The sequence below is a fragment of the Myotis yumanensis genome, unplaced genomic scaffold (genome assembly GCF_028538775.1).
Source record: "Myotis yumanensis isolate MYYU_CA2020_CCGP unplaced genomic scaffold, mMyoYum1.0.hap1 SCAF_2, whole genome shotgun sequence".
NCBI classification, from domain to species: Eukaryota; Metazoa; Chordata; class Mammalia; order Chiroptera; family Vespertilionidae; genus Myotis; species Myotis yumanensis.
In genome coordinates, this window is record NW_027223753.1 from 122,249,433 (window position 1) to 122,321,521 (window position 72,089).

General features: G+C 39.8%; 2 non-coding genes and 1 pseudogene across 2 annotated transcripts; 1 reads left to right on the forward strand and 2 right to left on the reverse strand.

The window, feature by feature from the left end:
• Positions 1-6,047: 6,047 nt before the first annotated feature.
• On the forward strand, positions 6,048-50,063 carry LOC139002574 (pre-B-cell leukemia transcription factor 2 pseudogene; annotated as a pseudogene).
• LOC139004673 (small nucleolar RNA Z40) lies at positions 35,563-35,631 on the reverse strand. The gene has a single exon (XR_011470522.1). It is a non-coding gene; the product is annotated as a small nucleolar RNA Z40 (small nucleolar RNA).
• LOC139004694 (small nucleolar RNA SNORA1) lies at positions 35,896-36,032 on the reverse strand. Its single transcript, XR_011470538.1, has one exon. It is a non-coding gene; the product is annotated as a small nucleolar RNA SNORA1 (small nucleolar RNA).
• Positions 50,064-72,089: the final 22,026 nt, after the last annotated feature.

Sequence of the window (72,089 nt, forward strand, 5' to 3'; positions counted from 1 at the left end):
TGTGTGTTTTTAAGTTGGTAGGCAAGACACTGTTTTGAAGTAAAAGTGTTAGATCCAGATGGTTGAGAGACAAAGTATTTGAGTTAGAGTCTAAAATTTGGATGTAATACAAAAAAATTTACATCTTTGCCTAATTAAAGAATATAGAGTTTTTACAATCAATGACCGAAAGAGATGGATATATAGTTTAAGTATTTTCCCTCCTTAACTACTGTAAAAGACAACACCAAAAGAAACCATTAGTTTTTAATGAGAACATTTCCATAACCCAAACAAAATAAATATCTAAAACATTCTCCTGAATAAGGTGGGGAATTGAGAGAGTGCTGGAAGCCGATCCACCCTTGCTGCTTGACGCAGTCGCTGCAGGGAAGAAACATCTGCACAGCTTATGTTTCAAGGGACCTGGCATATATGGCATACTGTTCTTAATATGTTTGATCCCCTTCTTAAGCGCTATGTGTTTTAACCAAGGTCACCTCTCCGAGAAAGGTTGTTTCCCCAGGTGAGGATTTTTATCAGTAAAACCCCTTAACTAAGTGCCAAGCGGGTAATTAATCACTTTAACTACGAACAATCATGCTTAAACTACATAATCTTTACTTAGAATAATCTCCTTCAGTTACTTCCTTGTAGCTTAATAGAACAATAGAGTAACCTTGGAATGGAGATAAGAAACACCCTAACCTTTGGAATAGAATGGATAGGATTAAGATCAAACAGTATAAATACAGATGTAAGAGGACAATAAAATGAGGAACCTGGCTATGATGATCACCTGAATGCTGCCTCTGTCCACACCTTTGGGAACCACTGTACCTGCTGGGGCTGGACCCCAGCAAGAGAGAAAGCCCACTAGCAGAGACCCGAGAGCTAATGTGTCCACAGACTGATGTCACAGGGTAGAAGTAGACTTGCCTGCCTCATGGAAAACCTTCACTTTATGATGGTGCTTGAACAGTGATGATAGCAGCTAAGAGTTCTTGAATGAAGTCCAAAGTGTGTGAGGTTGAAAGTGACAGCAAAGGGGACCTTGGGGCTCTTATATGGGAGTATGTGTTCCCTTACCACATGTGTTCCTCTTGATAATTGAAAGGGGCTTTGGTCCAAGGATAAAATGCTGAACAGTAATTAGAGGTGAGATGAAAAAGTATGCCTCAGTGGAGGCCAGTGATGATGTCTCATGTGTGACAGCACACATAACATGTTTCTCACTTAAATCCCTATGACTTTTGGAAATGAAATTTTATTAGAATCCTCAAGTATAACTTTTGTATGTCTGAAACTATAAAAATTATTTTAAAAACTGCCTTTACATGCACCTTAAAAGTATATATGGTGTATATCACAGAAAAGTTATATATCACTGAAAACTTACCTAAATTGTTTTCCTGTGAGCAACTTTATTCACACTTTTTCATGTATATAAATATAAAATATTTTCAGACATATAAGATATATGTATATGTATACAAATAATACATATTAGAATTAATAATGTTTATTTATACTTGGTTGGATATTTTCAGGAGGTTTCGTAACATTATTTATAAATCTCTGTTCTTGTAAATGAATATTATTCACATCAAACATCTTAAATCTGTAGGTTCAAAATATACACTTTATTCCACTTCGACACACAAAAGAGAAATGAACAATTCTGGCCATATCCTCTCTGCCATTATACAGACTAACAGTTAACACATTTTTCTAACCCAAATTCTTCAGCTTTTTTTTTTCTAGTTTATTTTTTTAATTTTTTAAATTAAATCTTTATTGTTCAGATTATTACATTTGTTCTTCTTTTTTCCCCCCATAACTCCCCTCCTTCCAGCTCCCACCTCACCCTCCACCCTCACTCCCCACCCACTGTCCTCATCCATAGGTGCACGATTTTTGTCCAATCTCTTCCCGAATCTCCCACACCCTTTCCCCCACAAGAATAGTCAGTCCATTCCCTTTCTATGTCCCTGATTCTATTATAATCAAGAGTTCATTCTGTCCCTCAGATTATTTATTCACTTGATTCTTAGATTCATTTGTTGATAGATGCATATTTGTTGTTCATAATTTGTATCTTTACCTTTTTCTTCTTCTTCCTCTTCTTAAAAGATACCTTTCAGCATTTCATATAATACTGGTTTGGTGGTGATGAACTCCTTTAGCTTTTCCTTATCTGTGAAGCTCTTTGTCTGACCTTCAATTCTGAATGATAGCTTTGCTGGATAAAGTAATCTTGGTTGTAGGTTCTTGGCATTCAACACTTTGAATATTTCTTGCCACTCCCTTCTGGCCTGCAAAGTTTCTGTTGAGAAATCGGCTGACAGTCGTATGGGTACTCCCTTATAGATAACTGAGTTTCTTTCTCTTGCTGCTTTTAAGATTCTCTCTTTGTCTTTTGCTCTTGGCATTTTAATTATGATGTGTCTTGGTGTGGTCCTCTTTGGATTCCTTTTGTTTGGGGCTCTCTGCGCTTCCTGGACCTGTAAGTCTATTTCTTTCACCAGGTGGGGGAAGTTTTCTGTCATTATTTCTTCAAATAGGTTTTCAATATCTTGCTGTCTCTCATCTTCTGGCACCCCTATAATTCTGATGTTGGTACGTTTGAAGCTGTCCCAGAGGCTCCTTACACTATCTTCGTATTTTCGGATTCTTTTTTTATTTTGCTTTTCCAGTTGGGTGTTTTTTGCTTCTTCGCATTTCAAATCTTTGACTTGATTCTTGCGCTCCTCTGGTCTGCTGTTGGGAGTCTGTATAATATTCTTTATTTCAGTCCGTGTATGCTTAATTTCTAGTTGGTTCTTTATCACAGCATCGAGGGTCTCATTAGATTTTTTGTAGATCTCAATAAGTTTATCGGCGGCTTCTAGACAGTTCTTTAGAGACCTTAAAAGTGTGGTTCTGAACTCAATATCCTCCCTTGATAGTTTTGTCCTGTTTCTTTGTCTCCGCATTTTTTACGCTTTCTTGGTGCACCCCCTAGTGGTCTTTGTGCGAAGTCTTGTTGTAGTTAAGCCTTGATTGTTGTAGTTAATACTAGAGGAATTTGACCTCCAGGCCGACTGGCTGTGAGAATCAGCTGTGTCTGCAGTGGGAAAACTTCTGTCCTCTGGAGAGGTGCTAATCTAGCCTTTGCCTGAGGCTATCCAGCAAAAGGCTCTGTGCAGGGATTGGGCGGGTCGGGTTTCAGGGGATCAACAGGGCGGGCGGAGGGAGCAGTTATGGCTGCTCTCTCTCCCGTTCCCAGAGTCTCTGCTTCTCACAATCCTAGCAATCGCTGCAAACCTCAGAGAGAAAGCTGCCCTGGCGTTCCAACCTATGCCAGACAATCCCGCTTCTCCCGTTTGAGTCTGAGTCCCTAGAGACTCGCCCGGATCTGTAGCTCAGAGCCTGGGACTCCCTCCCGATTGAAAACGACAACAGTGCCCTCAGCCACCAGCCCGCTCCACACACACCTCCGTACCTTTGTATTTTCCACACTGCGCCTCCTCTGAGCCTCGATATGCTGTTCTCTTTCTTTCTAGTTGAAGAATCTCTCCTCAGCCATCCTTCCTGTGGTTCTGGGTGATGTCTGTTCCATCTTTTAGTTGTATTTTTGAAGTGGTTGTTCGAGGCAGCAAACTCCGGTGTTTACCTGTGCCGACATCTTGGTTTCCCATCTTCAGCTTTTTAATATGTCAATAATAACATGTCTTTCCCCTGTGTAAACATTGCTGGTGGTTCCCAATTGTTTAGAAGTTAAGTAAAGCCTTCTCCTGAGATCTGCATGCAACTTTACCGCCTTGTCCTGGCCTGGGTTTTGGCAGGAATTCATGCCTTACTCCTCACTGGCTCCAGGCATCTGAACTTATTCAGACTTGAGATGTACCAAGTCTTTTCCAAAGTCAGTGACTTTGCACTTGCTGTTTATTTCCCCTTAGATCTTCAAGTGTTTGATCCTTTTTTGTAATTCAGGTCTCAACTGATGGGATAAGGACCTCAGAGAAAAAGTGCTTTCCTGAATAAACTACATGATGTAACCTTCTCCCCCAAGATCACACAAATGTACCTACACCCACAGCACAATGCTTTCTTGTTTTCATAGCACTTTTCACTATCTAATTGGACCTATTATTTGACTGCTTGAGCTGAGATTTAAAATAATAATATTGATAATAATAATGAGTGAAGTGTTCATTTGTGTATCTATTTTATTCATTTTTAATGTGGAGATCATTAAAGGAGCTATATAAACATTAGAAATTGTAACCAGTAATCATATGAGATGATTACTGCACATAGTTCCAAGTTACTAGAACATACATTACAAAGAAATGGATATGAAAATTGATTTCTTATGGACCATGGAGGACTTTGTCTTATTAAAAAGTTTGACTCACAAGAAAACAATGAAAGTTTTAAGATACAATGTAGATATCTAGTGACAGCAGATACAGTACAGTTAAGATAAACATGTATGAGAGCCTCATATGCTTGCCAATTTATTTTGGGAAGATCCTAAAAAGGTTCCTGATATAATACTAATGCATTTGAGCATGTATCACAAATTGATAATCTACATTCTTTGTATAAGTCCTATATAAAACAATACCTAGAAAATTCCCTATAGCTAAAATGAAATGCCATCTGAAGTTTCTAGCAAATGACTCTCTGTTATTTCCATTTCAATTCCTAAGCTTCAGACAGAAAACTAAATTGAAAAGTTATGGGTGTATCCACATAACTTCTCTGAATGAATCAACTCTGTTCTTAATGTTGGTCATTTTCTCTTCTCCATAGCTACATGTTCAGCTGAAAGAAAGCTTGAGACACACTTTGCAGCCACAAAGTCCTGCCATGAGTTTGCTATATCAATTTAACATCGTCTACCATTGTCAACATATATTTTTAGTTAATTATAGTCTGAACATAGTTTACTAGCACTAGGTTCAGTGTGGAAACTTGAAATGTAGTTAAAATAGAAGTTAAATTTCTATGGTCACCCCAATAAATTCAATTTTTTTTTTTTAAAAAGTTAAATTTAGTCAAACTATGTAGTTCAAATTCATAAAAAGGCCTTAGTGATGTTACTTAAAAATCTCTGTTCCTGCTTTCTCCATGACGATAATAAATGTATCTACTTCATAAAGTTGTTTTTTAGATTAAGTATCCTATATAATGAGAGGAATATGCTAATTATCTGTTAACGCCATAATGCTGCATCCCTGCCCTCTGCTCAGGCAGCTGCAAGGCCCAGGGTAGGATAGGATACGATAGGAGGGGATAAGAAAGGAGAGGGAGAGGAAGGCAGGCCTGCATGCAGACAGGCCTAGAGGAGAAACAGAAATACAGAAAGGGAACAAGCCATCGAGGGGCAGGACACAGGCAGGGAGGAGCGGGGAGTCCCACCCAGACGCCTGGTGAGGGCCATTGGCCGGTCCCCAGACTGAGGGGTGGACCATCCGAGGCCTTCCAGGCGGAGGCTCTCCTGCTTTGCGGCAACAGCACCCCGGCCGCCCTGGCCTCCGCCACCCTCGCTGGGCATGGGAGCAGGACAGTGGCCGGGAGGCCGGGAAGCGGGGTGGTGAACACCTGGCCAGGGCTGAGCCCTGGTTGGGGGTTAATGCACCCCACCCCAATGGAAGCTTTAAGGAGGGAAGGAGGGCTCTTCCCTCTCGCTCACACACACCCCTACCTGGGCCTCCTCTCTCTCCCGCTCCATTTTCTCCACCTCTGGGGGCCAGGGTCTCCTGTGGAGACCCAGCCAGTACCCAAGGTCTCCCTTCAGAGCTGGGGTGAACCTCCCAGGAGATGGAGAAATGGGCGGGGGTCATGGTGGAGGGAGCAGCAACCCCTGCGAGATTTGGGGGAAGTAACCAGGCAGGGGAGGGGGAGAACAGGGAGGGGGCCTCAGGGCCCCCCCACTAGAGACGAGTGGCTTCTGGGGCCGCCCCCTCCAGGCTGGGGCCAGGGGGGCCTGGAGCAGGTGGGTGGGGAGCCTGGGGGCTCTGGTGAGCCTCCCGGTGGTGGGGGTGGCAGCGGGGAGAGAGGGAGGGTTCCCGGGAGGCCGAGGGAAGCAAGACATCTGGGACATTCTGCAGCAGATAATGACCATCACGGACCAGAGCCTGGACAAGGCCCAGGCCAGGAAACACGCCCTAAACTGCCACCGAATGAAGCCAGCTTTCTTCAGAGTCCTGTGTGAAATCAAGGAGAAGACCCGCCTCGGCATCCGAAGCTCCAGGAGGAGGAGCTGGTGGACCCCCAGCTTATGCGCTTGGCCAGCATGCTTCTGGCGAAGGTGTGGCTGGGCCTGAGAAAGGGGGGGCGGGGGGGGCCTCAGTAGCAGCAGCTGCAGCCGCAGCAGCTTCCCAGGCGGCGTGTCCCCTGACAACTCCATCAAACTGGACTATCGCAGCAAATTCTCCCAGATTCGCCATATCTACCACTCTGAGCCGGAGAAGTATGAGCAGGCATGTAACGAGTTCACAGCCCACCTCATGAACCTGCCGAGGGAGCAGAGCCGCAAAGGCCCGTGGCACCCAAGGAGATGGAGCAGATGGTGAGCATCAAACACCTTAAGTTCAGCGCCATCCAAATGCAGCTCAGGCAGAGCACCTGCGAGGCCATCATGATCCTGCGCACAGGGTTCCTGGATGCCAGATGGCAGCGCGGGAACTTCAGCAAACAGGCCACCGAGGTCCTACATGAGTATTTCTATTCCCACCTGAGTAACCCGTATCCCAGTGAGGAGGCCTAGGAGGAGCTCTCCAAGAAGTGTGGCATCACCTTCTCAGGTCTCCAACTGGTTTGGCAACAAGCGAATTCGCCATAAGAAAAATATCAAAAAGTTTCAAGAGGAGGCAAACATCTATGCTGTCAAGACCGCTGTGTCTGTCAGCCAGGGGGGCCACAGCCGCACCAGCTCCCCCGCACCCCCTTCCTCCGCAGGCTCTGGCGGCTCTTTCAATCTTTCAGGATCCGGAGACATGTTTCTGGGGATGCCCGGGCTCAGTGGAGATTCCTACCCTGCTTCCCAGGTGGAATCACTCCGACACTCGATGGGCCCTGGGGGCCACGGAGATAACCTCCGGGAGGACAGATGGACAGCCCTCGGGAAATGAGGGCAAAGGGCGCTGGCAGGAGGCTGTGACCCCGTCCTCAGTGACGTCCCCATCAGAAGGACCAGGGAGCGTTCATTCTGACACTTCCAACTGCTCTCACCCCTCAGGGCCACAGGGTGGGGGCTCAGAGGTGACTCTGGATGAGAGGACAAAGGCATCCAGAGGACAAGCCCCAGACACAGGAGAAGCACAAGATGGAGAAGGGCAAATGGGGTCGCCCTACCCCAGCCGACTCAGTGCTGGGGTTGCTGACTACATGGCAAGGAGAAGGGGGTCCCCTGAGGGAAGGTGGGGTCTGTCTCCCCTTTTTCTCCCTTCTTTTCAAGCTTTTTCTCTTTCCATTTATTACACAGAAACACACCCAGAACCCTATCTTTCAGATCCTCTTTCTCTCTCTCTTAGAGACATACACAACTATTCTGTTTCTCTCTCTCATAGATACATGCACAACTATTGTTTCTCTATAGACACATATACATTCTCTCTCTCAGACACATATACGACTATTATGTTTCTCTCTCTCTCTCTGGTTTCACCCATTCTCTCTCCCCCACCCCTTATCTGCTCTGGGATCTGCGGAAACTCCAGCCTTGCCCTACTTACCAGAGATGCCAAACATGGGGACACAACTTCTGGACAGATGATCTGGCCATGCCCCTGGGCCTCCCACCCCTTCCAGACGGCTTTATTACCTCATATGCAGCTCATCTTAAACCAATAAAATTGCTCAATGGGAAGAAGAAGAAGTAGACAGCAGAGTTAAAGAAGAAAAGAAGATGTATGAGTGAACTATAGGAGCTATAATGAAAATCAAGTATAGTTGTGTATTGGGGACAGATTTTAAAAGAAGGAGTCAGAAAAGAAAAAATATAAATGATAGTGAATAATTAGGCATGTAGATAGATAGATATTAAAACAGTGGAAGTAAGTAGAGAAGAATGTATGGGAAAGGTAGGATGAGAGAGAAAGAGAGAGGGAAGAAGTCTTAAAGAGGAGCCAGTAGAGCTTAAAAGGAGAATGGGAAGGAGGAAGAAATAGGGGAGAGAGCAAAGCAGGTCCAAGGGAGAAAGTGAAGAAAAAAAATAAGGTGGGAAGGAAGGAAAAGGGGAGGGGGTCAGGGCTAAAGATAAAGGAAAGAAGGGATGTGGGGAGGGAGGGAGGGTAGGAGAATGATGGGAAGAAGGATGATGGAACAGAAGTAGGAAATAAGGAAGAAAGAAAAGTTTATAAATGATGAGTCAGTAGGAAAAGTCTTACATAAAGGAGAGAGAAAAATTGTGTGAGAGGGAGAAGCAAATAAGGAAGACAAATACAATTGTGTGTGAATGGGATAAGATTAAAAAAGAAAGTTAATAGGGGTGACCAAGCTGGCAGGGGAGGGCACTTAGTGTATTTGGAAAATATAACTGTATCAGGACTACATTCATACTTTAATTTTGCTTATCATTTCACAATTAATATTAACTATCTATCTATGATATACTAGTCTTGGGATTATTTTCTTTTAAAGTGAGCTTAGCTTCTAAATGTTTGCTTCTGGCTGCAAACCCTGTGGCAAAAATTGCTCTACTGCAGTTTCAAGAATCTATGCTACAAAACTAAAAACATCCTTCTCAAAGAATTGTAAAGGGGAAAAATAAGCCCAGCCAAAAAATATAAATGCCCTTCCAACACCAAGACTATCATTGGCTGGAGAGATTGCTTTTGGAAAATAACTCAAGCTGTGGAGGTGTATTGTTTAATCTATTTTACAAAAGAATACAGGACAAAGCCAAACCAAATAAAACATCACAACCATTCTTTGGGTATATAAAATTTGGTCTGAGAATCACTTGAAAAAAAGAATAATTGTTGGGCAATAGGCATATAGTTTCATTATTTAAAAAATATGCAATTACAATTGAATAAGGCTGAAATAAAACTGTAATAAAACACTGGTAATTTTTGGATTTTAAAGATAGAGGTTATCATCTCCCTCGTGTGTAAGACAGACATGTGTTTTTGGCAACTACTTTGAAATTTTGCCCAGGCCCTATTACAGCCATCCTTATCTGTGTTTCATACTGAGAAACAGAAAAAAAAAGGCAAATCCCAGTCTGCTGAGGCAGGAATAAATGCATTGTGTACCTTTATAGTTCATTCATTTGTTGAAAAGAATTCTGGCAGTTCACCAGTAGTGAAATTACTTCTTTTAAATTTGTAAGACTCTTTCCACTAGCAGGCTCTCTTTTAAGGCAAATAGCAAAATTAAACAAAACAAAGCAAAAGAAGTGCTGTGAGAAAAGGAAAAGAATTGATTTTACAAAATAATACATATTTTGCAGCAACATGATTTCATAAAGTGACTGTTATTTATGAGTGAGATAATTTAGATTAATTTGAAAAGCTTGGAAAGGGAAAACTAGAATATTGAAAACATTTTTTAAAGTTTTATTTAAAAGTGAAAAAGTAATAATAAGCCCAGACAGAATTGCTCAGTTGGTTGAGCGTTGTCCTGTGCACCAAAGGGTTGCTCCTTTGATTCTCGGCCACTGCACATACCTGGGTTTCAGGTTTGGTCCCAGGTTAGGGCAAGTATAGAAGGCAACCAAATGATGTTTCTCTTTCATATTGGTGTTTCTCTCCCTGCCCTCCCATCTTTTATCTCTAAAATCAATAAAAATATTTTTTATTTTAAATATATTTTTATTGACTTCAGAGAGGAAGGGAGAGGGAGATAGAAACATCAATAATGAGAGAGAATCATGGATCCTCTGCTTCCTACATTCCCCATACTGGGAATTGAGCCTGCCAACGGGGCATATGCCCTGACTGGGAATCAAACTCTACACCAAGCATGTCAAACTCACGGCCCACAACAAATATTTTTGCAGCCCAGCCACTATAACGGTATGTAAGAAATGTTTTAATAAAAATTTTGTAACTTAATTTTTACAATATCCTGTTACACATAATCCTATCTAATAATAGACAAACATGGTAATTAACCATACCTCAGCTATGCTTCCCATTGGCTAATCAGCAGGGTATGCAAATTAACTGCCAACAAAGATGGCGGCCGGTGGCCACGCAGCTGAAGCTAACATGAGGCTTGCTTTCTCCAGTGATGGAGGAAGCCAAGGTTCCCCGCCTGCCGCAGGCCAGCTCTGAGCTCCAGATGCAACAATGTTGCAATTATAGAAGCTAAACAAACTCAGATACCTGCTTCCAGCCAGCCACGGTCTCAGAACTGGAGCTGGCTCTCAGCTCCAGTGACAGCTATAGAAGGTAAATAAATCCCAGAATAAAAAATGAATAAGAAAAAGAAGCTGGGAGCTTCAGTCGCCCACCAGCCTGAAAACAGCCCTCAGCCCCTCACCCAGACTGGCCAGGCACCCCAGTGGGGACCCCCACCCTGAAGGGGGTGTGACCAGCTGCAAACATCCATCAACCCCTCACTCAGGCTGACCAGGCACCCAAGCAGGACCCCCACCCTGATCTGGGACACTCTTCAGGGCAAACAAGCCAGCCCCCACCCATGCACCAGGCCTCTATCCTGTATAGTAAAAGGGTAATATGCAAACTGACCCTAACAGCAGAAAGACTTGGAATGACTGGTCACTGTGACACACACTGACCACCAAGGGGCAGATGCTCAATGCAGGAGCTGCCCTCTGGTGGTCAGTGCGCTCTCACAGGGGGGAGCTCTGCTCAGCCACAAGCCAGGTTGATGGCTGCCAGTACAGCGGTGTTGGTGGGAGCCTCTCCTGCCTCTTCAGCAATGCTAAGGATGTCTGACTGCACCTTAGGTCTGCTCCCCGCTTGCAAGTGGGCATCCCCCGAGGGCTGCAGAGCTGCCAGAGGGATGTCTGATTGCCAGCTTAGGCCCAATCCTCCAGGGAGCAGGCCTAAGCCAGCAAGTGGTTACCCCTGAGGGGTCCCAGACTGTGAGAGGGCACAGGCCGGGCTGAGGGACCCCCTGCCCCCTAGTGCACAAATTTTTCTGCACCGGGCCTCTAGTCCTATCTAATAATAGAGAAACATGGTAATTAACCGTAACTTCACTACCCTTCCCATTGGCTAATCAGCGAGATATGCAAATTAACTGCCAACCAAGATGGCAGCCGGCAGCCATGCAGCTGAAGCAAACATGAGGCTTGCTTGCTCCAGTGATGGAGGAAGCCAAGGTTCCCTGCCTGCCGCAGGCCAGCTCTGAGCTCCAGATGCAACAATGTTGCAATTATAGAAGCTAAACAAACCCAGAAACCTGCTTTTAGCTGCCAGCGGGCTCAGAGCTTAGAGCTCCAGTGATAGCAACAGAGTTTCAATTATAGAAGCTAAACAAACCCAGATACCTGCTTTCAGCCAGCCACAGCCTCAGAGCTGGAGCTGGCTCTCAGCTCCAGTGACAGCCATAGAAGGTAAATAAATCTCAGAATAAAAAAAAAGGACAAAAAAGAGGCTGGGAGCTTCAGTCGCCCACCAGCCTGAAAACAGCCCTCAGCCCCTCACCCAGACTGGCCAGGCACCCCAGTGGGGACCCCCACCCTGAAGGGGGTGTGACCAGCTGCAAACAGCCATCAACCCCTCACTCAGGCTGGCCAGGCACCCAAGCAGGACCCCCACCCTGATCCGGGACACCCTTCAGGGCAACCAGCCGGCTCCCACCCGTGTACCAGGCCTCTATCTTATATAGTAAAAGGGTAATATGCAAACTGACCCTAACAGCAGAAAGACTTGGAATGACTGGTCACTGTGACACACACTGACCACCCGGGGGCAGACGCTCAATGCAGGAGCTGCCCTCTGGTGGTCAGTGCGCTCTCACAGGGGGGAGCTCTGCTCAGCCACAAGCCAGGCTGATGGCTGCCAGTACAGCAGTGGTGGTGGGAGCCTCACCTGCCTCCTCAGCAGCGCTAAGGATGTGCGACTGCAGCTTAAGTCTGCTCCCTGCTGGCAAGTGGGCATCCCCCGAGGGCTGTCGGGCTGCCAGAGGGATGTCTGATTGCCAGCTTAGGCCCAATCCTCCAGGGAGCAGGCCTAAGCCAGAAAGTGGTCACCCCTGAGGGGTCCCAGACTGTGAGAGGGCACAGGCCAGGCTGAGGGACCCCCTACCCCTGAGTGCACAAATTTTTGTGCACCGGGCCTCTAGTTATTAATAACGAACTACAACTTTCACTAATGACAGATTATTATAAATCGTGTTGCATTCATTTCCCTTACGCGCCTTATGTGCAGGGACATCATTTCTCTCCACTAATACTAGCAGCGAATATTTTAGCAGCTGATTGCCATGTCATTAGTCTTGCATTGACTTGTTTGGTGTGCACAACAGGAAATATTTTGCTTTCGGAGAACAAGAAATATAGATTTATTTGTGTTATGCTTATTGATTTGTGCAGTTATTCAGTGTCTGGTAAGTTAATGTTCAAGAAAAAAATTAATTTTTATAAAATGTTCTATCATTTTATGTTAAAGAGTACTCATTTCAGCCTTTTGTATTTAGCATGTCTCTATAGAAATAAACATACATTTCTATGAAAATTGAAGCTTTTGTTTTTTTGTGGCCCACATAAACTTAAACCTTGTTTACTTGGCCCGTGTTAGCCTTTGAGTTTGGCAACCTTGCTCTACACGTTTTGGTGTATGGGAGGATGCTCCAACTAATTGAGAAAACCTGGCCAGGGCTGGAAAAAGTCACTTTTAATTCTATTATTGATTAAATATTGATAAAGACTATGAAAAATAATAAAAATTTTTTCAAAAGACAGAAAACAGGAGAAAGTTTTTACTAATGATAAAAGTCCTAAGTAAAAATATTTGATTCATTGCCCTGACTGGTTTGGCTCAGTGGATAGAGCATCGGCTTATGGACTGAAAGGTCCCAGGTTCCATTCGGGTTAAGGGCATGTACCTTAGTTTCGGGCACATTCCCAGTAGGAGGTGCGCAGGAGGCAGCTGATTGATGTTTCTAACTCTCTATCCCTCTCCCTTCCTCTCTGTAAAAAATCAATAAAATATGTTTAAAAAAATATTTGATTCATGTAAAACTACACCCAAAAAATTTCTTATTTCTTATATTTTCATTTATCTGTGAAGAATTACCAGTGTGACAAAGAGTTCTAAGGAATCTCAAGAAAATTAGAAGCATAGTTAGGAAGTGGTGGAATCCCTATCATAATGGGAGAATGAGCATATTATATTATAAAGTCAGATAGTAACCAAACACACACACACACACACACACACACACACACACACACTTCAGTAAGTATAATCTAGTTAGATTTCCCTTTGTAAAAGCTAATATGTCCTGAGTGATTTATTTGTCCTTGAATTATAATTGGCAAAACATTCTTACTTATTATCATTATTAAAACTCCTAAAAATGTAGCTTTTACTCTCTCAAAAAACAAGACCAATGACTGGCTTAATTATTATTTTTTAAAATACATTTTTATTGATTTCAGAGAGGAAGGAAGAGAGAGAGAGAGAGAGAGAGAGAGATAGAGAGAGAGAGAGAGAGAGAGAGAGAGAGAGAGAAACATCAGTGATGAGAGAGAATCATTGATTGGCTGCCTCCAGCACGCCCCTGACTAGGGATTGAGCTTGAAACCCAGGTATGTGCCTTTGACTGGAATCGAACCCGGGACCCATCCATCCGCAGGCTGATGCTCTATCCACTGAGCCAAACTAGTTAGGGCTTATTTATTTATTTATTTAAAAGTATTATTGGATTAAGGAAGCATTTGGTAGAAAATTTCTAGCAAAATCATTCCTGTATATTCTAGCTAAATAAAATGTATTCACAGAAGTCACTTAATGTAATGTAAAGCCTCTTAGATGACAGAAAATCTGTATCAGCTTTCTGAATAATTTATTCAATAAGTGAAAAAAAAATAGATTTCTCTTCAAATATATTGTAAAGTGATATAAATGACAAAGGTACGATTATCAGATGGGTAAAAGAGAGTTGTCAGATAAAATTTTCTATGAATCAATTTATTTCCAATATTCTATTATCACTCAAATATTAATTATCCAGAGTCAAATCATTATTTTTTAAATATATATTTATTATGTTGCTTACTAAGTACTCACCAGTATGCTGGGTACAGAAGAAAAAGTTGACTAAGCTTTTGCTTATGCCTTTAAAATACTCATAGTTTAAAATAGGATTTAATGCTTTTTTGCAAGTTTTGTACATTTCTGTTCTCTGCCTTTTGCTACCAATTCTCCTGATTTTCAGTCCTTCTCCCAGAAGATCATAGAGGGAAAGATAAGTGTTGGTGTGACAGGTAATGAAATACCAAATTTATATCATATGCTATGTGTAAATGGAAATAATATCTTCTGTGTATCTATTCATTTTTATTAAATGCTGAAAAAAAGAGGGTGGGTTAATAAAAGAGAAAGCACCTAACCACAAGAAGTAAAAACAACTGGTTTTAGTTTAAAACAAAAGAAAAGACAAACTAATAAAAGTCAAAACAACATTAAAATATGCTAGGACAGAAAGGAAGAGACTGACCTCAATACCTATCTATCATCTATCTATCTATCTATCTATCTATCTATCTATCTATCTACCTATCATCTATCTATCTATCAATTGCTCGATTGATAAATAGATATTATAGTTTTGAGTATGCACAACAGAGATTATTATTGTATTATTTATTAATTATTGTATTATTTTCCATAAGAACAACTGCAAACCTACTTTTGCCCACCCCTTTATGTAGGTATGTGTGTGTGTGTGTGTGTGTGTGTGTGCGTGTGTGTGTGTGTGTGTTCTGAGGCAACTTGATTTTGTAAGATAAATGTTGCCCATGGGTTAGATTATTTGGACTAATTTGAAGAGCTTGGGTTTTGAAAAGTGTGAATATTAAAAAAATATATATGATGATGGAAGATTATTTTACTCTGGGTCGTGGACACACAATGCAAAATACAGATCATGTTTTATAGAAATGCACACTTGAAACCTATATAATTTTATTAACCAATGTCACCCTAATAAGTTTAAAGAAAAAAAAATCAGAAATGTTGTACTTGTGTGCTTCCATGTGAAATGAAGATAAAGCTACCACACTGTTTACTAGTAGAGATACAAAGCAAAGTAAGGACAAAAAAAGAGTTTTTGATTTAAAGATTTTGACCATACATATATATTACTTTTCATTTTGAATATTTATTATTAATTTTTTTAAAATTTTGTTTTATTGCTTAAAGTATTACAAAGAGAATTACATATGTCTCCTTTACTCCCCCTTGACATTCCCCCTACCCCCGATGTCTTGTGTCCATTGGTTATGCTTATATGCATGCATACAAGTCCTTCAGTTGATCTCTCTCCCCCCAACCCTCCCCAGCTTTCCCACTGTAATTTGACAGTCTGTTAGATGTTGCTCTGCCTCTGTATCTATTTTTGTTCATCAGTTTATGATGCTCTCTATTATCCATGAATGAGTGAGATCATGTGGTATTTTTCCTTCATTGACTGGCTTGTTTCACTTAGCATAATGCTCTCCAGTTCCATCCATGCTGTTGCAAATGGTAATAATTCCTTCTTTTTTACAGCAGCATAGTATTCCATCGTGTAGATGTACCACAGTTTTCTAATCCATTCATCTGCTGATGGGCACGTAGGCTGTTTCCAGATCTTTGCTATGGTAAATTGTGCTGCTATGAACATAGGGATGCATATATCCTTTCTAATTGGTGTTTCAGGTTTCTTGGGATATATTCCTAGAAGTGGGATCACTGGGTCAAATGGGAGTTCTGTTTTTGTGCCAGTACCAGGCAGTTTTGAGAACAGTTGCTTTGTAATACAGCTTGATATTAGGTATTGAGATCCCACCTACTTTGTTCTTCTTTCTCAGGATCGCTGCAGCTATTCGGGGTCTTTTTTTTATTCCAGATGAATTTTTGGAGAGTTCATTCTCGGTCTGTGAAATATGCTCTTGGTATTTTAATGGGAAGTGCGTTGAATTTATAGATTGCTTTGGGTATTATGGACATTTTAATGATGTTGATTCTACCAATCCATGAAGATGGCATGTTCTTCTATCTGTTTATGTCTTCCTCTATCTCTTTTTTCAATGTCCTGTAGTTTTCTGAGTAGAGGTCTTTTACCTCTTTAGTTGGATTTATTCCCAGGTATCTTAATTTTTTTGGTGTGATGGTAAATGGGATTGCTTTTTTAGTCTCTCTTTCTGTAAGTTCACTATTGGTGTATAGAAATACCATAGATTTCTTGGCATTGATTTTGTATCCTGCTGCATTGCTGAATTCATTTATTAAGTCTAATAGTTTTTTGATGGAGTCTTTATGGTTTTTTATGTACAATATCATGTCATCTGCGAATGAGGACAGTTTTACTTCTTCTTTTCCAATTTGGATGTCCATTATTTCTTCTTCTTGTCTATATTATTAAATTTTTATCATTTTCTATTCTTAATTTACTCTCTACATTGACAACTAGATTACTATGCATTATATATTCCATTAAGGATCAAAGTCTACTTATTATGAAATGATGATTATAATTTACTAAAAATACTATTTCAATGGTACTAACTTAGATCTATGTTCTCAAATTCACTTTCATTAGAGCCCTAGTCGGATTGGCTCAGTGGATAGAAGGATGGCCTGCAGACCAAAGGATCCCGGGTTTGATTCAGTCAAGGGCATGTGCCTCGGTTTCAGGTTCCTCCCTGGCCTAAGCCCTGTTCGAGGCTCATGCAGGATGCAACCAATCAATGTGCTTCTCTCACATTGATATATATCTCTGTCTTTACCTATCTCTTCCACTTCCTCTAAAAATCAATGGAAAAAATATCCTTGGGTGACGATTAAAAAATAATAATAATAAAATGATAAGGTATGTATTTCATACTTTTATATAACATTAAAAATGTTACACACTGCAATTTAGACAATGAAATTTGTTAGCAGACGGCAGTGCTAATAATTCCCCCTTACACGTGTTTTAGAAGAGAGAACTAGTTTCATTAGTAAATTAAGAGGTAGATAAAATGATAATGTGAACAAGGACTCTAACAATCCTCAGTCAGTGAAAACCATTTAATTACTTTTGGTCATGCTATTTAAAAGATACTCCACATTATAGATAAAATATATAATTTTTCTACATTGTGATGTGGCAGATCTCTTAGCAACTCTCAAAGACCCATTTTTTTCTTCACTCAGATTGTATTGAGCACCCCAGTTTCTTTAGCATTGAAATGCGGCTTTGTGCCTAGCTCTCATCAATAGAATGAGAGCCACTGTGACATGGATCACTTCCAAGGTGGTGCTTTTTGAGAACTGTGTTTGTTATGCTATGATCTTTACCCTCTTCTTTGGGAGAGAGTTAGCCAGATGATGATGAGTCCTCAGTGGCAGCAGAATCAAAGATAAAGTTGCTTGAATCTATGGAAACTTAAGTGGTGGGAAACTGCCCAGAAAACAGTAACGAGGATGTATTGGTAACAAAAGCTTAAATAATTCTAACATGGTAAAGCTACAAGCTCATACTTTAACTGTTAGTTTTTTTTTAAATCAAGAAATCAATAAAACCAAACCAAATACACCAAATAAAGGTATTGGTAGGGAAGACTGTGCAGGATAGGGCTTTAAAGTGCAATCTAAAGGCAAACTGCCTGAGATACAATTCTGGTTATTTTTCCATTTTGACACTTTGACCTTAGACTGGTCATTTAACCTCATCAACAAAATAAGCATAATACTAATATTTAAATGAGCTAATTCCAGTTATGCACTTAGAACAGTGTTTTCTAATTTGTTATTATACTAATAAATATGCTTTGAGGAGTTAAGTGCTATCTGATTGATTTGCAGAACTTTTGATCATGTTTCTTAATTTCCATTAAGTAAAACAATGTTTGCTTCAATAAACATAACATTTAACTCAAATAAAGACAAGCTTTTTAAAAATATATTTTATTGATTTTTTTACAGAGAGGAAGGGAGAGGGATAGCTAGAAACGTCAATGAGAGAGAAACATGGATCAGCTGCCTCCTGCATACCCCCTACTGGGGGTGTGCCCTCAACCAAGGTACATGCCCTTGACCGGAATAGAACCTGGGACCCTTTAGTCCGCAGGCCGATGCTCTATCCACTGAGCCAAACCAGTTAAGGCTAAAGACAAGCTTTTATTTAGCATCTACATAGATTGAGTCAACATGCTAGGAAACCTATATTCTTAGAAGAAAAGATGCTGAAACTTCAGTAAGGGAGCTTAAAGTTTGATAGCTTTGTGACCTGAAGGAAGTCTTTTGCTGCATTCCATTAAGACTTGCTAAAGTATCATAATTAAAATGCAAAAGGTTAAAGACAAAGAATCTTAAAAGCAGCCATGAGAAAAGCAGTTAGTTACCTATGAGACAGCTCCCATAAAACTGTCACCTGACTTCTCAACAGAAACTTTGAGAAAGGGATTGTCAATAAATGTTCAAAGTTATGAAAACAAGGACCTACAACCAAGATGACTCTACCCAGAAAAGCTATCATTTAGAATATAATGACAGTTAAAAAACTTCCTAGGCAAGAAAAAGCTAAAGGAGTTCATCATCACCAAATCAGTATTCCACCAAATGTTAAAAAAATCTTCCTTAAGAAGAAGAAAAATTAAAAATATCAGTAATAAATGGCAATAAAAAAGAAGGAAATCTTACCATTTGCAACAGCATGAATGGACCGAGAGGGTATTATGCTAAGTGAAATATCCAGTCAGAGAAAGACAAATACCATATTATTTCACTTATATGTGTAATCTAAAGAACAATATAGCATGGCCAGCATGGCTCAGTGGTTGAGCATCAACTTATGAACTAGGAGGTCACAATTTGATTCCAGGTCAGGGCACATGCCTGGGTTGAGGGCTCAATCCCCGGGGGGTGGGGTGACATGCAGGAGGCAGCCAATCAGTGATTCTCTCTCATCATTGATGTTTCTATCTCTCTCTCCCTCTTCCTTCCTCTCTGAAATCAATAACAATATACTTAAAAAAATAAAGAACAATATAAATGAGCAAGCAAAACAGAAATGGTTTCATAGATACAGAGCACAGTCTGATGGTTGTTAGAGGGAAGGGGCATTGGAGGACTGAGTGAAAAAGCTGAAGTGAATGAGAAATACAGAATGGTAGTTACAAAATAGTCATGGGGGTGTAAAGTACAGCATAGAAAATATAGTCAATAATATTGTAACAACTATTTCAGTATATGGTGCTAGGTGCATCCTGAAAATATCAGGGGAAACACTTTGTAAAGTATAGGATTGTCTAACCACTCTACTATACACCTGAAACTAATATATATATATAAAAGCCTAAACAACTGGCCTACTGCCCAATAGCTATGATGTGCACTGACCACCAGGGGACAGACACTCAATGCAGGAGTGGAAACCACAGGCATGGAAACATGGAACAGATTGATGAATCTCAGAGGAAAAGGGGGAGGGGGGAAGGTGGGAAGAGATTACTAGAGGCCTGGTGCACAGATTCATGCACTGGTGGGGGTCTCTTGGCCTGGCCTGTGGGGAATGGGCCAAAATCACTCTCCAACATCCCCCAAGGCTCCTGGATTGCAACAGGGTGCAGGCCAGGCCGAGGGACCCAAAATAATATTAGTACAAAATGATATTAAATGTAAACAGTAATTGAGAAAAAATTAAAAACTTAATGCACACACACATGCACACAAACAAGGACTTGCTAAAGAAGCTCATCAACTGTCAGTCACTCATCTGATTCTTAAGCATTCTGTGTAACATCCCTCCTCTTTACCTCCCACCCCCTATTATTTTTCTGAACTTCAATTCACTTTTGTTTACATTAATATACCATAATTGCAACTTTATATATGTTGTACTGTTTTTGTTTACCAATGTATTAACTTTTCTGTGGTTTTTGTAACTTCATGTGGAGTTTCTGATGATAATTCTAAACAGGTATATTTTAAAATATATTTTGTAGACTAATTATTGACTTAAAAGCTTTCCTTTGTTAAAATAGTCATTGTTGTCTCACATTAGAAAAAATTTACATATAAATACATTGGAACTTAAAATATATAATATATTATAATATACATATATTTGTTATATATATTACATATGTTGTAATATATAAATTTGATGCTAACAAATTTGTTTTTCAGCTAAGTTTAATTTGTATTGAAATCTATATTCTTTTTATTCTTTATATTGCCGGTGTATAATAGTGATTGAATATAATTTAACTATTCATTTCTCCAGAAATGCTTGTTGACTCTTCATAATAACATTCAATTGTAGAATGTTGCATTCAAAGCAGACACTGTCTTCATAAGGTCAAAACAATATTAAACCTTCTTGAAGAAAAAGGGGAGGTACATTATAGCTAAATCTTGGATTGTGTCAACAAGTTTCTGGATTAGAGTTGGAAAAACTTGGGTTTGACTTCCAAAATTCCTACTTACATACCTTCAGTAAGTTTACTCAACTGAAAACAGAGGATAACAACAGCAATTTTTTCGGCTTGTTATATAGATTGCATAAGATATATTAGTTTAAATGATAATCACTAATATCATTTATTTATATAAAACCCTAATATGCAAATAAACCAAAGGCAAAATGACCTGCAGAACGACCAGTCGGTGGGCAGCGGGGCTGGCAACATGGTGGCGCCAGGCCGCCAGCCAAGGTGGGTGCCAGTGGGGGGCCCGATCGCCCAGCTGGTCACCCCACAGATTGGCCCTGATCGCTGGCCAGGCCTAGGGACCCTACCTTATATATTGGGAAAAGTCTGTTAGATTTAAAAATTAAAACCTGGCAAGGCTACTCTAACACTGAAAAAACAGGATGATGCAGCGATGACATGCATGGACTCTGACTTGCACATTTTGTGGTCAGCCCTGATTCTGACATTTATAACTGTGTGACAAAGCCAATTACTTAACTTCTCTTTGCTTCAGTTTTTCCACCCATAAGATGGGAAGATGCTACTACTGCCTCAGAAGGATCATGCTATGTACTAATTTTTATAATCAGGGCAAGAAATGTAGCTGCCCATACAACAGCAGATGCCTTTCACCTATGAAAAGTATGGTCACTGGTGCGTGCAGCATCTGGGATTGCAAGAGGGAAGTCTGACGGCCGGTTTAGCAGTCGGACATCCCCCAAGGGGTCCCGGATTGAAAGAGGGCACAGGCTGGGCTAAAGAACGCCCCCTCCCCATGTACAAATTTCACGCACTGAGCCTCGAGTACATAATAAACACCTAAGGAATGCACCATGCTCAGTTTAGCATTTTGGTTTGTTTTTGATGAACTGCTTCAATTGGCACATTGGCACTAGGGCTGTTTTCTTTTTCCCATTAGGACAGAGCCTCTTTCTTTTATATCAGAAAATCTCACTGTCACTAGGTCATTATTTAACCATGACAAAAGTTTGAAAATTATTAGCATGTGGGACTTGGGCCCCCACGTTTTGCTTTAGCCATTATGAGTGGTTTGTTGATGCTAATGTATGACCCCCTGTGGTGCTTTTTCCCCTTCACTCTTTGCCTTTCTCTTTTGTAACATTTCACGTGTGGAGCTAGAGTGATTAATATTTTATGCAGTTGTTCTTATGTGCAGCACGATACTGCGGGTTCCATGCAACTCTCCAGTATCTCTGCTGCCACTGAAAGGTAACTAATAGCTGGAGCTGGGCCCCTCATGGCTTGGGGAGGTCTCCTGCAAAAAAGAAACAGACAATTTCTTGTCACATCATAAATTTATAAGGAGCTAATTAAAGGCTTTCTCTTGCATCTTAAACACATTCAGAGTCCCATATCACAAGGAATGATTCCTGTTTAATTACCACTGGCTTGTAAAAATGTGCTGCTCAAAGTGTATTTTAATGTCAGGCAGATTATTAGCACAAATGGAAAACTGTGCCTGGAAAATTTCCAAAGAATATAAACTTGCACCAAACTATAGGCATATATTTTTCTCTTAATTATTTGTGTAGAGAGACATATAATTTAATTTTAAAACTTTTGAAACTGTCATAAAAATTTATGACTTGATCACATTGAACTATAAAACTGAACATTCACTATGCTCTTTGCATTTTCCTCACCAGTAAGCTCTATTAATTTATTTTTCTTGCTGTTTTAGACTACTTTTAAACACAAATACATGTTCTAAATTATGCTGCTGGAAGATTTTTGGTGGATTTCTGGTGATTTACAACAAATGCTTTAAAAGCATAGGTTTTAATTCTGATTTGGGGCATTGTCAATTGTTATGAATTTAATTGGAAATGGAGCATGATAAAAATCAGATTCTAACATGATTCAGGAAAAAAAAATGTTTAAAGCATCTGTTTAGATTAATCTGGAAGCAATTTACCCTGAAGAACTCTTTGATTATTCCTGTTAGATAACTTATTTGAGCTAATGTGTAATGGATAATCCATTTAAGTGCTCTTATCAGAAGCCCTGAAGTTGTTTATAGTGATCACAATAGAATACAGCTCTTCCACTGAAAGTAAGTAATCAAAATTATTAGTAACTATGAGTCATGTAAAGTCATTAGATGATATAAACAAGTTTTCTTCAGCATCTGACCATTGATTATCAGATATAACTGTTTATTTGAGCAACTACTACTGGCAGATTATAATTTACACAATAACATAAGGTTAAAATATATCTTTATGTTCATTTTAACTTTATTACTCTAATACATACATTTTTACTAAGGGAAAAATACAAAATCTATAAAATTCCATTTTTTATAAAAAGATGGGGAGGCCAGGAGGTTGTCAAGTGTGGGAAAAAAAGGAGACATATGTAATACTCTTTGTAATACTTTAAGCAATAAAACAATTTTTAAAAAAGATGCTAAAATATAGATACGATTTTTAGAGGTAGTAAATGATTTTTTGTTTTTCTTTTTTAAAACCTACTAATCATAATGTAAAATATTTTCCATTTTAGTTAATACTAATGATAGGAAAGTAAATTTTTCAACAATTCAGGCCTTCTTTAAGTTTTACTGAGCAAAAATATCTGCCTATATTTGGAGATGGAAAATCTAGAACAACTCCCATTTTAAACTACATTCACTTATATTTAGGAATATTTTTTCTCTCAACCTTCTTTGTGGCTCAGGTGTAGGCACATGAGTTAGGCCCTCATGCATCCACACTAGACTGGTTTTCAGAACAATATAAAAAGCAGATGATATATGCAATTTTTCTTCTAAACATTCAGAGACAACAGTGTTAGTGGTCCTGGTGTCCACAGAGACACATGGTGCTCATGCTAAGTAACATGATTAGTGGTGGCTTAGTTATGCTCATTCTGGGTGAGGTTTGGACATTGATCCTGGCTATGTAAGTACTAGGCTTGACTCTGTATCCCCCAGAGATGTAAAGAGCCACCAAACATTTAAAAATATTTTTGTCTTAAACTGGCAAGATTAGGTTTTCTTGGTGACCAAAAAGATTGTATGTAAATTAACACTGCATCTAAAGGCGAGTAGTTAACCATATGCTGTTACCTATTACAGCTTACCTAGAATATCATCATCTTTGAAAATATTATACCCACATACCCTTCATTAATATTGACTTAAGAATATCCAAACCTGCAGAGAATGTTTACAAGAAGGTACTTTTGCTGCACTGAAGACAATTGCCTGGAAGCAAGCTCTCAAGTGCTTTCCAGAGTGACAGCTTTACAGTCTATTTTATGCATTTGGAATTAAAGAAGGAACAAAAGAAAGATTACATGAAGGTGGGACAAACAGGACTGGGACTGGGTTACAAGATGGTTAATAAGATAATGTGCTCTCTTGAGGGTGGTTATTCTTATTTCAAGGTTGTGTTAACCTACATATTCAAAAGCAAGGGAGAGGGCTTGCTTAAGACAAAAATAAACCTTATAGTAAAGAAGCTATTTACTGGGGCATGATTACCTACCGTGACCTGCCCATTTAGGGATTTATGATCAGCTAAATCTGTGAGGTGACTTTCCATAGAACCCCTTTCCACCCATATTAGACACTGAAGTTCTTTCATCATGCCTGCCTTCTCAGTTTCATAATTCTCCTTTCAGAGCATCTTTGGCAAGGCTTTTACAAATTGCACTGCTACATCTTAGCATGGATTTTTTATGACTGGCTGGGATTTGGATTGATAGACCAGTCTAGAGAGGCCCTGAGGGCAGAGGGAATGAAATGGAAAGTAAAATTACTAAATTAGGGCCATGAAGACCCATTTCACTTCCTTCACAATTTTGCTAAAGACTTTTTGTAATCACATCATTTACCATATACTTTTCTAGGATACACATATATTTTACTAACTGTGTTTGTGTCTAATTTATATAGCCATTAACCCACTCATTTAAAACAATAGATACAAGATGTCATAATTCTTGCTAACATATCTTAATCATGTAAACTTTATAACAATCTAGTGAGAGATGGGTCTTACAATTTGAAAGGAGGGGAACTCAGCATTTAGTAACTTGTCAAGGTGTAAGAATTGATAAACACTGGAGCCTAGATTCATAACCAGGCCTGTTTGTCTCAAAATGATATGTGTTTCCACTATGTCATCTTCTGCAATGGCATATATCATGATTTTATTATTCAGTATTACCTGGGGCTATTTAGACCAACAAACTCCTTAAGTTACAATGAAATCAGTAGAAGATACATTGAATAACTTGAATTCTGGATTGTGAAGACATTTTATAGAGTCTCTAAATGCAAAGATGACCAAACTATTAGCCTAGGCGGTTCTACTTAATTAGCATTGCTTCTGTGTAATGTCAATTGTTCTCCCTTTTACTCTCAAAAGCATCTAGATTTGTACAAAAATGTGTATGTTCCTTAGAGCTAATTTGTGTCCCCACAAAATTCATAGGTTGAATTTCCAACTGCCAGCACCTTAGAATGTGCCTGTATTTGGCGTTATAGTCTTTAAAGAGGTAAGTTAAAACAAAGCTATCAGAATGGGCCATAATCCAAGATGGCTGGTGTCCTCAAAAGAGGAAATTTGGACACATAAATATAACAAGGATGTGTGTGCACAGAAGAAAGGCCATGTGAGGACACAGCAAGAAGACAACCATCTGCCCTAACTGGTTTGGCTGAGTGGATAGAGCATTGGCCTGCAGACTGAAGGGTCTCAGGTTTCATTATGGTCAAGGGCATGTACCATGGTTGCGGGCACATCCCCAGTAGGAGTTGTGCAGGAGGCAGCTGATCGATGTTTCTCTCCCATTGATGTTTCTAACTCTCTACCCGTCTCCCTTCTTCTCTGTTAAAAATCAATAAAATATATTTTTTAAAAAAGACAACCATCTACAAGTCAAAGAGAGAAGCCTCAGAAGAAAGCAATCCTGCTGACACCTTGGTCTTGGATTTCTAGCCTACAGATCTGTGAGAATCTAAATATTTTTGTGTCCTTCACCCAATCTCTACCATTTTGTTATGGCAGCCCTACCAAACTAATACACATATGTACGCTTATTTGATCAATATAGAGACAGAGAAATAGAAATGGAGATACACAGGGATGGAAATAATGGTGTGGGTTTTTTTAGTTAATGTTTTATTGTTGACAGTATTATAGATTTCCCCTATTTTTCCTCACTTCCCCCTGCTTCACCCAGCCCCTATCCCATCCCAGGCCTTTACCACACTATTGTCTGTGCCCATGAACTATGCATATATGCATATAAGTTCTTTATTTATCCAGAAGAAACATGTGAATGTGTAAAAGTTTCGGCCCTTAAAACTAGTGTTCGGTATATGACAATTATTATGAACTGATGTTTGTGTGCCCACAAATTTATATGTTGAAGACTTAACTCCCAAATGTGACTATTAGATTTGAGGAGATTATTAGATTATGAGGGTGGGGCTCTCATAAATAGAATTACTACTCTTAGAAGAGACTCCAGAGAGATGACCTCTACCTCAGCCATGGGAGGATACAGCAAGAAGGCAGCCACACACAAACCAGGAAGAAGTCTCTGTTCTTGGATTTCTCAGACTCCCTAAAGGTGAGAAATAAATGATTGTTATTTAAACCACCTGGTTTATGATATTTTTGTTGTAACAAGGCAACTGACTAAGATGACTGTAATAGTTGCAAATCGCTTATACATTTTTTATTCTGTTTTGTAAACTTCATGCAGAAAATAAAGTCAGCACAGTAAACATTGGATTTAAAAATAATAATCTACTACATTAAGTTAATGTATTAACATTAAGTTAAGGGGGACTATTGCATATTGTCCATTAAAACAATTTGTTCTTTAGAAATATAGAGAGTACAGGCTTACCCACATTTATGAAAAGTGCTAATTTTTAATCTGCCACTTATATTTTGTTTATAAGTTCTAGAAAATGCAACCCAAACTAGTTCTAGAAAAAACAAACTAACAAATGCATTGCTCATATAATTGAACAATCAAGGAATAATTTCCCCTCAGTTTTATTTAATTCAGAGACATATACTAGTACTTTCAAATGGATTTGGTTTCTCTTGTACTTCAATTCTATTTTTCTTAATATTGGCTCCTTTAATAGACTATAATTGATTACATGACGGCTACTAACTTAGTCTGCTCAGACTGCAATAACTGAGTGGCTTAACAAAATACCATGGACTGTAGCTTAAAAACAGACATTTACTTTCTCACAGTTGCAGAGACTGGAAGCTCAAGATCAAGGTGCCTTGGTCAGTTTTGGGTGAGAGGGTGAGAGCTCTTTTCCTGGCTTACAGACTGCTGCCTTCTGTCTATGTCCTTACATAGTTTGAAGAAAGAGAAACTTGGTGTCTCTTTCTCTTCTTATAAGGGCACCAGCCTTATCAGATTAGGGCAGTGGTTCTCAACCTGTAGGTTGCGACCCCTTTGGGGGTCAAACGACCCTTTCACAGGGGTCACCTAAGACCATCCAAAAGCACATATATAATTACATATTGTTTTTGTGATTAATCACTATGCTTTAATTATGTTCAATTCGTAACAATGAAAATACATCCTGCATAGCAGATATTTACATTACGATTCATAACAGTAGCAAAATTACAGTTATGAAGTAGCAACGAAAATAATTTTATGATTGGGGGTCACCACAACATGAGGAACTGTATTAAAGGGTCGCGGCATTAGGAAGGTTGAGAACCACTGGATTAGGGTGTCAACTTTATGATCTCAATTAACCTTTACCACCTCTTCACAAACCCTATCTTCAAATTCAGTCACATTGGGGGTCACAGCTTTAACATATAAATTGGGAGGGGGACATAAACATTCAGTTTATAACCTTATGGCCCTGGTCTTCATAAATTCATGTCTTTCTCACAAGCAAATATAACATTCCATTTTAACAATCCAAAGTCTTACTAATCCCCTGAGCCAGTGCTGGGAGTGTCAGCATTTATAATCCCTGAATTATCTTAGGGGTCATTCTTCCCCTTTTCTTGAAGGATAACACATGTTAGCTGCTTTTTCCATTCCATCTTGTTTTCTCTTTTCCATCTCGTTCCATTAGGCAGTGTTTCTGCTGGTATGATCCCACTTTTATTCCTGGATGCATAGTGGCTGATTAAAGTCATCCTTCAGACCCACACTAATTTTCTTTTCAAAAGCTTGTTCAGCCAACTCTAGTGCTCTCTTCAGAATGGCTTCCTAGCTTTTTTGCAACATGGATTGAGAACTTACCAAATATTCAAGTTCTCATTCCATTTTGCTTAAAACTTTCTTATTTAATTCATGTTTCTCCTTTCACATTTTACTATAAGCAGTCAGGAGGATCCGGACTACACTTTCAATACTTTTCTTAGAAATCTCCTTAGCTAAATATCCAATTTCATGGTCCACAAGTTTTACCTTCTGCAAAAGACTAGAACACAATTAAGCCAAGTTCTTTGCTACTTTATAACTAGGATTGCCTTTCTTTCAGTTTACACAAAACTGTTTCTCATTTCCATCTGAGGCCTCCTCAGAAAATCCTTTAATGTCCACATTTCTACCAACAGCCCCCTTCATGAAAGTCGTGGGCTTTTTTTAAGCGTACACCTGAAGACTTTTCCAGCCTCTACCCATTACCCATTTTCAAACAAACTTTCAAATTTTTAAGGTTTTTGTTACTGCACTTCGCAGTACCAAAATCCATCTTGGTCAGGGTACTCCAGAGAAACAAAACCAATAGTAGAGCCCAACAGAAGTTACAGTGGTGAAGGCAATTTTTATTCTGGACAATTTCAATAAGGGAAAAGAAACCCCAGTACAAAACTGAGCTTCATCCCAAATACAACAGTGATAATAAGGATGAAAAGCAGCATGGGGTTGGTAAATGGAGATTGACTAAGAGGAGAGACATTAAGTCTGGGAAACTTCTGCCTGAACATATCAATAATAATAAAAGTGTAATATGCTAATTAGACTGGACGTCTTCCTGGACGATCTTCTGGACGAAGCTGGGGCTGCGAGGGAAGCTGGGGTCCCAGGTTCCTACCAGCGGCCGAAGGGAAGCCTGGGTTCTGGCTTCCAGAGGGAAGCCGGTGCCAGCAGCTGGGGGAAGGAAGGCCTACTCTTGCACGAATTTCGTACATCAGGCCTGCCTCTAGTATGCATATAAACACACATACATATACAGGAGCAGGCAAAACTTGGTTTACAGTTGATGTATGAAAAAATAGTACAATAATTAACAAATAATAATTCAAGAATACACTGAAGAATACACTGTGTTTTTCATAAAAGTGTAAACCTACTTCTGTACACACGTGCGTGTGTGTGCGTGTGTGTGTGGAGAGAGAGAGAAAGACGTACATGTAGATATAACTATAATTATAGCTATAGATACAGGTGTAAGGAGCTGGCTTGCATGATGATAGAGTCACATGGGTCCCAAGATCGGCAGATGGTAAGCTGGTGACCAAGAAGCTTCTGGTGTGGTTCCATCCCAAATGCGGCCAGCTGTGGATCCAGGCTGATGTTTTCAATTTGGGTCTGAAGGCAGAAAAAAAACAATCTCCCTGCTCAAGGCGAATAGATAACAGTTCCCTTTTATCCTGGAGACAGTCATCCTTTTTAAAAATATATATATATTTTTAATTGATTTTTTTACAGAGAGGAAGGGAGAGAGTTAGAAACATCGATCAGCTGCCTCCTGCACACCACCTACTGGGGATGTGCCTGCAACCCAGGTACATGCCCTTGACCAGAATCGAACCTGGGACCTTTCAGTCCACAGGCCGATGCTCTATCCACTGAGCCAAACCGGTTTCGGCAACAGTCATCCTTTTATGTTATTCAGGCCCTCAACTGACTGGATGCAGCCAACTTAGTTAGGGAGGGCAATCTGCTTTACTCAGTCTATAGAGTCAATGTTAATGTCACTCAGAAACACCCTCATGTACACCCAGAATGACGTCTTAGCAAATGTCTAGGCACACCATGGCTTAGGGTGATATATAAAATTAACCATCACAATGACCAAGAGGGTATTTACTGATCACTTAAAACATGTCCTGTGACTCACTCTGTTTAGGTCATCTTACATTGTGTCACCATCTCTCCACTAAGCGCTACACACAAGGAGATGGATGTACATAAACCTATTGGCAAATCTGGGTTGTGTTTCTTTCCTTCAGTCAATCACAGTTGTTCATATGACTCATTTTGATTCTTGACAAGGTCTTCTGCTTCATGACTAGGAATTCAGAGCAGTTGGTAGGAAAGCCACTCCAAATTGATGATATTTCCCAAAGAAAATTCAGACACTTTTTCCAGAAGATGAAGAAATGTCAGGCAAAGAACACAAGTTGTTTTCCCAAATTGAAAGCTGATTATTAGAAGTTTGTAATTGGTTACCATGTATATATAAATAAATAAGATCTATCAACTCATAAGAAACCTGAATGTTGTGCTATAGTATACACTATAGAGGAATTTAAATCAGCACTAAACAACATCTACCTTGAACCATCTATGAGCAAAGAGTCTCTTTTAGTTACAATAACTCGGGACTCCAAGAATATGTTTCTCTCCCTTTTCATAGTGTTCCTTCTTTGGGATCATAAGATAGTTTTCTGTTATAAAAAGATCAAGTCTAATAACTATTTCAATGTCTGGATTTGCATATAAGAAAATATCACTGTAGGTTAGGAGTTCTATATCTTTTCTCTGCCTCAATACTCTTGCTAGGTATGGCCTACTCTCTCAGTAAAAATGGCTTAGTAAGATCTTAATTCTTATGTGTGTATGAAGGAATACGATACAGAAGCATTTCCAATCAAGTATGGCCAGCAGGACCTGCCTCCTCCCAATCCCCAGCAAACCCTGTTCCCCTCACCCATGGAAGTCTCAAACAATTATTGACAGGAGTTGGTATCAATGTCTCCCTTTTGGGGAGTGGAATGTAACTCAGACTCCAGTTCTCCACTGGTTTTCAGAATTTGCCATTGGAACTGAGTTCCACTTACCTACTAGGATATCTTGCTTAATAGCACACACTTAAGCGTCTGCCTTTTAAGAGTGTCCTCCCAAAATCATGATCACCTGGAAAGTCAGAATGAGACCTTACTTGAAAATTGGTCTTTGAAGAGATATTTAGTTAAGTATCTTGAGATGAGATTATAATGGATTAGTGTAGACCCTAAATGTGCTGAGAGCATTCTTATCGGAGGCCCTCAAAGGCAGAGACACAGGGAAGAAAGTCATGTGAAGGAAGAGGTGTGGATTGAAGGTATGCTGCCACAAACCAAGGAATGCCAGGAGCCAACAGAACCTGGAAAAGGCAAGGAAGGATTCATCATGGAACCTTGGAGCAAGTGTGGCCCTATCGACACCTTGATTTTGGAATCTGAACCCCTGAACTGTGAGAGAATACATTTCTATTATTTTAAGCCACCAAGTTTATGACTATTTGTTATAATACTCCCTAAGAAAACTAGTACATTTCCCATCCTTGCCTCACTTATACACTTCCTATGGAAGTTTCCTGGAATCATGTTCAAAATAAATGACTTGCATTCAAATCATTGAGTTAGGGTCTGGTAACTCAAATTAAGACATTGACCAAACTATTGCGAAAAGTATTGATTTTCTGAATTTTAATGTTGTCCTCCAATTTACTGGGACTGATACAGAATAACAGATAGACCTTTTACATATCTGCACTCACTTTCTGGCATCGATGTGCTGGCTGGATGATTTACAGAATTGTAGTCCACAGGGACATATTCGAGAGCTTGTAAATAGCTCTTCCACACTTTTCCTCCTATTTCTGAAAGCCAGAAGAATGACAGTGATGGCAGTTATGCCTCTGTTTTTGGCTGGAGCATATTCTGCCTGAGCCAGGCTTGCTGTTCTCAGAGTTTGTTTTAGAATAATAATTAATGTTGACTTGACATAAATCCAGGAGAGAGGTCCATAGACTGCCATCCATTCACAGACACAAAGGAGTAATTTCCTTTTAGTCTGTATTGTAAAAGGCACTCTTCTAAATGAGAGATAATCTTATTTTTTAATGTTTCTCTATATAATTTATTATAAAGTAAATTAAGTTTTCAAATACATAGATACAAATTTTTAGCAACTCATTTTCTTTCTTCCAAGTTTTTTATGTGCATTAAAGTAAATTCTCATTCACATTTTTAGTTTTATTTCATATTTTAGCTCTAACTGTAATAATTTATATATAGCACTGTGCCAATTTTAATGATTTGCTAGTATATTTTAGTAATAGGAATTAATAAAAAAGTATACTGATATTTTAAGTTGCACCAAAAACATAACATTTAATTCAGGGCTTTTAAAAAGCATACGTTAAAATATAGGTGAGCAAGTTTAAGTTGTGGTCAGTTTTCAGATTTTCTTATCTCATAAAACTTGCATCACTGAATCTCAAGTGTTTTCATTTAGTACTGAATGCTGCCAGAAAACATCAAGTATTTCAGTTGCTACCAAAAGGGTTGCATGTAGTATCCATTCAGCTACTAAAGAGAAAAGTCAGTAAAAAGGGTTAACTGGCTCACAGATACCTTTTCATGTAGCTCTAATTTTGGATAAAATACACTGGCTTCCTACAAGGAGAATTGATTTCTAAGCCTAGTAATCACATTACCTCATGACTCAGGTCCAGTTTTCCAGAAAAACATTCATATTCTCTTTGCTCCCTTGAAAATCATCAGCTGTCTAAACCACCCAGTGGAGTTTCCAACGGCCTATGGAGAAAGGCCTCTTCCATGTTCTCATCCCTTGACTATGGAGTATCCTATTCTTTAAGACCAGTTGCTTTGTTGGTTTTAGAAAAAGCTATGGTTCTATGGAAAATTATACACACACACACACACACACACACACACACACACACACACACACTAGGGGCCCAGGGCACGAATTCATACACCTTGAAAGGAACTGTGGGCCGTGAGGCTACAGTAGGCACAGGGGCAGGTTTTGGCCCATACTCTGTGCCCCTGCCTGGCCCCTCCTGCCCCCAGTCCCCTGTCTGCCAGCAGCCCCACTCCCATGCACTGACAGCGCCTGCCCTGTTTACACCCGCTGAAGGGTTAGAGCGACTGGGGCCGGCGCCAGCAGTGGGTGAGAGCAGGGCGGGTGCTGGCAATGGCTGCAAGCGGCAGCTGCTGTCCCGATCACCCCTCAGGAGCAGGAGGAGGTGGAGAGCCCTCAAGGGGCAATCAGGGCTGGCAGCTACTGCTTGCACCCACTGATGGCGCTGAGCAATTGGGTCCGGCACTGGGCACCAACAGTGGATGTGAGTGGTGGCTCTGGAGCCGGCTGTGGGTGCAAGTGGGACCAGCGCCATCAGTGGGTGCAAGCGGCGGCTCTGGCAGCGGTAGCAGATGTGAGGCGGCTGCCGGCCGGATCTCCCCTCAGGAACAGGGGGAGGTGGAGAAGCCCTTAGGGGTGATTGGGCCTGGCAGCCACTTCTCCCACCCGCTGATGGCATTGAGCGATTGGGGCCAGCACCAGGTGCTGGCACCGGGTGTGAGCGGGGCCGGCGCCAGGAGCAGGTGCAAGCACTGGGCAGGCGACAGGTGGTAGCAAAGAATTTTCAGTGACCACCAGAGGCTCTCCCTGATGGCAGCAATCAGCACCCTGCCTTGGTCTGGTGCCCAGACTCACCTATTCCACCATCCTGCCATGGCCGACACTCACCATGTTCCGCGCACGCTCTCTGGTGGTCAGCACACATCATAGCGACTGGTTGTTCAGTTGTTTGATTGTTCCACCATTCGGTCTATTTGCATACTAGGCTTTTATTACATAGGATATATAGATATATATATATCCTATGTAATAAAAGCCTAGGTGACATCATGTGATGTCATCACAAGATGGCCGCTGTGAAATTGTCAAAAGATGACTGCCACAATATGGCCACCCCCATGTTACAAGATGGCTGCCCCCATGTCATCACAAGATGGCCACCACAAGATGGCCAGCAGGGGAAGGCAGTTGTGGGCAATCAGGCTGGCAGGAGAGGGCAGTTGGGGGGGACAAGACCGGCAGCGGAGCAGTTAGCCATCAATCAGACTGGCAGGGGAGTGGTTAGGGGGCAATCAGGCAGGCAGGCAGGTGAGCAGTTAGCAGCCAGCAATCCAGATTTGTGAGAGCTCTTAGTCCTGGAGCTCTTAGGGGAGGGAGGAGACCCGGCAATCAGGGGAAGGCAACCCCCCATCACACCTCTGCTGCTGCCACTGCCGGCAGCACAAGCCTCAGCCATCCCTGGTTACCTGAGTCTCGGGTGGCCCTGGGTGGCTGGGCAGCCACCATCTGAGGCTTGCCTGCACCTCAGGCCCACCATGGGTTTCTGGGCAGCCAACATCCGAGACTTGTCTGTGCCTCCGGCCGGCCCTGGGTGGCTGCACCATGCACCTGCCACCCCCCCCTCCACCATGGCGGGGCTGAAAGGACTGGGGAACTCTGGCAGGACTGAGGGTACTGGGCACTGCCATCTTTGTGACAGCATGATGGTAAATTTGCATATTTCCCCTTTATTAGACAGGATATATATATTAGAGGCCCAGTGCATAAAATTCATGCACAGGAGGGGGGTGGCCCTCTGTCCTGTCTGCACCCTCTCAGATCTGGGACCCCTTGAGGGATGTCCGACTGCCGGTTTAGGCCCGATCCCACCAGGATCGGGCCTAAACGGGCAGTTGGACACCCCTCTCACAATCCAGGACTGCTGGCTCCCAACCACTTGCCTGCCTGCCTGCCTGATTGCCCCTAACCACTCCCCTGCTGGCCTGATCAACACCTAACTGCCCTCCCCTGCTGGTCTGATTGCCCCCAACTGCCCTCTCCTGCAGGCCTGGTCCCTCCAACTGCCCTCCCCTGCAGGCCTGGTCACCTCCAACTTCCATCCCCTGCCAGCCATCTTGTGGCATTCATCTTTGACCACATGGGGGCGGCCATCTTGTGTGTTGGAGTGATGGTCAATTTACATATTACTCTTTTATTAGATAGGATATATATATAGAGAGAGAGAGATAGAGAGTATAGTATGATTCCTTAAAAAGATATATATGTAAACTATGATTCTATAAACAAATACATATACATATATGATATTTTAACCAATTGTAAGATAAAATACTTTTCTATTTATGTCTAATATAGAGCTCTTAAATATTTATGTGAGAATGGCAAGAAAGGAATAAAAATACACAATTTTTTAGTGTGAGGTAACTTTAAAGATACTAAATTTATGATAATTTTATGGCACATATTAAACAATTAAGTCCCTGTGTACCTACTTAATGTAATTTATCACATTTTAAATTAGTATATGGCATATTTTCTAGTTAACTGTATTTCTTTTTATCTTCTCTTTACCAATTATTACTTTTTCAATAATAAAAGATAACTATATACAAACACAAATGTTTATGATACAAATAGGTTAATTAGCTGAAAATCTCAACTAGGGATTGAGTCATAGTAAAATGTTAGAATGTCTCTCTCCTCTTAGCCTTTCAAAATATTTACAGCCCTAGCTGGTTTTGCTCAATGGATAGTGTCAAACTTGGACTGAAGGTCCCAGGTTCAATTCACTTAAGGGCATGTACCTTGGTTGCAGGCTTGGTCCTCCATATGCTAGAGGCAATCAAATGATGTGTTTATTTTACATATATGTTTCTCTCTGTGTGTCTCTCCCCCTTACTTCCACGCTTTCTAAAAATCAATGGGAAAATATCCTTGGGTGAGGATTAACAACAATAAAAAAATTTACAAATTTTAGGTATTAATACTTAAATAGCATTTTTGGTCATTAGAATTAAATTATTCCTTGACTTTTTGTTAGATTAACACTCTATAAAAATCTCTAGGTACCATATAAGTTCAACATGGGTTTTTAATGAGAGTTAAATTGAGGAGGACTATAAGTTATCAAATTTGTTTTTGTTTTTGTATGATCAGAAAGGTATATTCATTCAGCCCATTCAGAGAAGTTGAATATTTTGCCCATCATCATAACCTCAAGCTGATTGTGGTGATAATGAACCATCAGGATGGGCCACTGTAAGAATTAGATAAATAAATGCAGGGACATTAATATTGAAGTTTTATAAAGACTAAGTTTAAGTCTAGATGGGAATTCAAGGGAGTAAATTAAAATCTTATCCATAATTCTTCAAGCAATTTACTTTAGGGTCCTAGAATTCTAAAAAGTACATTTATATTTTGGCAAATGATGTAAAATGTATTCCTTAATTGTTTCTAATATTGAAAGTATTTTTACATCTATTTTTCACTCATTGAGCCTGGCCACCCCTGCAATAAACTTACTGTGATAGAAGCATAGTCTGTGTCCCACTGTAGCCACATCAACAATTTCTGCGCAACATGAACAACAGTGCCCATTTTCACCTAGAATGAGGAATAAGTTTTGTTTTTTGTTTTGAAGTCAGTCACACATAGTGCTATTGATCTAAATTTGAAATGTATAACACACAAATATTTTATTTCTTTTCATTTTTTATTCAATTCGGTTTTGTCATCTTCACTCATCAATAGTCTAAGTCCATACATCTTTACCTCAAAAATACCCATTAATTTTTTTAAAATATATGATATTGTACTGCATAGTTTCTCTTGCATGCTTCTTTCTTATTGTTCTGCACCGAATATTCTGTTTTTGAGTTCTGCTCATGATGATAAATGTAGATTTAGTCTATTCTTTTTTACTGCTTTATTGTTTTTCCACAATTCCAGATTTTATTTATTGATTTTTTAAAGTACATTTAAGCTTTTTTCAAGTTTGTGCTCTTTTAATCAATGCTGCAATGAATATCCTTGTGGGTATCTCTTTGTAGCTTTGCAAAATTTTCTCTAAGGCATATATATCAAAAGTGGAATCATTGGGTCATTAAAAACATTTCCTAAATGTTGTCCAGAAAATGGCTGTGCAAATTTATGTTCCTACCACCGTGCATGAGGACTCCAGTTTCTTCATATTCTTACTACAAACTTATTAAAATTGGAATTTTGCCTTTCTGGAGGATTAAAAATTATTTCTCACTATTTTAGTAATATGTATACACTCGTATTTACTAATGAGCTTGGGCATTTCTTATACGTGTATAAGCAATTTTAAGTATTTCTATTGTGAATTGCCTCTCAAATCATGGTATTTCCATAGATTTAAAATATTATCTAATCTTATAATATTATGCTATATTGGAACTATCTTTGACAAGTTTTTTGGTCATTTATCTGTTTATTAAGGTATGCTTTATAGAAAATAAATCATTAATATTTATGTGATTAAAACCACATATTTCCTTTGCTCTTGCATATTTTCCATTTTAAATAAAAACAACTTTACCCATCTTAATCCTATAAAAGTATTTGTTTTACTTTAAAAATAATTATTTTTATTTTTCAATTATAGTTGACATATAAAAACCCAGTGATTAGACATATGTAACTTATTAAGTGTTCACCCTGATAAATCTAGTACCCATTTTATAGCACACATACTTCTTAAAATATTATTGACTATATTCCCTCTGCTGTAATTTACATTCTAATGACTATTTTGTAATTACCAATTTGTACTTCTTATTCCCTTTACCTGTTTCACTCATCTAGAAATCATCAAAATGTTCTCTTTATCTATGAGTCTGTGTTCTGCTTGTTCTTTAATTTTGTTTGTTAGATTCCATATATAAGTGAAATCATATGGCATTTGCCTTTCTTTACCTGACTTATTTTACTTGGCACAATATTCTCTCAACCCATCCATGTTGTTGCAAATGGCAGTATTTCATTCATTTTTATGATTGAGTAATATTCCATTGTATATATACACCACTTCTTTATTCATTCATCTACAGATGGAACACCTAGGTTGCTTACATATTTTGGTTAATGACACAATGAATATATGGATGTATATGTCTTTTTGATGTAGTAGTGTTTTAGGTTTCTTTGAATAAATAGCCAAAAGTGGAATTGCTTGTCTCTTGTTATATAGCCTTTGTTATAAAGTCCAGTTTGCTACCTTAGCTTTTTGTTTATTTGTTTGTTTATATTTTCTTAAAATATCTTTACATTCAGTCTTTCTGTGTCTTTTGATCTTAAGTGATTCTTTTACAGACAGCATATGTAAGGGTTTGTTTTGTTACCATTCAGCCTCCATATATCTTCTGATAGGAGCATTTAATCCATTTGCATTTAAAGTAATTGGTGATAGATAGTATTTATTGCCATTTTATTGTTCATATTTTTAAGCATTTTTTTTTCTTCTGAAAGAAGACCCTTTTACATTTCATGTACCAGTAATACTGGTTTGGCAGTGAGGAACACCTTTAGGTTCTTCTTGTCTCTAAAGCTCTTTATCTGTCCTCTGATTCTAAACAACTTTTCTGGGTAGAGTAATCTTGGTCGTAGGTCTTTGCTTTTCATCACTTTGAATATTTCTTGCCAATCCTTTCTGGCCTGCCAAGTTTCTGTGGAGAAATCAGCTGACAGTCTTATGGGAGCTCCCTTGTAAGTAACTAATTGATTTTATAATTCTCTCTTTGTATTGCCCTAGCTGGTTTGGCTCAGTGAGTAGAGTGTTGGCCTGTGGACTAAAGAGTCCCGGGTTCAATTCTGGTCAAGGGCACATGCCCGGGTTGTGGATTCGATCCCCAGTGTGGGGTGTGCAGAAGGCAGCCAATTATGATTCTTTCTCATCATTGATGTTTCTATCTCTCTCTTCCTCTCCCTCTCTGAAATCAATTATATATATATTATACAAATTCTCTCATTGTCTTTAACCTTTTGCATTTTAATTATGATGTGTCTTGGTGTGGGCCTCTTTGGGTTCATCTAGTTTGGGACTCTCTGTAGTTCCAGATTTGATTGTCTATTTCCTTCACATAAAGTTAGGGAACTTTTCCATCATTATTATTTCACATAGTTTTTCAATTCCTTGTTTTCTCTCTTCTCCTTCCAGCATTTCCATGATGTGAATGTTGGTGTGCTTGAAGTTGTCCCAAAGGATTCTTATTCTATCCTCAATTTTTTAAAATTCTTTTTTTCTTTTTGCTGTTCTATTTCCGTACCTTCTAATTCTCTGATTTGATTTTCTGCTTCATCTATTCCACTGTTGATTCCTTAGAATGTTTTCTTAATCTCAGTTAATGTGTTCTTTCTTTCTGACATTTTAAAAAATCTTTTATATCTCCATTGTTATGTCTCCTATCTCTTTGATGATGTTCTCACTAAGTTCATCCAATTTTCCCCTAAGTTCACTAAGTATCCTTATAACCAGTGTTTTGAACTCTGGATCTGGTAGATTGCTTGTCTCCATTTCCTTTAGTTCTTTTTATGGAATTTTGTTCTGTTCTTTCATTTAAGAGATATTTCTTTGTCATTTTGGTTGCCTCCTTGTGTTTGTCTCTGTATATTAGGCAAAGCTGCTACATCTCCTAGGCTTACTAGGTGGGCCTCATAAAATGGGTGTCCTGTAGCATCTAGTGGCACAGCCTCTGTGTTCACCTGAGCTGGGATTTTCAGGTACAACCCTAGTGTGTTTATGTACACTCTCTTATAGTTGAGCCTTGATTGCTGTTGCCACCTTATGGTAGAAATTACTCACAGATTAATTGGCTGTGAAGATTGGTTGCAACTATCGTGGAAGATCAACTGTGCTGGGACCAACCCCATTGAGCAGGACTTACTTCAGTGGGGCTTGGGTACCCTCTGAGTGTCCCCATTCAATGTTTCAGTTGTGGAGGTGGTTGGGTGTTGCATCAATGTGGTCTGAAGCTGTCCACTAGGTCAGCTGTTACTGGGGCCTCCCAGGAGTTCCAGGCCAAGGTTAACCATCATCTGTCCCCTGTCCCAGACCACCTGGCATGAGCTACAGAGCAATTTGCAAATGGCTGCCACTTGTGCTGGGCTTGGACATGCCCAGGAGAGGCCAAGCTGCAAACCAAGGCTGGATGCTGCTAATGCCAGTCCCAGGGTCATTTAGCTAGAGGTATGGGGCATGTTGAGACCAGATGCTGCTTGTTTAAGAGATTTTAGAAAGCCTGCAACATGAGCCAGGGTAGGCCATCTATATGGAAAGGCCACTAGAAACAGCTTGGGTGAGCCAGCCAGTTGGGTGGGATGGAATCTCAGGAATCACCAGGTCAGGGGGGAAGTGTAGATAGGCTGATGGAAACTCAGATATCGTGCCTGCTTTCTAGGTCTGTGGGGAAAGGGGACTTCAGAAAAGGAAAAGTGGCCTCTGCTTTCACCCTCCTGCTTTCACCCTGATATCAGATAATTCATTTCCTCTCTGTATGCCCCTGGTGCCTTTTGAGCTGCTGCCCCATCACAAGAGTTCAGGGACAGTAAGTCCATGTACAGAATCTTTAAGAGAAAATGGTCTAGTACTCTAGCAGCCCTCTCTTTCACACAGCTATAATCTCTGCTGGTTTTTGTAGCCAGAAGTTATGGAGACTTCTCTTCCTGGAAGTGGACACCTGGGCTGGGGGTCCTGGTGTGCAACTGAGACCCCTTGCTTTTCAGGAGTGACCTCTACAGCCAAGATATCCCTCTGGATTCTTATCTGTCACACGTGGCTGTGGGACCACCCTGTTCTGTATCTCCACTGCTCCTGCCAATTTTCATGTGGCTCCTTCTTTATTTTCTTAGTTATAGGACTTCTGTTCAGTTAGATTTCAGGCAGTTCTGAATGATGGTTGTTTTATAATTTTGATGTGGTTGTGGGTGAATGTGAGAACGGCATTTATCTATGCCACAATCTTGGCTGGAACCCTAGGTATTTTCCTTTTTATAATTCTCAATGTTCTGCAAGTTTGTTTTCTCACTTATAGTTTATTCTTTTGAAATAATTTTATGATTTAATGTATAATTCTCTAAATAGTGAGGTAATTTTACCAATCCTAATAAACAATTCTTACCTAATTGATTGGTCCTTGCTGGGATTATTATTGAATTACTATTAAATTTATAATCTAAATCAATGATAATTGATGCCATTTAAATGATGTTTATAAATACTCTGTTTATTTTTTAGTATACTGTTTAGTCATACTTTTTGCAGCTGTGGTAAATGTTGTATATTTTCTATTAAATACCAAAAAGGAGTATTGGTGCTAATTTATTCTGTTTGTTAGATATCTAACCACCTTTCTGAACTTGGTATTTCTAATAATTTGCATATGGTATTAGGTTTTCTAGGTAAAATTATCATAGTGTCTACATTTTTGTCTCATTGCGTTGTCTATATCCTCAACACTTTCTGGCAAACATGGTAGGTAATCAGCTGATACACTCCAGTTAGAGTTAACTATATCAGATCTGAATGTTTGATATTAATTCTGGACTAGATTTTAAATATTTTGAAGATTATCACAGAATGTTGTCAATCTTTATTTTTCCCAATTATAAGTAGAATGTTCTTTTTCTAAGACCTTTCATAATAAGTAATTATTAAATGCTACCAAATGCTTTGTAATAATATGGTTTTCTGTTTTATTTTGTTTGTGGGGCACCTTACAGGGATTGACTTTTCTGATCCATTTATTCCTGGGATAAATCTTTTTTTAGTTATTATTTCAATAAAGCATTGGAAACATTTAGTTAATAGTTTAATTAAAAATATGGCTCAGTCCTGGCCAGTGTTTGCTCAGTGTTTAGAACATCAGCCCATGCACCAAAGTGTCATGGGTTTGATTCTTGGTCAAGGGCTCTTATGTGGGTTGCAGTTTTGATCCCCAGCCCAAGTTGGGGTGTGTATGGAAAGCAATCAATCGATGTGTTTCTCTCAATTGATGCTTCTCTCTTTCCCTTTCCCTCTCTCCCTCCCACTCTCTCTAAAAATCAATGGAAAATATATCCTAGGGTGAGGATTAACAACAACAAAATGACTCAGCTTTATAGGCAAGTTGATCTGTACTTTTTATTTCTATTCTGTTCTTATGAGTTTTGAATCGTGATTATATTAGTCTCATAAAATCAGTTCTTACTCTCACTTACAATGGAAATAATTATTATGTATGTGGGGCGTTTACCTCATAGTAGGTATTTTTTACGCACTTCACCAATATGAATTTTGAAATTACATTACAACTCAATGCATCTTAAAATATGATAATCACATTTCTGTTTCTTTTCCACTTACTTTTACCAATAACCCAGTAATTTGTCACAATTACTATTATTTCCTTTTAATACAGAAGGTATATCAATTAACATTTACTGAGCACTTGAAGTCTTTCAAACCTTATACATTTATTAATTCATTTATTCCCCACAACAACACTATGAGGTAGGAATCATTATTCTAAATTTATGTGAAAAAATGGATGGGTCTGGGCAGGGTTATGTAAGTGGAACTGGGGTTCTACTTACTGGCAAAGTGAGAAAAGCATGGCAAGAATTAAGCAGGAATTAGTAGAAAAAAATAAAGTGATAGATTGTTTCCTTAACTTGCAATGGCAATTGGAAAAACAAAAAAAAAAGAACAGTAAGATGATTTCTATGCTACTCACATAATTTTTAGTATTAAGTTAAACTGATTAAAATTTATGACCTGTATAGTTTTAATTAAAATACTATTAAACCTCCTGATATCATAAACACAAATTAAATGCTAAGGAATAGTCCTCTCTCATATGTATAATTCCAAGAGTGTGTAATGTTTTCTTTGTATGAAACCACTGTCAATTTATCTAATCTTTTAAAAAATATATTTTACATGTACATTTGTAAAATAGTATAAAAATACAATTGTGTAGCCTAAAAATAATTTACATATAACCCTTATTTCATGGACATTTAACATATGTTTAATAAATAAATAAAAGTTTTAACATTTGTATTCTATAAATATTTTTAAAAATCATTTATATAAACATTTTTAGAAAATAAATGTGTAAGTCATTAGTTGCATGTGGTAAGCTGAATAACAGCCCCCCAAAGATGTTCATGTCCTAATCCTGAGCTCATGCAGGTGTTAGTTTAAAGATGCTTGTTGGAGATGTGCTCTCTCTCCAAGGAGCACATCTGTGCCTTTCCTTGTCCCCTCTTCTTCCTCCACAGGCATGCATCGCCTGACCTCTAAGGAACTCCAGGAGACTTGCCATCAAGGGACCAGTGGGCAACAGTGGCAGCTCGTCCAGGCTAACCCCCTGAACCTGTCTCCAAGGCCCCCTTTTCTCCGTCTTCCCAATGAGCCACAGCAGCCCTGCTGAGGCTCTCCTGTTGTTTCTTCTATCCTCAGCTCTTCCTTGTTTCACTCTCCCGAGTTTTAATAAATGTCCTCTCAAATAAAAAACAAACAAAAGAGAAAATAAAAATGCTTGTTGGACAAAACATGTTGGAATATCAACATCTCCTTGGTTTCTTTGGATTTGAAGGGATACATATTTGACATCTGGGAATACTGCTAATTCCTATCAATAAAACTACTTGAAAAGAGTCCTGGAGTCTGTATGGAGACAGCGGCTTATGGAAAAAGCCTCTGAGTACTAACCAGCAATAACTGCTGGAATTTCGTTCAAAGAATTTCCATTTGAGAGCAATTACAAGCTTGCTATCAGATATTTAGTCAAACTGCCCCAATGAATGAATGACATAAAATCATCTTGAAACCTGAAACACCCATGATGTCCTGGATGTGATGTAAAAGAAGCAGCCCAGTGGGAAGGACAGTGCCCAGGCATGTTCCATAGTAACACGGAAATCATTTGTTGAGAAACATGCTACACATGAGGGAAGAAAAGTTGTACTTACTCAATGTATTCACAAACAGGTAGACTCTTTCCCCTAGGACCAACTTCAGAACAACCTGAAGACATGCCTAATCCTACTCTCATTGGAGTGGTAAGCTATAAATAAGTCTTGATCAACCAAGATCAACCAACCAAGAGCTGCTTGGTTTATGGAAGGCAGTTCCAAGGTGAATGGATAGCATCCTGGTTGGAAGACTACCTCTTTGATTTGTTTTGTCTCCCAGTGCATGCTTGTACAACTTGATTTATTTATTTATTTTTTCATAAAGGCATGCCTACTGTGAATTTACTGCAGAATAAAAAAAAAAAAGGAGTTAATGGCAAGTAAAGAGAGCACATAATATGCTATATAAATAAATGAGCAGGTGGATGTAAATATATATTTACATTCAAAGGCAGCCAATATAATGTACTTGGCACATTTTATGTTAACGAGGTATTTTTTGAAATTTGAAAAATGTAATGATTTCAGAATTCTGTGACATTTTTCATCTTATGTGGCATTACAAGGCTCTTTTCCAATAATGTCTAGTACTGAATAGCTGTCTGAATTAATAATTACTTTGTAGAAGCTCATGGCTGCATTCTTCTCTTTGTCATATATATCTCTGCCATTTTCTCAAATTTGGCTGCATTCAGGGGAAATCAAGCTGAATTCATTCAGGAATCACAAAACACTCTTTCCAACCATGTTATAAGGTTAAATGAAAGAGCTGCCTTTGGCAAAGGATATTTCCTGATGAGTTAAATTATACAGTTCATTAAAATAGGAAATATATATCATGCCAACTTGATTTAACACATGGGTTATGCATTTAGCCTTAGGACTGAATTATATATTCGATTGTTGCTTTTGGGTTGTTTTCACAAAGAAAATATGAATATCTAAACCTCAGAATAATACCACCTGTTGATTCATTTATTCATGAGATGAACATTTATTGAGCATATACTATTAGAAATAATGCATGGAGAAGTTCATACTCTACTAGAGAAGAATGACTTTTAAAGTAATAAAAACATTGTGATAATTTCTATATAATGAATCTACAATATATATAAAACCCTGTAAGTGTGCAGAAGATAGGAAAAGTTATATTTTTTAGTATCTGGCCATAAATAACCTAGTTGTTTTCCTGAGGTGACCCTTCAAGTCCAAGTTTTTCTTTGCGGTGAGTAGAAAAATGGACAAAGACCGTCATATATGTTTTGCCCTTTTCTTTTTGTTTTTTTGTTAATCCTCCCCAATGATATTTTTCCCATTGATTTGTAGAGAGTGGAAGAGAAGGGGAGAGACAGAAAGAGAGAAACATTGATGTGAGAGAGAGAGGCATCGCTAGGTTGTCTCCTCTACATGAGAATTGAGCCTGCAACCAAGGTATGTACCCTTGACTGGAATTGAATTTGCGAACCATCAGTCTGCAGGCTGGTGCTCTAAACATTGAGCAAATTGGCTAGGGCTCATCTTGCCTTTTCTTAATTATTATTCTTGCTAAATGTATGTTCAACATCAATATCCTTTTCAACATAACAATCCAAGCACACACTGGCCCTCAAGACAAATTATTTTTGCCATCTTTGCTGATGTATATTAAATTCTAATATATATATGTTTCATCTGAATTTAAATACACACACATATATATTAATCATACACATACAATTTATATATTTGTGTGTATATGTGTGGTGTGTATGTATGTATGTTTATGCTAATTTTGAATTCAAGTCTTTGTTTATAAGTATACTAGAGGTCCAGTGCACGAAATTCATGCACTCAGGGGGGTTCCCTCAGGCTGGCCTGCACCCATTCGCAGTCCAGGAACCCTCAAGGGAGTCCTACTGATGGGTAAGGCCCTCTCCCTATGAGGAGCGGGCCTAAGCTGTCAGTTGGACATCCTTAGTGCTGCCGCGGAGGTGGGAGAGGCTCCCACCACCGCATCTGCATTCACCATCCGTGAGCCTAACTTCTGGCTGAGCGGTGCTTCCTCTGTGGGAGCGCACTGACCACCAGGGGACAGTTCCTGCATTGAGCATATGCCCCTTGGTGGTCAGTGCACATCATAGCAACCAGTCATTTGGCCATCAGTCTGAAACTGACTCTCCAACATCCCCCGAGGGGTCGCGGATTGTGAGAGGGTGCAGGCCATGCCGAGGGACCCCACCAGTGCATGACCAGGGCCGGGGAGGAATGTGGGAGGTTGGCTAGCCGGGGAGGGACCACGGGAGGGCTCCAGGGCATATCCAGCCCATCTCGCTCAATCCCGATCAGCCGGAACCCAGCAGCAAGCTAACCTACTGGTCAAAGTGTCTGCCCCATGGTGGTCGTTGCACATCATAGTGACTGGTGGAGCGGTTGAGTGGCCTTAGCATATCATTAGCTTATTATGCTTTGATTGGTTGAATGGCCGACCTGCCGACCAGACACTTAGCATATTAGGCTTTTATTATATAGGATGACTTAAGATAACAGCAGCACCACTTCATTTAAATAACTTCTTTGGGACCTGCTACTTGTTTTCGATGTTATATTTTATTTCATGTATTTAGAGCACTTTTTTTTCTCATAGTGAATTATATTTTACTGGCATAACTGTTACATCATTTTTTACTAGCCATTAGTGGTTTAACTCACCATGTAGACTATGAAACTGTTGTTCATAGAATAAATATTAACATCATTTATTTTCTGTGACATTTTTATGTGAGAAATAGTGCTGCTAACATAATTACAAGATAGTCTGGAGCTGTTAATTCCACAAAGTTCATTGTGATTTCATTGGAATTCTGTGGATTATGATGATTACCAATTAATTTATGGAATGCAATGAGTTCTTCATTTTGTTTATCAAGAATTTAAAAAAGTCCACATTATAGTTTTGTGTTTTTTCAGAGATCCAGTCACCCTTTATTTTTCTATACATAGTGGCAGTGAAAGTGCTTTCTGGTTATGTTGCCATCACATTTTCATGAAGAATCACAGAACAAAAAAGAAGTTGCTAGCAAAAATTATCTAATGCAAAATATGATGATATTCCTATTATTTTCATTATTTGTGTTACCTGTGAATGCGTATACATACTTTGGCTGCCATTATTAATTCCAATGGGCTAAATCTGAAAAGAAAGAAACACCAATTGACCAATTGAGCTATCATCTCAAGTGTGTATACCTTAAAATGTGTGTACATTTTAGTGGACACCCTGTATGTATATGTATGTGTGTGTGTGTCTGTGTGTGTGTATGTCTGTAAAAAAAAATACATATATATATATATATGTGTATATATATATATATATATATATAGCCTGGTGCACAAAATTTGTGCACAGGTAAAGTCCCTAGGCCTGGCCAGCAATCAGGGCTGACTGGGCCCTACCATTTTAATAAGGGCCTTCCTTCCCTGCCTGCCGGGTGCTGGCCGGGGCCTCTGCCTTTTTTGCATGCTGCCCCCTGGTGGTAGCACACATCATAATGATCGGTCAAACTCCCGAGGGGACAATTTGCATACTTGCCTTTTATTATATAGGATCATGATTTGTTTGTAATGTTTGACATCTCAGCTGATATATAGGAACAAGTATTTTGGTATGTTTTTCTTCACTAATACAATATCTGTTTTTATTTTTCTAAACAAAAGTTATCATAAACCATTACTTTAAGCTAACAATAAAATCAAATAATGTTAGTTCCATGCATTTTTTTAGAATGTTTCACAAAGTACACAATGTTCAAATTGTTATGATATCTCAATCCTAAAATATTATATTTTGGTTACAGGTTGTATGTACCTTTAAAATTATTAGTCATTTTTATGAATGCAAAATGTATTACATTTAACATTCTTTTACTGTTTTTTCATAGAGACCAATCACATACTTTTTGATAAGTGTGAATATTATATATTTCCAAATGACAGCTGTATAAATTGTCTTTTGGTTTTTTTTTTGCCCCATTTTCCCTTTGCTGGCATTTCTTTCTAATGCTTGCATATAGATTTATTTTATTATTAAGGACTATTAGATAGCCTCTTATAATTTGACTCCCATTGGAAGTTAAAATAAAGAGGGTCATTTGTAAGTAAGTTTCATATATTCTTTGATTCTTCCTACCATACACCTATTGGCAAAGACTCTCCTTGACAAAATTTTATTTCGCTTATCCTGAGCCCATTTTCGTATTTTTCTTTTTTAAAACACTTGGCTTTGGCTTTGGGTCCTGTCTTCAACCTGCTTAATATAGTTGTAGCAAGAATCCTAAGTCAGTTTAACAAAAATTCCCCCACTGTTGATATCAGATCACTCGGGTCTGCCTCCAGCAAGAATCTTGTTAAGTCAATTTATTAAGAATCCCTCTACCAGTAGTCTCTCCTCATAGTTGTTTTCAATCCACTAAACTTCTAACCCTGCTCATTTTCTATAAATTCCCACTTTTCCTTGTGTCAGAGTTGAACTTAATCTCTCTTCTAATATAATAGTCCTAATAAAGTCCTCTCTACCTTTTTAATATATGTGAGAGTAATTTTTCCTTCTACATTATTTATCCTAATAGATATAGGTTAGTGTTTATATTTATTTCCTTATTAGAAAAACAAAACAAAACAAAACAAAAAACCTCTTACCATTGTGACCTTAAAATAATGACCACCATGAAAGTTCAATCATAGAGTCTAAAAGCATACTGAACCATAAAATAAACCAAAATGAAAAACTAAAACATTATATATATATATATATATATGTGTGTGTGTGTGTGTGTGTGTGTGTGTGTGTGTATCCTATCTAATAAAAGAGTAATATGCAAATTAACCATCACTCCTCACTCTGTCAGTCCATCACAAAGATGGCTGAGGCCACAGAACTGGAGCAAGCAGGAGGCTTGCATTGCCCCCGGCGATGGAGGAAGCCAAACTTCCCGCCTGCCCTGGCTGGCCCTGAGCTCCGCTCAAGGCTACAAGTTTCAATTATAGAAAATAAATAAATGTAAGATACCTGCTTCCAGCCAGCATGGCCTCTGCTCAAGGAGGGGCTGGGAGCCTTGGTTGCCGGGGGCAACCCAACCTGGGCTCAGCTTAAGGCTACAAAGTTTAAATTATAGAAGTTAAATAAATCCCAGATACCTGCTTCCAGCCCGCAGGAGAGGCCAGCCTGAAAACTGCCATCAGCCCTTCACCCAGGCTGGCCAGGCACCCCAGTAGGGCCCCCCACCCTGAAGGGTCTGTGGCCAACCTGAAAAGGGCCCTCAGCCCCTCACCCAGGCTGGCCAGGCACCTCAGCGGGACCCCCCCCCCCCACCCTGAAGGGGCAGTGGCCAGCCCTCAAACAGCCTTCAGACCCTCACCCAGCCTGGCCAGGTACCCCAGCGGGACCCCCCAACACCCTAAAGGGGGTGTGGCCAGCCTGCAAACAGCCATCAGCCCCTCACCCAGGCTGGCCAGGCACCCCAGTGGAGACTCCCACCCTGAAGGGGCTGTGGCCATCCTGTAAACAGCCATCAGCCCCTCACCCAGGTTGGCCAGGCACCCTAGGGGGAACCCTTAAACCATGAAGGGGGTGTGGCAAGCCTGAAAATGGTCCTCAGCCCCTCACCCAGGCTGGCCAGGCACCCCAGCGGGACCCCCACCCTGATCCGGGACACCCTTCAGGGAAAACCAGCAGCCCCCACCCGTGCACTAGGCCTCTATCCTATATAAAAAAAGGGTAATATGCAAATTGACCCTAACAGCAGAACAACTGGGAATGACTGGTCACTATGACACACACTGACCACTGGGAGGCAGATGCTCAATGCAGGAGCTTCCCCCTGGTGGTCAGTGTGCTCCCACAGGGGGAGCTCTGCTCAGCCACAAGCCAGGCTAATAGCTGCCAGCACAGCGGTGGTGGTGGGAGACTCTCCCGCCTCCTCAGCAGCGCTAAGGATGTCCGACTGCAGCTTAGGCCTGCTCCCCGCTGGCAAGTGGACATCCCCTGAGGGCTCCCGGGCTGCCAGAGGGATGTCTGACTGCCAGCTTAGTCCCAATCCCCTGGGAAGTGGGCCTAAGCCAGCAGGAGGACATCGCCCAAGGGGTCCCAGTCTGTGAGAGGGCACAGGCTGAGCTGAGGGACTACCCCGAGTGCACAAATTTTTGTGCACTGGGACTCTAGCATACATAGTTAGTTAGTTAGGACTCAAATATTTGATAAAACTTTTAATAATTAAATATAGAAAGGGACCTGAAAACCAATATAATAGAAACATAGATTTTGTCATTAATATGAATATGAATTACACAGAAAAAAAGATATGGTATTTAAATCCGTGAAAAAATGTTCGCACTAAGAGACTTCAGTTGTCTCCCAATAACCATTCACCCATTTTTCCTAATAAAAAATAACCTTATTTCATTTTTTCTTCTTTTGCAGCTTTCTTGAGAGGTCTCAAAATATGTGTTCAAGATTTGGAAAGACATCTGGAAAGTCTTCTTTAAAGAGAAGAGTAATATCTTTCATCATCCGACTATCTGTTTTTCCATTCCTCTTTAGAACACAGCTATGATCATCGAGGCTCAAGTTGCTCTTTGGAACACGAGCATGAAGTACGTTAGAGACATGAGTCTGGCCCACAGTCCACTTTTTAATGCTGCCATATTAGCCCTGGGTATCTTACTTCTCAACTTCTGCTTTATTTTTAACTAGAGCCCCGATGCACAAAATTTATGCAAGGGCTCGGCCCTCGCAGCCCCTTGCAGCCCTGGCCAGCCCTCACAGCCCCTCGCCACCTTGGCCTGCCTCCACAACCCCAGCTTCATCCAGAAGGCCAACTGGACAGTTGTCTGGAAGGTTATCCATGCTGGGGTTGTTGTCCCAGCATCAAGAAGGGTTCAGGAATCTGGAGAAGTCTGTGCGTAGATGACATAGGAATCCAGAGACTAAAGAATCCAGAGATGAGATATAATTTTGAAAGGCATTGGGGGTCAGAGGACCTCCAGCTAAAGGAACTGAAGACTCCCTCCTTGTCTAGGACCCTTGCTTTTATTAACACAATTTGTCCTAAGGCAAGGTGGAGATAATACACTTCAAAGGGTAAGGTTTCAAAGGGTACAGAAGCATTGTCAGTTTGGGGAAATTAGCCTACAGCTGTTCAGGTGTTTGGCCAGTAGGAGGCAATAACATGTAGATTAAGATACCTTTTAGCTGTCTGGCAGCCACAATCAGTTTCCTATTCAGGTTTGGGGAAATGCCTTTAGCCATTCCCAACAGGTGACTACATGTGTGACTCAACCCTGTTGAGTCCCCAAGTCTCATCAACCTTTTGATGAAACTCTTGAAATTATGACATGCTGGAATTGGTCTGCAGCACATCCAGACTGTCCTTCTACTGTTCAGTCTAATTAGCATATTAGCTCTTCGTTATATGGGAGAGGATTGAAAATAATGTGCTTATTTTAAATCATATTATGTGATTTAAGCTTCCATTTTCTCCTTTTACTAGTATACACACAAACTTTATTCTACATAGATGGTATATATTTACTCACAAATAAATAAAAACAAATTAAAATAGTACTTTTAGTTACTAGCTTAGCAAAGATAAAAACAATTGTAACTATTTTTCTCACAGTGTGAAAAAAATAGACACTCATATGTTATCAATAATGTAGTGAATGTAAATTGGTAAAAATTATTTGAAAATCATCATGTGACAGTTATCAAAATTTTAGTTATGTATCCTTATCCCAGCAGTTAGACATCTATGAATTTAAATGTTTCTTTTATGTAGACTTTTTGGATGTCTTCCCAACTCCTTGGTTTATATATCATTTTCCAGATCTTTACTCAAAAGGCACACATAACTAAGAAATATAGCTATAAAAATATTGACTTTCAATTGCAGTATTATCTATTTTAGAAGAGAATTTGAATTCAACAATGAAGGCTGTGGGAAAAATAAAAAGAAATAGAAGCCTGTATAATACTAGGCAACATTGCATTAATAAGGGCTGATATGTGGATACTGCTGTAGAAGGATATCTAGGAAACACTCAGTTGAAGCAGGTGTATAAGCTTCTTCCTACCCCAGAATGCCTTAGACAGTTTTGACTTCACCTGCCTCCTCCTCTGTATATACTGAGAGGATTTTCCAACTGGGAGGTAACTTTGAGGCTGTTAGGACCCACTGTTTTTAATCAGTGAGTTATTTTAGTAAGATACACGTATATATCCTGAAAATAAGTCACTTACCATTAGACTAAAGTGTACTGCACACAATGCTTGATTGACATTCCTGAACCTAATGTCTCCCAGTGTGAAAAGACTTATAGGACACTAAACCTGATGGTTTGGGGGATTCCCAGATACTGATGCTGTATTAGTAGTTATCACATTGGGTAGGACAGTGGTCGGCAAACTGTGGCTCGAGAGCCACATGCGGCTCTTTGGCCCCTTGAGTGTGGCTCTTCCACAAAATACCACGTGTGGGTGCGCACGTACAGTGCGATTGAAACTTCTCGGCCCATGCGCAGAAATCTGTTTTCGGCCTGGGCGAGTCTATTTTGAAGAAGTGGCGTTAGAAGAAGTGCGGGGTGCCAGTCGGTCAGGCGATGGGAGACATGGCGCAGGCGGGCTGTAGGATACGCAGCACGGGGGGAACGGGGGAGTACAGTTCGCTGAGGTTGACCCCTTCCAACTCTCCCATCCACACTCGTCTATCTGAAACAAGTATACAAGATGAGTGTGGATGGGAGAGTTGGAAGGGGTTGACCTCAGCGAACGTACCTCAATCAGATTGAAGACGTTTTTAGCAAAGGCCAGCTTAGGAGTACCCTAATTAAGTTAATAACAATGTACCTACCTATATAGTTTAAGTTTAAAAAATTTGGCTCTCAAAAGAAATTTCAATCGTTGTACTGTTGGTATTTGGCTCTGTTGACTAATGAGTTTGCCGACCACTGAGATAAGATATATAAATAATGCGAGTGTGTTTGACAATTCAGCATTTAGTCGTAATTCAGTATCTAAAGTATGTTGGTTCACATAAAGAAACTTAGAGAGTATATTGCCTGTATAAAAGAAAATATATCTATCTCTTCCTGTATAAAGTAGAAATATTACATTTCTGGATGGATACACAAGAAATCTATATATATAAAAGCGACCATTACTGCGGAATGACCAGAACGACTGGCCAACCAGTCGCTATGATGTGCACTGACCACCAGGGTGAAGATACTCAATGCAGGAGCTGCCCCCTTGTGGTCACTATGCTCTCACAGGGGGAGCGCTGTTCAAGCAGAAGCTGAGCTCATGGCTGGCGATCTGCAGCAACACTACAAAGCGGCAGCAGCAGGTGCAGCAGCCGGGATGAGCATGAGACGAGCAGCACCCAGCCCTGGTTCAGGCTCCTCTCTGGCTGCCTGCCGCTTGATGCACTGCTATACCCCTCGGGGTCCCAGATTGTTAGAGGGCATAGGCTGGGCTGATGCTCAATACAGGAGGAGGGGGAAGGGGCTGCAGCAAGGCCTGGAGGCACACACTATGGCTTAGGGATCCCAGGAACCACAAGCCCAGAGCTTGCTTTCCAATAAAAAAAATTGGAAAAAGAAAGCAGCCGGATGCCGCCACCCTGGGAAGAGTGGCTCCAGGAGGGAAAAGCCTCCCCAGGCCATGCCCAGCCCAGCTGGCGCACAGCAAAAGACCATGCACCAACCATGGTGGTGCCCTGCACCCCGCTGTCCCTTGGTCTCACAGCTTGCGATGACTCACTGGTGACGTGCAGGAAGTGCAGCCCCTCTGACCCCAAAGCCGGTCATTCCGACAGCTGCTCCCTGTCCTGCTCCATGGTGGACACAGTACTGCCAGGCCGCTCTGTGTCAGCTCTGGCTTCCGGCTTCCTGCCTGCCCCTTCCTATACTATGTGTGCTCAGAGGTGTGGCTTCATCCTCCCTGGCCAATAGCGCCACAGCACAGCCAAAGAGTGGCAGGACACAGATACCAGGGCTGGCTGGACATTGATTTGGCTGTGGGACTGACGACCATGTCCAGTTACACTGTTTACATTTGTAGGGAAGCAGGGCAGCCCGCTTCTGCCATGCGCATCACCTTCTAAGCTAAGAAAGGCCCGCTGATCTCCATGTTTCTCTTCCCGTCTGGAATCAAAACTTCTTGGGGATGAATCATCCCAGTGATGGTCCCAACACACACTCAGTGTCACTGTCACAGACGTTCTCAGTCATTATAGCCCGTTCCTCAGCCCGCAGTGCCCTGCTCCACCCACTGCCACTTCTCACCTGTCACCCGCTAAAGACCACCTTATGTTATTCTATTTGAAATGTGAGCAAATCTCAAATGCCCCCCTGTCCTTTTTTTTTTTTCAACAGCTCCCTTGCCCTACCTTTCTTCCTCTAAAAACCTTGAATTTTAAAAATATATATTTGATTGATTTCAGAGAGGGAATTAGAGATAGAAACATCAATGATGATAGAGAATCATTGATTGGCTGCCTCCTGCATGTTCCAAACTGGGGATGGAATCCTCCTGTGGCCCCTCCCCCCAGCTGTCAGGCCCCGATTGGCGGTGAGGGAAGGAGGTGGGAGAGAGTTGGGGAGGTGGGGAACTTGATCAGCACTGAATGGTGGCCAGGCCTAGGGACCCTACCCATGCACGAATTTTGTGCACTGGGCCTCTAGTTGTTAAAGCTAAAGACTGGTTATGCACTGAATTATTTTCCCATATGCAATATTAATTTTGATTTGCGCTCAGAAGTGAAGCAAGGAAGTAAGCATCTTTTTTTCTAACTCCATATAAATATGTGCTTTCCCTACAACTACTATTTGCATCAAGATCTGTTAAAGCTTTGTCATTGAATTAAATATTACAAGGTTGGTGAGGAAATTCAAATTCAATTTCTAAGTCCAAGCTGACTCAATAAAACTTAAATATTATTGTATCAAGACTAAGAATTACATTAGGATAAACCTATTAAAGTAGAAACTTTTTTTAAAGTTTCCTTTTAAAAAAATCAACATTTGATCATCATTACCATGAGAAATTAAGATTAAGTCAGAATAAGGTATGAAAAACCATTTGAACAAATCTAGTTATTGTTTATATTTTTAATGTATTTAAGACATCTGACTTATAAATATTCTGTTCCTTCTTTCTTTGTTTTAGAAGTTGTCCAATATTTGGTACCTGAGATCTTTGTAGTCTCAAAGTTTTTTTTTTTTTTTTTCACGTACAACTAAAAGTCTGCCATTTCTCTTGTTTCATGAGTTTGACATCTGTAGCCTATACTCTCAATTTACTATTCATAAAAGCTTATTTAAACATTTTGAGCTTATATATTTTAAATATTCATGGTGTTATATGAAGTTATATTATTTGGAAGGGACTGGAGGAAGGGGGGGGTGCAGATTATATCTTTCCGTATGCTTTTACGACCTCCAAAAGATTTATTTTATTTTTTCATCATCATTTATCCCCTCCATGTCCTCTCCCACCTCTACCCATCCTCCTCCCTCAACATGATCACCATACAGTTGTTCATTACTATTTTTATAAAAGAAGTTAGAAATACATCTCATGGCGTTAGAGTGTCATACACATAAATGTAAATAAAACCTAGTTCAAATGAAGAGCATGTTTCCCTTCTTGTCCCTTTTTTCATTTCTGCCTTTTAAGAATGTAGGTAAGTAGTATTTGGGGAAAAGATTGTTTTTAATTGATTTCTGAAAATCACTCAGAGATGAATGAATTAGTTCACATGAAAAATCTCATTTTGTAAAGAGGTATTGAAATTAAGTATCAAAAAGCAGAATTGTATAATTCAGCAAAGACCTGAAATAAAACAATGCATTTGATAAAATCTTCATATTCTAATCCTTGCTCTACCTATGTATTTTCAGTGTGACCTTGGGAGGAAAACACCTTATGCTTTAAATTCTCATTTTTCAACCTTACATAAGAACAATGCTGCTGACAAACTAAGGAAGAAGTTTGGAAGAAATACAATTCTTTATACATTAAGTTTATAAATCTGATGATGAGGATGAAATATAATAGATTAAGAACATGTTTAAGGAGAATTAATTAAAAGTCTAACAATTGTGATAATAATTTTATTAAAATTTATAGTAGATAATTGTTTTCTTAAAATAAAATTTGATTACATCATGAGAAAAAAAATTATTTTGATACTTTTTATATTACATAAACGATGCTTCATCTAGAATTGAAGGAATTTCATTCTAGTCTGTAGAAAAGTGTAATGGTTTCACAAAAATATATCTTATATTTTCCTCTCAGATTTGAATTGCGTTTTCAAGCATAACATGATTTAAAATACCCAGTGGTGAGAATTATGATTTTCATCCTAAATAATATTCCATCTAATCCCATCTGCCTTATCAGCCTACACTTACTGAGTGTCTACGCAGTAATAAACAACAGAATATTGTCATTACATGCAAAGCCCTATATTTACTTTTGTAGATTCTGAAATTTAGTTCTTAAATCAGCTGTATGATATAGGTACCATATTTTCCCTCATGGCTTTTCAAAAAATGGCAGCCTAGTCAGATTTCACAATAGATAGGCTTAGCCTTTCATAAATACACTTTACTGTCTCCACATAAAGCTAGCTACTCAACATTAAGAAAATAGATATCTACAAGGCATCATTAAATGTACTTAGAATCCAATGGAGAAGATTGGAAATATGTTCACTAAACTAAATAAGACACCACAGTACTGAAATCATATGAGGGATATCTTAAAATATAAAAACCCAGGGTCTGTAATGTCCAAAATGACCGAAGGCTCGACTGAATGCCAGGTTGTGTGCTCAGCAGGCTCCGGTGGGCAGGAACTGGCAAGGGGGCTGAACTGCTGACCTCTTGAGGGGAGAGAGAGGCAAGGCTGATCAGCAGCTACCATGGTCGCTGGCAAGTCCTGGAGAGAGAGAGAGAAGCAGGGTCTGACTGCTGATCAGACCCTGCTTCTCTCTCTCTCAGGGACACGCCAGTGGCAGTGCCTCTCTCTGAGAGATCAGCAGTTCAGCCCTCTTGCCAGCAGCCTGGGGTGGCTGTTGATCAGTCCCGCCTCTCTGATCAGGCCTAGAGATGGCCCAGAGACGCTGACTGGCATAGAAACCAACCAATCAGAACCAAATATGGGTGAAGTGTGAGGAGCCAATGGCTGCCTAGGAGGCGGAGCTTTTGACACTGACTGGCATAGAAACCGACCAATCAGAACCTAATCTGGGTGAACTGCGAAGGCAGAACCTCAGGTGGGAGCAGAGGAGGGGTTTGAAGGGCCACAGCTGTTTGGTGTAAGGTGTAAGAAAGCAGTTCAATTTTTTAATGACCAGTTTGGCAGTATAGTGCATATGGCTGGCTATCAGTCCAGATATAGGGATTATGTGTTTTTGACTGCCAAGAGCATCTCCTCCTGCTGAAAAAGGCCCCCCCCCTCCCCATTTAAGCAATTCTATTCTATATAATTTATCTATACTACTAAAAGGGCACTATGCTAATTAGACCAGGTCTACCGGCCATCTTCTGGAGATCCGACTTCCTTCTGGACAAAGCCATGGTGGTGGGGGCTGAGGCAGAGGCAGTTAGGGGTGATCAGGCTGGCAGGGGTGTGCAGTTGGGGGCAATCAGGCAGGCAGGCAGAGAGGTTAGGGGTGATCAGGCAGGCAGGCAGGTGAGCAGTTAGGACCCAGCAGTCTCAGATTGCAAGAGGGATATCTGAGTGCCGGTTAGACATCCCCCAAGGGGTCCTCGATTGGAGAGGGTGCAGGCTGGCCTGAGGAAATACCCCACCCCACCCCCTGCAAGAATTTCATGCACCAGGCAACTAGTTAATATATAATCAGGTAGAATTAATATTTTGAATATTTTGACAATGCCTGTATATATCTTTACATAAAACTTGAGAAGAGCTTATTCCTTTGAAGAATTATTCTTTGACTAATTTAGAATAGTAGTTAGAATATGTTATTTTATTTGAGGATTCCAAAATAGTGGTGGAGTAAGTGGAAGCTACACTGACACTCTCCCAGGATTAAACTGAAATTACTATTAAAATACAAAAGAACCATCTGGAATAATCAATTGAAGACTACCTTAAGGACAGAAGTGGAGACCGCATAGAGACTAGTAGAAAGTGCGGAGGTGAGAAAGGGCTAGCTGAGCTACAACAGACAGCAGGTAAAGTTCTGGAGGGATATCTAAGCTGTGGGGGGATTCCACTGAGAACTCTGGGGACTAAACCCCAAGGTATGCCCCCTAGCCCAGGGCACCAGAACTGAGAAAGGTACCCACATAACATCTGTCTGAAAGCAGCATGGTTGCTGTCTGGCAGGGAGAGGTGGCTGAAAATGCAGGCACCCTTTGAAAGGGCTAATGTGCAAATTTTTGTGCATAGCCACTCACCTTGGGACCTAGCATAGGGATGGCAACTGACTAGAGCTGTGTGAACAGAATCTAGGGCTGGGGGCTCTGGGGGTAGAGCTCAGAAGGCAGACAACCAGGTTTCCTGTGCTCATTTATTCCTTCATACTGCAGAGGCCACTTTTCTCCAGCAGACTTTACCATACAGGCAGCTTTTGGCTGGGAGGGAAGCAATTGTCCCAAATGGTGGGAAAACCTCTCGTTCCACCTGATGGTCCAAAGCCTGAGGCTAATTAAAACTGAATGTCAATCAGATTGCCAGCAGAGGCAGGTCTCTGAAGGCTTTGACTCTTTGCTGATATGCTTATGGGCCTGAAGCTAGGAAAAGCAGACCTTGGTGTACATCTTGGTCCTTTCCAAAGGCACCTAGACCCCGCAGAGGGAGCCAAAAGCTGTGGATTGCCAATAGCTCCAAATAGGGTACTCAAGGCCAGTCAGAGTGTCTGTGCAGCATCCTGTACTAGATATTGGAATCATAACAGATCTACCTAATACATAGACACAAACCCAAACAGGCAGCCAAAACGGGGAAACAAAAAAACAAGCCCCAAATGAAAGAACAAGAGATTCTCCAGAAAAAGATTGAAATGGAGATAAGAAATTTATCAGACATAGAGTTCAAAATAATGATGGCAAAGATGCTCAACAGCATGAGAAAAGATATAGTATCTATGAAAAAAGACCAATCAAAAATGAAGAATGTCATAGCACTAATACAGAACACATTAGAAGGAATATACAGCAGATTAGGGGAAGCTGAGGATCAGATCGGTAAATTAGAAGATAAGTTAAAAAAGTCACTCATTGAAGAACCAAAAAGAAAAAGAAGAAAAAAAAAACAGGAGGACAGTTTAAGGGAGCTGTGGGACAACATGAAATATAACAATATTCTTGTCATAGGAGTACCATAAGGGGGAGAAAGTGAGCAAGAGATAGAGAACCTGTTTGAAGAAATAAAGGCAGAAAACTTCTCTAAGCTGATGAAGGAAAAAGTCACACAAGTTCAGCAGGCACAGAGAATCCCAAACAAGAAGAACCTAAACAGGCTGTCCCAGACACATCATATTTAAAATGCCAAAAATTAAAGACAATGAGGGAATCTTTAAACTAGCAAGAGAAAAGTAATTTACCTACAAAAGAACTCCCATAAGTTTATCAGCTGATTTCTCATGAGAAACTCTACAGGCCAGAAGGGAATAGCATGAAGTATTCAAGATAATGAATCAAGGTTTAAAAACCAAAATTACTATATCTAGCAAGGCTTTCATTCAAAACAGATCGAGAAATAAAGATCTTCCTAGGCAAAAAAAAAAAAAAAAAAAAAAAGATTAAAGGAGTTTATCACCACCAAACCAGCACTGCAAGTAATGTTAAAGGGACTGCTATAAAGAGAAGAAATATAGAGAGAAACATTGGCATAAATAATTAAAATGTCAATAAATAAATAACCATAAATGAAAATAGATTAAACACTCAAATCAAAAGACATAGGGTAGCTGAATGGATACAAAAACATGACCCAAATATATGCTGTCTACAAGAGACCCATCACAGAATAAAAGGCTCCTACATGATGAGAATAAAGGTATGTAAAAAACTTTTTCCATGCAAATGGAAATGAAAAAAAAAAAAGCTGGAATAGCAATATTCATATCTGACAAAATAGACTTCAAATTGAAGGCAATAAAAGTCACTAAATAATACTACAAACAATCCAATTACAAAGAACCTAAATAGATTTTCAATTTAGGCATACAGATGGCCAACAGACATGAAAAAAATGCTCAAAGTGACTGATCATCAGATAGATGCAAATTAAGATGATAATGAGGTATCATCTCACACCTGTCAGAATGGTTACCACCAACAAATCAACAAATGACAAGTGTTGGCAAGGATGTGGAGAAAAGGAAACCCTAGTTCAATGCTGGTGAGAATGCAGGCTGGTGCAGTCATTATGGAAAACAGTATTGAGTTTTCTCAAAAACTTAAATATAGAACTGCCATTTGACCCAGTGACTCCCACCACTAGGAAAGTATTCTAAGAAACTTGAAACACCAATCAGAAAGAATGTATACACCCCTATGTTTATAGCAGCACAATTTACAATAGCTAAGATCTAGAAACAGCCCAAGTACCCATTAGTAGATGAGTGGATAAAAAAGCTGTGGTATATTTACACCATGGACAACTATGCAGCTGTAAAAAAGAAGGACCTCTTACTCTTTGAGACAGCATGGAGAGAAATAGAGAGCATTATGTTAAGCAAAATAAGTCAGTCAGAGAATGAGAAGTATCACATGATCTCACTTGTATGTGGAATCTAATGAATAACATAAACTGATGAACAAAATAGATCCAAAGATATCAAAGCATGGAACAGACTATGGAATCTCAGAGCTAAGTTGGGGGAAACTTGAATGCATATATGCATAACCCATGGATGCAGACATCAGGCCAGTGGAGGCCTGGGTGGGGGACAGTGGTGGGCTAGAAGGGATCAATTGGGGAAAAAAAGGGGACATATGTAATACTTTCAACAAAAAAGATTTTTAAAGTATATTTTTATTATTTCTAATTAAATTCTTAGAAAATGCAAAATATCAATTTTTAGCACAAATTATATAATGCATTTGCTGATAAATTGTGAGTAAAATTGTAAAAAGTTATCAAAATTATATTAAATAAGCATGAAGATATTTAGTATTAAAGATTAATGACTACATAAATAGCACAATTATATAACTAATACTATTTTTTATTTATATTTGTTTTCACTTTAATTATAAAGGTTATTTTAAAAATTAACATTTAATTTATCATTTTTATTAATTCACTTAATTTTGCTTTAGTATTTTATGAGATTGATTATCAACTATACTGGTCTTTATTATAGTTCATCTAAACCAGCGGTTCTCAACCTGTGGGTCGCGACCCCTTTGGGGGTCGAACAACCCTTTCACAGGGGTCGCCTAAGACCATTGAAAAACACATATATAATTACATATTGTTTTTGTGATTGATCACTATGCTTTAATTATGTTCAATTTGTAACTGAAAATACATCCTGCATATCAGATATTTACATTATGATTCATAACAGTAGCAAAATTAGAGTTATGAAGTAGCAACAAAAATAATTTTATGGTTGGGGGTCACCACAACATGAGGAACTGTATTAAAGGGTCGCGGCATTAGGAAGATTGAGAACCACTGATCTAAACAGTTTTGTTTATAATAGTCATTATGTTATTTTTGAATTCTGGCATCATACATTGTCTTCCCTATGGATGTTGTTTGTAGGTTTATATGTCCATGCAAATTAACATAATGCATAGGCACAACTAAATTATTAGTAAATCTATCTCAATATATTATATGTTTTAACTGAATAGATAATCCACTTTAATCATAAATAAATTAGGATTTGATTAATGACTCTGAAGTTTTAAATGAAAAATATTGTAGAATTAATAAATATGTTTCTCAGCTGCATGGAAAAAATGGGCTTTATTCAAGATGTAGCTGCTGGGATACAGCAATTTAAAACTCCAGAAAAATATAGTTTTTTGGAAATTCAACTATAAATTCTCAAAGCAAAACCCATAATATTTTAATTAGCTTTTATTGTATTTAATACAGTAATAAAAGTCAGAAGGAACTTTAATATAAGCTCTTTGTCATTCCTCCCAGCATCCTAATACAACCAATTACTTGAATTATTTATAAAATTTATTATGCAGGGCATAGCACTCTATGTGTAGACATTATTTTATGTAAATTTAATATATTATAATAAACAGTGGGATATAAAAATGTTTTCCATTATTTTTCATAAAAAGAGAAAAAATTTCTTTAGAGTTATGATTTCTTTTCTCTAGTTGTCTTCTGAAGATTTCATAGCTGTAATTGGGTAAGCCAACTTTTTATAGTGTAATAATTTTATTATTTTTCTTAATAATTTTAGTAGATTTTAGTTTTTAATTTTATCTTCTGATTTTCTTCATCTTGTGGTCATTCTATATATTTCAGTCACCCCATCTCTTTATTGGTGTCAATTCTTTAGACTCATTTTATTTTACTTATTTTAGTTTTTAAAAATATATATTTTTATTGATTTTAGAAAGGAAGGGAAAGGGAAAGATAGAAACATTAATGATGAGAGAGAATCATTGATCAGCTGCTTCCTGCATGCCCCACACTACGGTCTGAGCCCACAACCTGGACATGTGCTCTGACCAGAAATCAAACCTTGACCTCCTAGTTCATAGGTCAATGCTCAACCATTTAGTCATTCAGGCTGGGCTCTTTAGTCTCATTTTAGTTTCACATGTTTATTTCATACTAGAGGCCCGGTGCTCAAATTTGTGCACGGGTGGGGTCTAGTCGGTCTGCCCTGATCATGGCCAATCGGCTGGCCAGCAGGGGGGAGGGGACGTCAGAGGTTGGCTTGCCAGCCCCGCCCCCAATTGGGGTGGCAGGGGCCAATCGGGGGTAGGCTGGCCCAGGGGAGGGGCCGAGGGCAATTGGCCAGCTGACCCACCCCTGATTAGGGTGGGCGGCGTTGATGTGGGGCAAAGGCTGGCTGTGGGGAGGCGCTGTGGGCAATTGTTGGGCCAGCCCCACCCCCGGTCAAACTCCTGGTTGAGAAAACAATTTGCATATTAGCCATTTATTATGTAGGATGTTTTTATTCGCTGTTGTTGACATTTTTGCCAGTATTGTTCCTTTCCTGTATTCTTAAGTCTCTCAGTAACATATACTTACTTATGTTCTGCTAAAGCAATAATAACAATGAACCTAACAGACATCATGAAAAGTAATTTTTTTTTGTTAATCATCACCCTAGGATATTTTTTCATTGATTTTTAGAGAGAGTGAGAGGGAGGGGAAGAGACAGAGAGAGAGAAACATCGATGTGAGCGAGACACATCAATTGGTTCCCTCCCACAGGCACCCCAACCAGGACCAGTCAAGGTACATGCTCTTGACCAGAATCGAACCCAGGACACTTCATTCAGTCTGAGGGCTGACGCTCTATCCACTGAGCCAGACTGGCTAGGGTGAAAAGTAATTTTAAAATAAATTCCTTCAAGGTTAATTTGTCATGTATATTTATATATAGCATTAGTCAAGGCTTCACTTGGTTATGGGACTCTGTCAAAATCTTCCAAATTTTGTGGTAAGAGTGGCTTGATACCATTTTATCCTGACAAAGGACAATCCTTAGTAAATCCAAGGCATCCAAACATAAAATTTTCTTGGAGGCTCTCTACCAATATACATTAATGAGAGGTAGTTCATTTAATCCAAACTATTCCTACAAAAAGATTTTAGTTTTTCATTTTTTTATTATATGTTTTTTATTTATTGTTTTTTAGAGAGGAATAGAGATATAGAAACATAATAAGAAAAACATTATCAACTGGCTGCCTCCTAAACACACCCAACAGAGAACAGAACCCAAAACCCAGGCATGTGCCCTGACCACAAATGGAACTGGTGGCCTCTTGGTTCCTGGGTTGATGCTCAACTGCTGAGGTACACCAGTTGGGCCAGTTTTATATTTGTTGAAATGAAAGGCACAGGACTAATGAAATAATTTATGTAAAATGTGAAATAGATTGGCATAGTTCATGCTCAATAAATGTTTCTATCTCCAAATCAATTTTCTTAATTAATAAAGAAAATAGCCAGTCACTCATTCTCACCAAGTATTAATAGCTATTTACTTTAGAGGAAACTACCCAGGACAAAATTAATTCTCAAAGATCATTTATACGAATGTGTTTCATTCTTTTTTTCCCCCCTGAAAGTCAAATATTTCATTTGCTATTGAATAATTAGAACACAAAAAAGTTGTAAAAATGTAAATTCCACTAATTGTGGCAGCCATGGAGATGTGCCACTCAGAAATTCTGTTAAGAGAAAACTTGGCAGGGGAGGGGAAGTGGTGCTCAGTGGTGCCCATCTGGCCATCTGCACACCAAAAGGTAATGGGTTTGATTCCCGTCAGGGCACATACCCAGGTTGCAGGTTCGGTCCCAGGTCAGGGTGCTTTTGGAGGTGGGGCTTTTTCTCTTTTCCTCTTTCTAAAGTCAATAAAACACATATACTCAGGTGAGAATTAAAAATAAGAGAGAGAGAACTTGCTATGAGAAATAGAATTGCATCTTCTGGTTTCACTGAAGTATTCATGCCAATGCCACACTTTCTCGTGGCCACTCCTAGTGAACTAGTGAGCAGAGCTGGGGCAGGATTATGGACAATTTCTGGGTCTTGAGAGCAGGTAATCGTTGCTCTGCCTTGGCCAAGAATTTCTCAGAGCTGCACTGGAGGTTCCTCGTACCCCTCCTTCTTCCTACCTCACTCCTTTCAGAGTCAGCTATGCAAAGGGGTCTGAAGACTCTTCCTACCTATCCCCATTTCTTTTTTAGCATTAACATCCATTTCCCTCAACTCATTTTTTTGTTTTTTTTGTTCTTCTAATTCCATCTTGGAATCTGCTTCTCAGATGACTCAAACTGACAGACACACTACTGATGTGAGATTTTTATCTGATCCTTATTCCTTACTAAAAAATGTTCCCTCCCTAATAATGCCAAAGCTGGTTCACCAGAAATAAAATTATCTACATAAAGCCAAGCCGAAATGACTCAATGATTGAGCATCGACCTGTGAACCAGGAGGTCACAGTTTGATTCCCAGGCAGGGCACATGCCCAGGTTGTGGGCTTGATCCCCAGTGTGGGGCATGCAGGAGGGAGGCAGCTGATCAATGATTCTCTCGCATCATTGATGTTTCTCTCTCTCCCTCTCCCTTCCTCTCTGAAATAAATAAAAATATATTTAAAACATTTATCTACATAAAGAATATTGTATTATTACATTGTATTATTTAAATTCCCATGCCATTAAGTAAGGATGTAATAAGTCACCATATTTACTATGGAATGAGACCTCCACTGTTTTATTTTTCCAAATGAAAAGTACATCTCCACATTCTCTAATATAATGATGATTAATTTAAAAAATATGGTTAGAATCATCAAAGAGATGACTTCGAAGTAAATTTTATAAAATCATAGATTTTTATTTTTTTATTTATTTTTATTATTGTTATTATCATTTTTAATATTTTATTGATTTTTTACAGAGAGGAAGGGAGAGAGATAGAGAGTTAGAAACATTGATGAGAGAGAAACATCGATCAGCTGCCTCCTGCACACCTCCTACTGGGGATGTGCCCGCAACCCAGGTACATGCCCTTGACCAGAATCGAACCTGGGACCTTTCAGTCCGCAGGCCGATGCTCTATCCACTGAGCCAAACTGGTTTCGGCTAGATTTTTAAATTTATCCCTTTTTATCTGGAATTCTTTTTGATAATACAGTATATATCACAATATAATTTTATGTAACAGAAAGTTTGATGTTTTTGAAGAACTCTATGGCACCTTCAAAATTATCCTGTATAGGTCCTTCATTTTATATAAGAACAAACTAAGATTCTGAAAAATTAAAGTAACCATATTGTCAGAAACAGAATTAAAATCCCCATCTCTTGAAAGCATCTTTTCATCAAAAGTGTAGTACTTGTGATATTGCTTTGATCAGAACACCAGTTGAAAGGATTATACGTGAAGTTACCTCTTCAATCATTTCCCATTAGACCTACAAATACTATACTGTCTCAGATCAAAAAAAGGCCGACAAGTTACATACAAGTAAATCCACATGTATTAGAATTTCAGATAAAGGAAACTGGGGATTAATGATTTGCTGGTTATTGCAAACCTCGAGGTTTCCATGCCTAATGCTATGAAGGAATATTAATGTATGCAAAATGCCCTGCTTTATATCAAAAAGGACTTCTTTTCATGTTCTAAAAATATGCCAGGGCCAAGTATTAGATCTGATTTAAGTACTAAAGTACAATTTCCTTTCATCCCTATTTAAAATTATAGTGTCATTACTCTAATTCAGTTGTTAAAAATATCATTTAAACATTATTTTCTCGAAGGAATAATACAGTGTTTTGTTTTTTTAAACAAATTGCTGGTAAAATCATGAGATTAACAACATTTTATTTGATTAATATCCACTCATACCATAATACTTTGTTTTCTCCAAGTTTATGCTAATACACACTAATCTTTTAATCCTATAGAAAGCTACAAGTGTGAATTGGGTGGGGGAAGAAAATCCTGTGTACTAAATATATGTTAATGCCAGAAGATAGAAAATAAGCACACTGTTCTGTATGTAAATGTTATGAGGGCATGAAGAAAAACTTGTTGCTAAAATCTGCTTCAAAAGAGGATTTTGATTAATGATGAGAAAACATGGATTGTGGTCTCTGGGGATGTTCAGAAGCATCCTCAATGGTAATCTCAAACGCAAAGCCTATTAAGTAGATGTTGTCATGGGGAATAAAAATGGGGGAGGGGTGACAAGAGGAAAGAAAGGCCATATCCTCTTAGAATAATAAATAGAATGCAAAGTGCCCTTATAGAAATAAGAACATAGAAAAACACATATTCATTACTAGGAAATTCATAGAGTGATTGAGTCATGGCAAAAAATAAAAAAATTAAAAGAGAGAATAGCCGAAACCGGTTTGGCTCGGTGGATAGAGCGTAGGCCTGCGGACTGAAAGGTCCCAGGTTCGATTCCGGTCAAGAGCATGTACCTGGGTTGCGGGCACATCCCCAGTGGGAGTGTGCAGGAGGCAGCTGGTCGATGTTTCTCTCTCATCGATGTTTCTAACTCTCTATCTCTCTCCCTTCCTCTCTGTAAAAAATCAATAAAATATATTTTAAAAAAAAAAAAAAAAAAAAAAAAAAGAGAGAATAAAGGTTAAAAGCTGTAAGAAGCAAGCATAGTAGACAATTTTATGCATTTGAACACAATTTAATATAGCTCCATAAAAATATTAACTAGAAATATTGATCAGGATATTTATTCTTAGAACTCATTCTAATCTATGAATCTCCAGATTACAACTTTCAAAACATTCATTATGAGTTTTCCAAAATTTAAATTACTTTATATTTTTTGTTCTAAAAGAACCTCATTTTAAAATTATCAAATATTGAAACATATAAAACAAAAAAGTAAAAGTAATTTTAAGACCCACTATTTATCTGTAAATATTGTTAACACATTAGAGTGAAAGGGCGAGGGCTATGCCCTCCATCTTGCCTGTATCCTCCATGTTGGGGCCACGTGCAGCCTTCTTCCTGGAAGCCCAGGCCTCTGCTGGCCACGCCCGGGATTTTAAACTAACCAATGACAATCAAGGGAAGTGCGCGCCATAGATATGACCACATCCTGTGTAACAGGACCCGGCTTGCGCCTGGCCAATCGGCAGAGCACAGTCCTTTCTCCTCCCCTTACTCCGACCCCCCCCTATATAACCGGTCTCTGGGCGGGGTTGGCTCTCTTGGCCACTTGGCTAGCCGATGTGTCGGTGAGTCTGGTGGATGGAGAGCTCAAGCTAGCTTGAAATACAGATTCTTATGCTTTTGCATCGGATTGGATGGCTCCCTGATGTGGTTTCTTGGGAATCTTGAAATCTGGGCATAACAAGAGAAAACCTTTCAGACATCACTCTATGTTACACAGACATAGAAGCAGATGATTATACAAAAATGGAACAGGATGTGTGCTACTTTGGAAATCTTTATGGCTAAAATATACTCCACGAGATCCTTCTTGTCTATACATTTTTCTCTTTTATACAAAGTGTTACATTTTAGTAATCACTTACCATGTTCCAGGCATATAGCAATGTAAACAACAGACACATAACAGATGCTAATGATGCCGTTGTAATAACCTGGTTATTATTTAACAGGAAAGGAGGAAAGGGAAGGTAGATAATATACACATGCCATTATACAGCTTTGCCAAAGTGCTGCATTTAACACTCTCCAAGTCTGTTCCTGCTGATCCTGGGGGAAGGAACTAGGCAAAGGCAGTTTAGACACATTTCCAGGAAGGTCAGAGTGATGTGGGAGGTTCTGCCCATCAGTCACACTTGGGAGTGTGTCAGTGGCCAGTGCAAGCCCAGAAACCTGAACATTTAAACTTCCAAAGGAAGGAGCCAGGAACTCTTGGTTTTTACTCTCGCTCTGGCATGCAGGGTTCCTGGCCCTCCTGGAGCAGGGAGATGCACGCCCCTATGCCCACATGGTTCACAGCCATGTGGGACACCCACAATAAACTAATGGACTTCAATTGGCTTGGATACTGAACTACACCCTGCTGCGGCATGGAACAGAAGCTCTGGACACTGGCCTTGCTTTTGGCTCTGCTGGAACCCCAGCTGAGCCTCTTCCCTGACTGGCTCAAGTGGTAGGGACTTTGGAACCTGAGGAATGTTACTTCGTGCAAATAAAGCCTTTTCCACATCTCATGCTCCAGTGGGGGCTGCTGAAAGTGCTTATTTCAGCAGTACCCCAGATACCCCAAGAACCTCCACCTGTTCTCATGAGCGACAGGGAAGTTTGATTTCCCAGTAACACTAATAACAGTGGTTGTTATTATTATACCACTTAATCGTTAACAATATTCTGGAATCATTATCTTCGTTTTGGAAAAAGAAACTTATCTCAGTTTATAAAATTTTTTCAAGGTTACACAGTTACAATTTTTCCTTGTCTAATGTCATCAAATATTCTTAACATCAAATTAATGAATGCAGAGTATTTATCCCAAACTTATTTAGTGAATTCTCTTAAGAAGTGTTTATTTATATAATGTTTCATCACTACAAATTGAAAGGGCAAGGGCTATGCCCTCCATCTTGCCTGTATCCTCCATGTTGGGGCCACGTGCGGCCTTCTTCCCGGAAGCCCAGGCCTCTGCTGGCCACGCCTGGGATTTTAAACTAACCAATGACAATCAAGGGAAGTGCGCGCCATAGAACAAGACCCGGCTTGCGCCTGGCCAATCGGCAAAGCACAGTCCTTTCTCCTCCCCTTACTCCAACCCCCGCTATATAACCGGACTCCAGGCGGGGTTCGCTCTCTCAGCCACTTGGTTTGCCGTTGTGTCAGTGAGTCTGGTGGATGGGAGCCGAGCTAGCTTGAAATACAGATTCTTATGCTTTTGCATCGATTGGCTGGCTCCCTGATGTGGTTTCTTGGGAATCTTGAAATCTGGGCATAACACAAATATTGAATTTTTGCATTTAAATTTTTTATCTATTCAGGATAAACCCTTTATATATTTTCATGTGTGTGATCATTGTCTATTTTTATTATTCTATTATGAGGTTTCTATTTACTATTTTCAACATATTTCTATTGGGTTATTGGCCTTTTTATTGATTTATAAGAACATATATTATAGACATTCTAGTGTAAAAGATGAGTAAGTTGTTTTTCTTGATGCATCACATTATTTGCAACATTTTAAACTTTAGTATGGGAATGTGAAGGAAAACCCCTATTCTGTAAAACTACTGTTTAGAATTCTCTGCTATTCTTTGAACTGCCTCTATCTAATTCTGAAAAAGTAACTTTGCTTTCTAGCCTGCTTGAATAATGGGGGAGATAAACTTAGCTGTCTGACCTTGTAGGCCAGAGACTAAATACACCCAATGCCATGCCAGGTGCATTTTTTAATTGATAGAACTGTGTAGTTTTCAAGGCCACCGCCAGCAAGCACACAAAGGGCTGGCTCTTCTATAAAAAGGGAAGTTCTACTTGTAGCTTTGCTTAGAATTTGGATTCGTTTCCCTAGGCCCGCCACGGTGAATAAAGTGTAACTACAAACTCTCAGAGCGCTGTTTGGTTCTTGTCTGGTTTTTCTGTAACAGGAATATCAAAAGGAGTTTTTAGGGGTGAAATAGGCAGGCTTAGGAAATTTTAGAAAATTAAGGAGTCCATGGAAAAACCACAGGGCTACAGAGCTGCAAAAGGTTACATTTCCATAAGACAAGAGAGTTGGGAGTGGCAGAAGTTACATTTCCATAAGACAAGGGAGATGGAAACAGCAGAAGGTCTATATTTACAAAATAAAGAAGGGGGAAGAAAGCCCAAAGGGAATACGGAAACAATAAGGGAGGAGGGGAGGAGAGCCTCACACATCCCAAGTGAGGTTTAACCTTTGAGCTCAGGAGTTGCTGTAGTGACCAAATCAAAGGGGAATAGTGACCAATCAGAGAGAATATTGAGGCACAAAGATCTGCAGCCTTTATAAACTATAGGAAAAAGGGACTCAGTGGGACTCTTCCTCCTCCCCATGTGGGAGTCTGTGCTGTGGGACTCTTTCTCCCTCCCCATGTGGGAGTCTGTACTTGTTCTTCAATAAATTTCCACCTTTGCTATACCATCTTCCATCCTTGGTTTCATTCTTCAACTCCATTGGACAAAGAGCCCGGGAAATCATCCTGCCCAGGGGAACACCGCACATTCCAGTCCAACTTTCCCATTTCAATATGTATATATTTATTTTGTTCAAATATTATCAAGTGCATAAAAGATGATCCATTGTTTCTTCAGAAGGACCGTCTTTAATTTGGAAACATATGTGTATTATCTACTAATTTTTTAGGGGCTTAATTTTTAATTTCAATTTCACTGTGACTAGAGTAATTCTTCATATAATTTTAAAATTTTGAAATTATTTGTGGCCTGCTTAAAGAATCAGCAAGTTATTAATTTTGAAAACTGTTCTGGGTACACTTAAAAATAATATTTGTTCTGATATTGTTGAGCACCAGGACTGCAACACTAAGTTCTAAGTGACCAGGATGAAAAAAAAGCAAAGAAAGTTGTGAATGAAAGGGCGAGGGCTAGGCCCTCCACCTTGCCCCAGGGTAAGGGCTACGCCCTCCACCTTGCCCCAGGGTAAGGGCTATGCCCTCCACCTTGCCCCAGGGTAAGTGCTCCATCTTACCTTGGCCACATGCTTGGCAAGGAGCTTCTTCCCGGAAGTCTAAGCCTCTGCTAGCCACACCCAGGAACAAGACACAGACTTGTGCCTGGCCAATCGGCAGAGCACAGTCCTTTCTCCTCCCCTTCCTCCAACTCCCCCTATATAACCCGTCTCCACACAGAGTTATCTCTCTCTCTGCTTCCTGTCGCTGCATCGGCAAGGTGGGGGAGCCAAGCTAGCTCGACTAAAGACTCTTATGCTTTTGCATCGGACTGGCTGGCTCCCTGATGTGGTTTCTTGGGGATCCTGAAATCTGGGCATAACATTTGGGGGCTCGTCCGGGATTCCCAAGACCATCCAGGGACCCCCAGTTCAAAGAGTCTGACTGGCCGAGGTAAGTGTCTGTGTGTTGTGTATTCTGTTCTGTGTGATATATGTTATCTCTAAGGGACTTTTCCTGTATCTGGAGGAATGGCTTCTAGATGGTACTCACCGTCAAAACTCAGACTGGCTAAGGGTTCGAATCTGGCCTATCTTTTAAAAAAGGTAGAAGAGAAGCATTCCTAGGCAGTTTTCTACTGCCTCTGTTCAGGGACTTGTTCTGTATCTGTTCTGTGTGAGCTCACTTCTGAAATCTGTAATCGCCCGCAATGATCTAAGTGGACGCACAGGGGGATCAAGGGCGGGAGGAGTCGGGGGACGCCTCAACCCTCCATCTGGAGGGGTGTAGTTTTGCTTCCGCGGAGTCGGAAGGTCTGTAGGAACCCCCTCAATCTGAGAATCTGAGACGAGGCGGGTCGCTCCCGCCGGTTTGGCGTAAGACCATAGTTTAGTTGCTTCCATGGAGTTGGAAGGCTGTTCTTTGGGGCCCTCTGTTTGTCTGTGTCTGTGTTTTTCTGTTTTCTGTGGACTTACTGGACGGATGTTATGGGACGGACTCAGACTGCTCCTTTGGGTATTGTGATTGATCATTTCAAGGAGATTGGGGGAGGCTCTAGAGCTCCCTCAGGAGTTGGGAAGTTGTCATTGTTTAAACTCTGAGTGAATGTCTGGTGAAAGTGTGTGAGTGTGGAGGGAGGGGGCCTGCCCTCTCCCCTCCTTTGTGTGGCTCCACGACTTCGGTCAGGTGGGCATCTGAGTGAGGATCTGTGAAAACAGGTCACCTCCTCCCCAAGTAAATGCGTCTGGGATTTCTGTGCACATGTAGAGAGAAAAGCTGGCTTAAAACTAATGTGTGCACTGTCCGATTTTGGATAGAGTTTTGAGCTAGAGTCTCTTTGCAGATGTGCAGGATGGAGCCCAAGACTGATCATTTACCCAAATAAAAAAACGGATGCTAGCTAGATTCTAGACTGATTGAGAAATGCTGAATATTTTGACTT